The following is a 60,948-nucleotide window of genomic DNA, read 5'->3' as shown; positions in this document are numbered from 1 at the left end:
TGGTTACTAATATGACAGGCATTCCTCTAGAGATAATAATCCATCGACTAAATATTGATCTAAAAGTTAGATCGGTGAGATAAAAGAAAAGATCTTTTGCTTCAGAAAGATAGAAAGTCATCGATGAAGAAGTTGATAAGCTCTTCGCAGTTGGCTTCATCAGAAAAGCTAATTATCTTGATTAGCTCGCTAATGTAGTGATGGTGCGAAAGACAACTCGAAAAGCTCCTAGTATTGGGGCAGCAGAATCTTCTGTTGCAGAGAGACGATAAATACAAAAGTAAAATCTGGATGAAAGCAAATATATATATATAGGTTTCCTCAACAATCTGAATGAAATCAGTTAAATCAGGATCTCTTCAAATATCGACATATGACGACATCAAAACCGACCGTTGGTCGGATGGTTCGACGTACCTGCTTTCAGATCATGCCACTTCACTGTTATCCGCGTGAACGATACAAAGCCAATAGTATTTAGACATGTGGCTAAGACCTATTAGTCAGAATCAAATCATTTGGATTTTTTAAGTGCTGAATTATCTTCCTGAAACGACAACCCAATGATGATCTCATAGTTATCGAAACAATAAAATAGCTAGAGATCTCTCATATGTCAAAAAATCATTAATATTAGCAGTCGAATCAGAGCTCGAGACAGCATATGACAACTTCTTACGTCCAATGTGATAGACCACGTGACAGCATGCACGTTAGACTACCTTGAACTTGAGAGTGGGGGGTAACTGTTGGGATAATTCAACCGATCTCTGATTCTGACTATAGATTGACTTCATAAATACAGTATGCTGACTCACAATCAGTTGACTGACCGACAGTCGGCTATTCTCAGCCATCAACAGATAATCATGACAGCTCAGTTAATATTCGATTGATGACCATCGATATATCAGAGTTACCGATCGATATTCATTCGGATATTCACGACTACCGACATATAGTCCGCTTATCTTTCTATGATCACATGATGTCGGAATGTGCCGAACCTACATATCTAATCGTTATAAATGGTTATCAAATACGTGTCACAATCATTAGTAAGTATAAACAGTCCATTAACTTCATGATTATAGCTCGATAATTTAGTGCTATAAGATGCGAGATCACGTGCTCGATGCTTAAATCTGAATCACCTATAAAAAGGAGGTAAATGAATAACATTGGTAAGATAATTTTGGACTGAGATTCTACTGTTTTAAATATTCTCCATCTACTGTTCACCACTCTCCATTGATTTAAGTATCGAAGGATCCCCACCGGATATAATTTCGGTCAGTATGAATTTTCATTTTGCAGGTGCTCTTCATCGATGACAGACGCAACAGGGGATTGACCGCAACATAGATGATAGTAAATTTTTGCATGTCTTTTGGCCAACTAACTAGTGATTTTTTTCATGAAGGTGCTGTTGGTGCAAAAATCCACTTGCACCGGAGAAGCTGGAGTCGGAGAAGTCGCGGTCGCCGTCGGGACCTGCAAGGGAAGTCTAAATCGGAGGTGGGGTTGCTCCGGCAAGACCTTCCGACGCTCAAGTCAGTTCTCTACCTCAACAAGAATGGAGCGCTCGAACGGAGAATTCAGCAGAGTTTTGAGATAAGAAATGAGCTTATAGAATAACGTATCTGGGTCCCCCTTTTTATAGGCAGAGGAGGTAGCGGATTGATGGCGACATTTGTAACCGTCTGGCAGTGGGCTGTCCAGGGTCAGGTGGAGTTTGCTGCGAAGAGTAGTGGAATGGACCCGTGACTATCACTGGGGCGTGCCACGTGGAGTCTGCCGCCTGAAGTGGGGCGGCGTTTGTTGTCGTGATTTGCCAGCGGATGGGAGAATCGCGCGGTATCCGTTGCAGGAGGTGGAGCAGGATCGCGGCCGTTTATCGTGGCCTGTCAGGTAGTAATGGAGCCGCGTGGGATTCGTCGTAGGGAGTGGAGCAGTGCTGCGATCGTTACTGCGGCCTGTCAGGGAGTGGTGGAGCTGCGCGAAATCCGCCGCAGGAAGTGTAGCAGAATCGTGGCCGTGATTACAGCCTGGGAGTGCAGATCTGCCGGCTGAAGTTCGGCCATGGTCGGAGTCTGACCCCACATAGGGGTTCGGGCGGAGTCCTCCTTGCGGTTGGGGTAGTAGGTGGAGCCCGGCTCCCGTGGGAGTCTGAGCGGAGTCTTCCTGCAGTCAAAGTTAAAAGCCAAGTCCGGCTCCCGTAGGAGTCCGGATGGGGCTTACCAGCAGTTGATGTTGAGGACGGAGCCCGGCTCCCGTAGGAGTCCGGGCGGAGTCAACTTGAGGTCGGAGTTGTCGGCGGAGTCCGGCTCCCGTAGGAGTCCGGACGAAGTCTGTCTGCAGCTGTTGGAGTCGAGGACGAGGCCGGCTCCCGTAGGAGTCCGGGCGGAGTCTGTCTGCAGCCGTTGGAGTCGAGGACGAGGCCGACTCCCGTAGGAGTCCGGGCGGAGTCTGTCTGCAGCTGTTGGAGTCGAGGACGAGGCCGACTCCCGTAGGAGTCCGGGCGGAGTCTTCCTGCAACCGTTGGAGTCGAGGACGTGGTCGGCTCCCGTAGGAGTCCGGGTGGAGTCTTCCTGCAATCAAAGTTAAAGGCGAAGGTCGGCTCCCGTAGGAGTCCGGACAGCTTACCGGCAGTTGACGTTGAGGACGGAGCCCGGCTCCCGTAGGAGTCCGGGCGGAGTCTTCTTGCGGTTGTAATGGTTGGCGGAGTCCGGCTCCCGTAGGAGTCTGCACGAAGTCTGCTCGCGGTTGTAGTTGTTGGCGGAGTCCGACTCCCGTAGGAGTCCGGACGAAGTCTGCTCGTGGTTGTAGTTATTGGCGGAGTCCGACTCCCGTAGGAGTCCGGACGAAGTCTGCTCGCGGTTGTAGTTGTTGGCGGAGTCCGGCTCCCGTAGGAGTCCGGACGAAGTCTGCTCGCGGTTGTAGTTGTTGGCGGAGTCCGACTCCCGTGGGAGTCCGGGCGGAGTTGTCATATAGTCGATTCCGCTGAGGACTTCGGCTGTGGGTATTTTATACCCAACACCAGTCCCTCCACTTCCGAGTTTGAATTTCAAACGAAGGAAGTAGAGAGAGAGAGATGGGCACAGCCGAAGCCGTCCCTTCGAATCCTGCGCACTGCCGCCCCCAGATATTTCGGCATTAAATGTGCGCGTGCCGGAGTCTTTTCGAATTGGAGTGGTACGAGGGGACGTTTCGAAATTCCCGTAGGTACATTGGCCTAGGTACGATGCAATTATAATCCTGCCAACCACCAGCCGCTTTTAGCCGCCTGCCAGGGGGAGTGGGACACGTGTCGGATGCGGACCGGCCTGGGGGGATTCGCGATCATTATGGCGTCGGATCCCAGGGTCTATTTAAACCCGTCCTCCCACCTTTAGGTGTCCCACTCCGTTCCTGAGTTCTCACCAGCGTCTGCCTTCTCTTCGAGAGCCCTGTTTCAGTGAGCGTCTTCTCGAGCCGTAGGCGTCTCCTGCTTTCGTCCCTCAGGTCCCTCAGAGTGAAATAGGTTAGTTCAAGCACCGCCAACCTTCTTCTCATCACCTAGGGACTTCTTTTCTGTCATTATTTTTCTTGCATTCCTCCGAGTTAGTCTGTGATCTCTTGTTCCCCCTTCTGTCCGTCTTCTTAGGGCCCTTTAGAGCCTCCTTTCGAAACCACTCGAAATGTCCTCTGGCTCTTCTGCTCCCGACAGTTCTGAGAGCTCTTCTGCCTCAAACCCCCAGGTCCCCGTCTCTGTAGACGAACCTGCATCTGGGGCTGGGCCCCGCCCGATTTTCGCACCGGGTGCCATTCCGTGTTCCTTGACCTCGGAGGAACTCCTTCTGATAAGGGTTCAGTATGGAGTTTCTCCGGAGTACGACTTAGAACTGTCGGGCCCTTCTGACCGGGCCAGCACTCCCTCACCCGGTCGCTTCTGTTTGTACCAGGAAGCATTCCGTGCCGGACTCCGGCTTCCGCTTCCTTCCTTCGTCGTTGCCCTCTTCCACTTCCTAGATATCTCCTTGGCTTCCGTGGCCCCGAATTCTTTTAGGTTCTTGATAGGATTTCTCTCCCTCTGCCATGTAGTCGAGGTCCAGCCGTCTCTCTCCTTGTTTAGGCACTTCTATACCTTCAAACGCCATCCTTCGGCGAAGGACTGGTGGTACTTCTCCCCCCAGTTCGGCAAGAAGGGGTTGCTGAAAGGCGCCCCTTCTTCGATCCACAATTGGAAGAAAAAATTCTTCTTCGTCCACTGCCCGACCCTGAGACTGGGTCTGCCCCCTTGGGGCTCTCAGAGAGATTCTGTCCGTCGGGCTCCCAGCCTGGGGGAGGACGACCTCCAGGCCGCCCAGAAGCTTCTAGCCTATTCCGCTCCTTCCCTTCTCAATCTTCTGAGGGAGCAGTTTCTTTTCAACATCGATCTGAGTCTCCAGGATCCAGCGAGTATTCATCTTTTACCTTATCTTCTCTTTTCATACTTCCCTTCTCTTCTTCTTTTTACCTCCTCTTCCCTCTCTTTCTCTTTCCCCTCTGTTTCTTTCTTTCTCTCTTCTCTTCTTTTCTTTTCTTTTCTTTTTTTTTGACTGATTGGCTTGCTCCTTTTTCTTCTTTCCTTTTCTCTCTCTTCTTTTCTTCTCTTCTTTTGTTCTCTTTCTTTTTTTTTTTTTTTTTTTTTAGGAATGGACGTCGAAGCAGTGCGGAGGCTCGCCAGGGGCATGAGGGTCCATAAGAGAAAGGGCGCTACGACCTCCGGATCGGTGAAGAGGGCCAGGGTGGAGGAGACGAGCTCAGCGGCACCCGTCCAAGCGGCTCCAGCCATCGACATTCCCTCGGATGCTGAGCCAACAGCTCCCCGGGCCTCCTCGAGGAGTCCGCCGATTGGGGCCCCTGCCCCGGGGGTCCGTCCCACGGAGGTGCCCGCCGTGGGGAAAAGAAGGAAATCGGTGGCCCGCAGGGCGTGTAGCCGCCGAAATGCTGCGGACGAGTCCCTCTGCTCCGAGGAGGGGTCAGAGAATCCCTTCAATGATAGGGACTTGATCAGGCGGCTGATCGACGGCTGCATTTTGCCTGACGTCGTGGAGAGGATCGACCGCGTCGATCCTGAGCAGTGGGCTTGGGATTCTTTGAGGTCCTTCCTTGAGGTGAGCGACTCTTCATTTACATAGCTATTCGGCCTTTGTACTGATTCCCTAGCTGTCTTTGCAGATTGGGCACCAGCTCCTCGCCTATATCGAGGCGATGAGCCGCACGAGGAGGGACATCCTTCAGGTGGAGGAACGCTGTCGGACGGAGGTTGCTCACCTCCAAGCAAAGACGACCGAAGTAGCCACCCTCCAGGAGGCCCTGAAAAGGGAGAAGAAAGCCCGGGAGGAGGAGAGGCAGATCTTGGAGGAATCGATGAGAAAGGCGGAGGCCGAGGTCGCCCACTTGGTCGAGCAAACTCCGGTCCTGGTCTCGGAGGCCAGAGCCCTTGCGGTGGAGGAATTCAAGGTTTCTGCGGAGATGAGGGACCTGAATATCCAGTTCGGCCAGGAAGCGTTCATTAAGGGGTTCGAGCTCTGCCAAGAGAAGGTGGCCAGAAAATTCCCAGAGCTCGACCTCAGCTTCCTAGGCGAGGAGTCTGAGGATGAGGCCGGCCCCTCGTCAGCCGCCATTGCCGTCGCAGCCCCCGCACCGAGTTCTCCACCCCCCGCCCCTGAGGTCTGAGACCTCCGATCTTGTACCTTTATTTCATCGTAATTTTTCCTTTCTATTTGTCTTTAAAAAATCATTCAATCAATAAAGTTGAGTTTCTCGTTGCGGACGGCTTTTCTTTCCTCCTCCCTCCTTCCCTCTGCTTTTCTTCCTGCAATGAATCGTTCCTTGACGCCTTTACCTTCCGATGGCAGTGTCCTGCAGAAGCACTCCCCCTGCCCTTGGGGGTCCCGCTGAAATCGACGATCCAGCGGTTGAAAAAGGAGGCCCTTCACCTGACGAAGAAGTTAAAGAAGACGGAAGTCGAGCTCCGCAAATCGAGAGAAGGTCACTCTGAAGCCGCCCACTTTCGAAGTCTCCATGTGAAGGGGATCATGGAGTATAGCCGGAGGAAGGCGAACTTCGTAAAGGAGCTCGAGGAATGCAAGAAAAGCTTCAACGATCGGATTTGGACCCAGGCCGCCAGGATCAGCGCCCTCAAGGTGGAATTGTCAGCTGCGAAGGGGAAGATCGGCCAGCTGAAAGAAAATTCATCCTGACTCTTGGCCCGGGTCGACGATGACCAGAGATGGTCGCAGAAGGTTTCCGACCTTCAGCAGCAGCTTCAGGATGTCGAGGTGAGCCACGACGTACAACGGGCTAGCTGGCGCAGGCAAGTGGAAGAATACAAAGGGAGATTCAGGACGGCAGCCGACGAAGTCATCCGTCTCCAGAGACAGCTGGCTAGCAGGGCACAGCTTACTTTCCCCCAAGATTTTGAAGAGCTCCAAGCCCTAAGAGGCACCGTGGAGGGGATTTCTGTCTCTCTCGGGGAAAAGACAGCCGAGCTGCAGCAAGTGAAGATCCAACTGGCACTCGAGCGGCGGGCCGTTGTGGACGCGGAGGCGGAGTCCGAAGTTTTGAAGAAGAGGCATCGAGAGGTGGAGGCTGAGAGCCAGCAACTCCGTCGGGTGCTCCAGGACGCGCTGCGGAAGAGGGAAGAGCTAGAAGAGGAGATTGAGAATCTGAGGCAGTCCTGGTTGAGGAACGGAATAGATAACTCTAGGTCGGAGGGAGCAGGGCCTTCTTAGAGCTCTTTTTATCTTTCTGTCTTGTCATGTAGTTACTTTCTTTTTGTCGTTTTACCCTTCTTTCCTTGGCCTTCCTGGCTTTGTAGTGTGTATATCAGAAATGGAATAAAAAGAGCGTTTTGTGTTACCTCGTCTGCGCGTTGCACTAATATTACCGTCTGCTGAACCTTTCTTGTCGTTTGACTTGTCTGATGTAGACGTCGTCAGGAGGCGCCCGGTCGTCGATGCGTTAGCTCGTCTTTCTCGTCGTGCGTGACCGCAAGCCCGAGCTTGGTTGTCTGGGTCCCACATTATTTCGGAGATGTCGTTGTCTTCCTAATCGGTGCCGAAAGTCTTCCTTGGCGTCGTGGACGGAACCCGGCTCCCGTAGGGGTCCGGGTGAAGTCTTCCTTGTGGGCGAAACCCTGCTCCCGTAGGAGTCCGGATGAAGTCTTCCTTGTGGACGAAACCCGGCTCCCGTAGGAGTCCGGGTGAAGTCTTCCTTGTGGGCGGAACCCAGCTCCCGTAGGAGTCCGGGTGAAGTCTTCCTTGTGGGCGGAATCCGGCTCCCGTAGGAGTTCGGGTGAAGTCTTCCTTGTGGGTGAAATTCGGCTCCCGTAGGAGTCCGGGTGAAGTCTTCCTTGTGGACGGAATCCGGCTCCCGTAGGAGTCCGGGTGAAGTCTTCCTTGTGGACGGAACCCGGCTCCCGTAGGAGTCCGGGTGAAGTCTTCCTTGTGGGCGAAACCCGGCTCCCGTAGGAGTCCGGGTGAAGTCTTCCTTTTTGTTTGAGCCAGTGTGAGGTTCTCCTCCCATTTCCGGCTTGGCTGTGGGGGTGCGTTAGGGCGCTGTAAGGCCTCTCCCTCCATCCGGTCTAAAAGAACCGGGCCTTTGACTTTGCTCATGTCAGGACGAGGTTCGTCTCCTATTCCTGACATGACTGTGGGGGCACATTAGGGCGTTGTAAGACCTCTCCCCCCATCCGGTCTAAAAGAACCGGGCCTTCGACTTTGCTCGTGTCAGGATGAGGTTCTCCTCCTGTTCCTGACATGGCTGTGGGGGCACATTAGGGCGTTGTAAGGCCTCTCCCCCCATCCGGTCTAAAAGAATAGGGCCTTCGACTTTGCTCATGTCAGGACGAGGTTCTCCTCCTGTTCCTGACATGGCTGTGGGGGCACATTAGGGTGTTGTAAGGCCTCTCCCCCCATCCGGTCTAAAAGAACCGGGCCTTTGACTTTGCTCATGTCAGGACGAGGTTCTCCTCCTGTTCCTGACATGGCTGTGGGGGCACATTAGGGCGTTGTAAGGCCTCTCCCCCCATCCGGTCTAAAAGAACCGGGCCTTTGACTTTGCTCATGTCAGGACGAGGTTCTCCTCCTGTTCCTGACATGGCTATGTTTTAAGCGTTCAGTGGGGTCGTATCCAGTCATAATAAATCCATGCCAGTACGTTAAGTAGAAAGAAAATTAGATTCAAGGAGAAATCGTAAGTGATACATTTACAGATTTTCCGAGCTCCTTGGTCGCGGGTGGCCCGCCCCTCCTTGAGGCCCTCCGGTGATGGAGTCGATGGTCCCAATGGGAGGCCGGTTCCCGGGTTGCTCCTCCCTTCTCGGCGGTTCAGGCTGTGGAAGGGTTCTTGGCCGGTCTCCCCTACCCTCAGGCCTGCGGTGGATGAATCTGTCAAGTCGACCTCGCCGAATGAGCTCCTCGATCTCGTCCTGGAGCTGGATGCATTCCTCCGTGTCGTGGCCGTGGTCGCGGTGGTAGAGGCAGAACTTGTTGGGGTTGCGCTTCCCGGGGTGTGTGCGCATCCTCTCCGGCCTAGGGAGCTGCTCCCTGACCTCCATTAATACCTGGGCCTTCGAGGCGTTGAGGGGGGCGTAGTTGCAGAATCTCCCCGGTGGGGAACCCCGCCGAACCCCGCGGTCCGGGCTTCTCTGCCTGCATGCCCGGGGTGGAGTATGGGCGCGCTTATGCCCAGGAGGGGATCGAGAACGCGGCCGGACTTCCTTTGGCCTTTTCTCCACTGCGGGCTTACTCGAATCTCCCGCTTGCCGCTCCCTTGCTGTCTCTTCATCCTTCATTTTGAAGGCTTCTTCCGCTCGGGCGTATCCCTCAGCCCGGGCCAGCAAATCGGCAAAATCCCTGGGATACTTCTTCTCCAGGAAGAATAAAAGATCATTCTTCTGAAGGCCGCCTTTCAGGGCGGCCATGGCAACTGATTGGTCCAAGTTCCGGACCTCCAGCGCCGCGATGTTGAAGCGGTTGATGTAGGCCCGTATGGACTCCCCTTCCCTCTGCTTGATGTTGATGAGGGACTCCGAACCCTTCCGAGGGCACCGGCTGCTGACAAAATGGGCCACAAATTGGTGGCTCATTTGATCGAAGGAGAAGATGGTACCCGGTTTCAAAGCCGAATACCAGTTCCTCGCTGCTCCCTTCAAAGTAGATGGGAAAGCCCGGCATAATATGGCATCAGGAGCATCGTGAAGCAGCATCATCGTCCGAAAGGCCTCCAGATGATCAACCGGGTCTGAAGTCCCGTCGTAGCTTTCGAACTAGGGAAGCTTGAAGTTTGGCGGGATCGGTTCCTGCATAATCGTTTGAGAAAAGGGAGGGTCAGTACAAATGTCCTCACCATAAGTGGGGGACGCATGGCGGAGTTCTTCAATCCGTCGGTTCATCTCCTGGAGCCTCCGGTCCAGGAAATCCTCTCGACTTCGAGTCTCGAGGGTCCTCTGGCAGAACGGAGGCAGGAATCTTCCAGGGGTGGAGTCGTGGTCCGATTGAGGGCTCTCTACCCTCGGGTTTGTTTTCCCAGGAAGGACGGGGCGGCTGGCCCAGGTGGCCCGCCCCGCCGCCGGGTTCTGGCATTCCGGAGATGCCCTTTCCGGGTGCGCTGACGCCTGCGGCTGTTGCTGCTGCATTGCTTGCACAGCCTCGACGAGGCCTCTGACCTGCTGTGCCAGCAAGTCAAACTGCTCCGCGCCGACCGCCGCCGCTGGAGGAGGAGGAGGAGGTTGAGAAATAGGAGGGGAGGCTGGAGCCTGAGACCTGGCCGCGGAGGCCGTGGACCGTCGCGTGGACGCCTTGCGTGGAGGCATCGAGTGTGGATCCAGCGGGGGAAAATAAGGAGTGGGTGTCGGAGGAGATGATCGGAGGCGGCTCCGTTGAACGCTCCTTTAAGAACAAGGGTACTGCGAAGGTTCGAAGCCCTCCTTCTAGCGCCAATCCTGTTGGTGCAAAAATCCACTTGCGTCGGAGAAGCTGGAGTCGGAAAGTCGCGGTCGCCGCCGGGACCTGCAAGGGAAGTCTAAACCGGAGGTGGGGTTGCTCCGGCAAGACCCTCCGACGCTCAAGTCAGTTCTCTGCCTCAACAAGAATGGAGCGCTCGAACGGAGAATTCAGCAGAGTTTTGAGATAAGAAATGAGCTTATAGAATAACGTATCTGGGTCCCCCTTTTTATAGGCGGAGGAGGTAGCGGATTGATGGCGACGTTTGTAACCGTCTGGCAGTGGGCTGCCCAGGGTCAGGTGGAGTTTGCTGCGAAGAGTAGTGGAATGGATCCGTGGCTATCACTGGGGCATGCCACGTGGAGTCTGCCGCCTGAAGTGGGGCGGCGTTTGTTGTCGTGATTTGCCAGCGGATGGGAGAATCGCGCGGTATCCATTGCAGGAGGTGGAGCAGGATCGCGGCCGTTTATCGTGGCCTGTCAGGTAGTAATGGAGCCGCGTGGGATTCGTCGTAGGGAGTGGAGCAGTGCTGCGATCGTCACTGCGGCCTGTCAGGGAGTGGTGGAGCTGCGCGGAATCTGCCGCAGGAAGTGTAGCAGAATCGTGGCCGTGATTACGGCCTGGGAGTGCAGATCTGCCGGCTGAAGTTCGGCCGTGGTCGGAGTCTGACCCCACGTAGGGGTCCGGGCGGAGTCCTCCTTGCGGTTGGGGTAGTAGGTGGAGCCCGGCTCCCGTGGGAGTCTGAGCGGAGTCTTCCTGCAGTCAAAGTTAAAAGTCAAGTCCGGCTCCCGTAGGAGTCCGGACGGGGCTTACCAGTAGTTGATGTTGAGGACGGAGCCCGGCTCCCGTAGGAGTCCGGGCGGAGTCAACTTGAGGTCGGAGTTGTCGGTGGAGTCCGGCTCCCGTAGGAGTCCGGACGAAGTCTGTCTGCAGCCGTTGGAGTCGAGGACGAGGCCGGCTCCCGTAGGAGTCCGGTCGGAGTCTGTCTGCAGCCGTTGGAGTCGAGGACGAGGCCGACTCCCGTAGGAGTCCGGGCGGAGTCTGTCTGCAGCCGTTGGAGTCGAGGATGAGGCCGACTCCCGTAGGAGTCCGGGCGGAGTCTTCCTGCAACCGTTGGAATCGAGGACGAGGCCGGCTCCCGTAGGAGTCCGGGCGGAGTCTTCCGCTCCCGTAGGAGTCCGGGCGGAGTCTTCCTGCAATCAAAGTTAAAGGCGAAGGTCGGCTCCCGTAGGAGTCCGGACAGCTTACCGGCAGTTGACGTTGAGGACGGAGCCCGGCTCCCGTAGGAGTCCAGGCGGAGTCTTCTTGCGGTTGTAGTGGTTGGCGGAGTCCGGCTCCCGTAGGAGTCTGGACGAAGTCTGCTCGCGGTTGTAGTTGTTGGCGGAGTCCGGCTCCCGTAGGAGTCCGGACGAAGTCTGCTCGCGGTTGTAGTTGTTGGCGGAGTCCGGCTCCCGTGGGAGTCCGGGCGGAGTTGTCATGTAGTCGATTCCGCTGAGGACTTCGGCTGTGGATATTTTATACCCAACAGGTGCAATCTAGCATACTAATAAAGTCTCTTTATGTGATCTTACTTAAGAACTAGGAGTAGATCCCATTCCTATATCATCAAGTTAGGGGTTGTGCATAGAAAAGCATTCAAAGGCCCTTAAAAAAAATCATTGTTTGCATAGCACATTTGGCTACAACTACTTTTGAAAATCCTCATGCCAAGATCACAAGTGAATGGTTGGCATGCAAGCACACTACATCCATTTAATTAAGGTCCCCATCCCTTAATCATCAAGCATGTGACATGTGACTTTATAGCGATCAACCTATACCCTCTTCAATTTAGTTGTTGTCGTCTTAATTAGTTTCAATCCCTTTGAAGGGCTCTAAGGATTTGAACATTGGAATTGCCCATTCTCATTTGGGAAAAAAGGCAGGATTCTGTCTTTTATTTCACAATTTACAAAATAATTATGATGCTTGTTTTGATAGCCAACAGAAGGTGCAAATTTTGTATAGGATAATTGATTGTACAATGAAAAAGAAAGGCCTATTGCTTGATCATTGGTTAGCCATTTCGCAAGGATAGGCTAAGAGGCTTTAATGACCACTTTGATGCTTTCTTGGTCCATGTAGTTAAGGTAAATATTCTTTTCTTTAAGGAAAAAAAACTACATGGTAAATAAAAATTCCAGTAACGATTTTCTACAAGGCTAAATAATGTTATTTACACCACATTTTGACCAATAATGAAACTTTAAAGTTTGATTAAGTAGTACCCGCATGGTGATGCTATAGGTAAATTGAGTAATATAAAAAAAGGCCTTATCCTTGGTAATATAAGTAGATCAAGCATTAAGATATAAAGGATAGATCAAGTGCTATGATTTAGCAGATAGAGTGTAGGCACTGTTAACTAAAGCTAACATAATATGTAGCAGGCTAATAACTAAGGTATATATGAATACAAAAGCATTGGATGAGCATAGAAATGCCAGAGCAAGTGATGGAAGATACTTAGATTATAATATAGACAAATATTGGCTTCGCACAAGGTATTTAAAAATATGATCTATTCTCATGCAAATTGCATACCGAATTTTTGATATATGCATTCTAGTCTCAATCCAAGAAAGAAGAAGAGATACTATACTAATAAAATAAAAGACCAAGCAACACTGTGGGTGAAGAGGGGGTGCTTTTTTCAGGTAGGGCAGGGGCCACACATCGTCCACCTAAATTGGGATCAAGCGATGGCAAATTTTTTTTCCTTTTCACACCAAAGTCTCAGAAAATCATAGTAAAACGAGTTTCATTTTTAGAACATGGCATTTTGCTAGTATTCATCTTTATTTTTTATATAAAAGAAAGAAGATGATGATTCATTTTTTTTGATTATGGTTGTCTCGATTTCGAAAAGTTAGTATATGAGCGGAGCAAGAGCGACTAGAGTTCGATGGATAAACTCAAGGAACTACTTTGCCTCCTTTTATCATGCTTAGTTGAGATACGGAAGAATCATCGGTTCCCCATGAGCTTAATAATTCCTAGCTTGGATCTCTTTCTCTTCTTCTTATTGGTGGAAATTGGACTGTCTTCAACTAGAAATGTACCTTTCTCTAAATGGAATCCTGATTCGACTTTGAAATGCAAGAGCAAGAATACCATGAGAGAACCCTATCTCAGAAATGCAAGGATGGATCCCATTTTCTTTAATCGAGCAGATAAGGGATCGTAAACATCTTTTCTTTTCAATCAGAGTTTATGAAAGCATTTCCATAGGATAGGGGCATTCATTAGCTAATTCATCCTAGTCTTGTTCTTTCTTAAGCTTAAGATATTTCTAGTTATAGCTGATAGGGAAAGCTTACTCTTTGATCGATCAAGCCGAAAGAAAGACATATTTTCTAAAGCCATGCCCCTCAAGGGTACGAAACAACGCTATGAAAAGCAATCCACCCAATCTCACTGGCTCTCGCAAGGTGGAGTATTGTACCACAAGGAATCGGATTCCTACTTCATAGGAGGTTGATATATGAAATCTCCATTTATTTGGCCATTTTCTTACTCAAGTGACCCCATTTGTTTCAGACCCTAATCACCTTACGATGCCGGCCACGAAAGTCCTTCTCGTCCCCATTGAAGGAAAGACTTCTTTCGCTTCTTCCTATTTAGGGTTAGAGTCTTCCGCAAGCAAAAGAGGATTTCCTAAAAGAAAAGAATTGTATGCGCACGAGGGCATATCATGAAATAAGTGAAAAAGTGAGTATCCACGAGAAAAGCTATAGCGCCTTTCCAGCTAGTCGTTCCAACAGGAATGCCTAAGATAACGAACCTTGATCAATCTCTTTCTTGTTCAAAAATAGAGATAAGCCTCGATCGATCTATCTCTTCGATCTGCTTTTTCGAAGTGTGTGGGAGGTCTTAGGAGGAGATTCCGCACTAGCGGATAAGCTCTTGTGCCTCGATCTAAAAATAATGCAACTTTCTAATTCAGCAAATCTGTCTCGATTATCGAAAAAGAATTGAAGTCGGATGAGCTAAGAGCAGGATATATTAACAACTTCAATAGCCAAAGTAGTTTCAAGCAGCAGAAAAGGACTCTCGTTCGGACAATCAGGCATGAGAATCGTTATTCTACTTGATCGACTCACTTATATAATTTGAAATTGAAAGCAGGTCGATGGAGCAAGTGAGTTTGACTTTCAATTAAAAAATTTTTGAAAACGTTCGAAACCCTTTACACAAGAAAAATAAATTAGTGGGAGGGGGAGAAATGCCCCGGGTACCGAAGTTAGTGGACAGAGAGGGCTAGAGTGGGTAAGGTAAGGATGGAAGGCGCGGTTCGGTTAATGCCACATTGATCTGCTCATGAGTGGAGTAATTATACTACGAATCTAGGGGGAAAGTCCTCTAATCTCACCATAAGACTTTTGACTCAAATCATTAAGGATTTGAGGGAAAAAAAAAAGAAAGTTAAACTATTACAAGGAAGTCATGGGAATAGCAAATCGGTAGATACAGGTCAGGTTAATAAAACAGACATCTATTAAGCAGTTAAGCAATCCATTCATAAATCCAAATTTGTAACCAGGGAAAAACAACATCTTTCCAAATGATCACCATATTTTCATATTCATATATATTTTAATATAAAATTAATATTATTCTTTATTTCTCTTAATTTGGTTGTCTAGCTGTAGCTCTCTGATTGGGCATCATCCCATTATGAAAGTTCTCAAAGACTCAGCGAGTATCTTGGTTCAGCCCCTCCTGCATCAAGAAAAATGAGCAACAAAGTGTTAATGATATTTTGTTAACTTAAATAATAATGGTAGAGCCACAATTCCAATGACACCTCTAAAATCCATGGATGATGATGATGATGTTACAACCAACTTATGTTCCTGGATGACTATAGAGAGAAACTTGTGCATATCAAAAGTGGGAAAATAAATTGACAGGCAATACCTACAAGGAAACATATTGTGCACATATTTTATGGTGATGCAAACTGATCTATATCTCCGTAGGTTTCCAACACCCATACACATTGCGAACCACACAAACAGATTTTGTGTGGGTTCCATCTGATTCATAAGGTGAAGGGGATGCATTGATAACGCCTGTGAGAAAGCTGTCATTGCATGCATCATCTCTGTGCAAAATACCACTTTGGCGTTCACGTCGCAATATGAATTGAATATTGAAACTGCAAGAAGCCTAACCACATGATAAAATATATATATTTAGGCACAACATAGCATGCAACATGCAATATGTGTTGAATATCTTCAAGCACGGATATATGTATGTAGAGCACCTAAATTAATCATATCATATAGAAAAGAAGAAATCATATGAAGAGACAGGGAAGGGGGTATGAGAGAGTAAACGGATGGAAGTTCTTGAATTTCTTAGTTCCCTATTATTCTCTTTCTGGGCAATTGCTTGATGTGAAGTATTTATTACACCAAAAACAGGATTTATTTCCGACCCAATTTTATAAATTTAATCAGACATAATAAGGTAATGAACTTTATAATTCAGAACTTTCCTATGCATTCATTTTTGTGCTCCATATTATCTTTAAGAGACATGATTTCATTCAATTTTATAATTTATGAGATTCAGATGAAATCAAGTCAGTGAGGTAGCTGCCACTTCATGTCATATTAGGTCATATGTCAAATTTTATCACATGAATCCCTGCTCTGAAAGGAGGAAGAGAGCGGCAAAGCACAATCTCTTGTCCCGTTCGACGTTTGTTTTTTTCCTTTTCTTTTCCACGTTTTCTTATCTTTTTTGTTTTTCTTTAAACTAAAATTATGTTGTTTTCTTCCGATACGACCAAAGGCCACCTACCGAGGCACCGCGCGACGCCGTGCTCCAGGGGCGAAATCTGCTCCCCCACCGGAAACGCTCTCGGACACTGCCGTCCCCACCTGGCCCACGCATCCTTCCAACCCAATCACATCCCTCCACGTAGCGCACCTCGGACCGGACCTTGTCCCCCTACCCGTGCCCCCAACCATCGTAATAAAATTAAAATTTCAAAAATCGAAATGGAATTCTGGCCTTGTTCCGCACATCGTGTTAATGTTTCTTGCATTTAATAATAATTATACAATTCCTATAATCTGTGCTCTTTTTTCCTAAGTAGCATTATTTCATCCGCACCCACCACCCCACCAGTATTAATCTTTTGTGATAATTACGGATAATATGATATATAGGATTTACATGGGTGATGAATGGGCTCACCGATTAACCAACGACCGGATACGGATGCTGCGAGCGGGGAGCGGTGATCTTTCATTTTCTCCGCCACCCCCACACTTAACGCTTTCGTTCGCCGTCACTCGCTGGCCCAATCCCTTTTTTTTCTCTCTAAAAATCTCCCCTTTTTCTTTATAAATTCCTCCTCTAAACCTTCTCTTTCTTGTTTGACTCGCGCGAGAGTAAGGGAGAGAAGCCCGGACCCAAAAGCGACAAGAAAGGAATAAGAGAGAGAAGCAAGACGCGTCGGGCGCCGGCGGCGAACAAGCGGGAATGGGCCAGTGCTACGCCAAGAAAATCCCCGTCGTCGAGGACGACCTCCAGCACCAGCCCCCTCCTCCTCCCGCCGCCAACGGCGGCGACGACTCCGTCGGCGCTGCCGTCCCCTCGCCCTCGCCCCGCAGGGGTGGCACCACCCCGGTCCGCTCCTTCGCCGCCAGCCCCTGGCTCAGCCCCTTCCGCCGCAGCTCCTCCGCCAGCCCGCTCCCCGTTGGGGTCTCTCCATCGCCGGCGAGGGCAACTCCCCGGCCCTTCCTCCGCCGTCCCTTTCCCCCGCCGTCACCGGCCAAGCACATCAAGGCGTCGCTCGCCAAGCGCCAGGGCGCGCACAAGCCCCGGGAAGGGCCCATCCCGGAGGAAGGTGGCGGCGGAACGGGGGACCCCCTGGCGGAGCGGCCGCTGGATAAGACCTTCGGTTACGGGAAGAACTTCGGGGCTAAATACGAGCTGGGGAAGGAGGTCGGCCGCGGGCATTTCGGGCATACGTGCTCCGCCAGGGTCAAGAAGGGCGATATCAAGGGCCAGCTCGTCGCCGTCAAGATTATCTCAAAAGCTAAGGTGCGGTGGTATGTCAAAGGAGGTCTTTATTTTTTTTCCCCCTTTAAAATACAAAATTCCTCCTATTATTGCCATTTTGTATGCTCACCTTCTATTTTTCTGATCCCTTCTATCCAAAGTACATGTTAGGGTTCTCTTTTTTTTTTTTTTTTTTGTTTTTTAACGTCGCTTCCAGTGCTTCAAGATACTGGTTGAAATATCTATATATCTTCAACTGTGTTTCTTGATCTTATTCTAATCAGATTAAGGTACAGATTTTCTTTTCTGTTCATTTTTTAATTTATTTTGTACGATTAGGTTTCCCAAAGAGTCATAGCGGGCTCTTGCGTTATTCTCTTTTTTTCTCTTTTCGTTGTGAGATTATGTTTATTGCTTCTATAAAGGCTGAGCGTTACTTTAGGAGGAACGGAACTTGCTAGATTTTCTTTTCTGGTCCTTTTTAACTTGTTTTATTGGATTAGGTTGTCCAAAGATTCAAAGCGGGCTCTTGCATTATTCTCTTTTTTCTCTTTTCGTTTTCAGATTATGTTTATTGCTTATATAAAGTCTGCGTCTTAATCTACGCGGAATGAAGCTTGTTTTGAGTTTCTCGCAATACTGTGGTTTGAACACGACTGAAACTTTGTGCAGATGAAGGTCAAAGTGGAGGTTATATGACTCTATGCTCTCGTAACTAGGGTTATATCTGATTACTAAATCTAGTTTTCAGCTTAAACCAGAGATATGTCATTTTGCTTTCGGTTCTCTGGGAGAAAAGGATCGGTCCTAATCTGATAAAAAATTATACATACTACACCATCCTTCTCACGGTCTCTTGGTTTTTTATGGCATGGTGTAGCTTGGGGGCCTGGGAACTAAGCTGTATCCATTCCATGTTAGTTTTTAGGAAGTGAAAATATTATTGCTTCATGCCACATACTGCAAATTCATAATTGTATTGTAAGTTGAACCATACCAGTAGCATAACTCTATTAATTTACAGACTAGACTTCTTCACTTGTGATGCACATGGCCAAGGGATGGGAAATGTAAAATAAAAAAGGGTGGAGTTGAAAAATTAGGTTTTGGAATGGAGTTGTATAAGAGAGGAAGAGTTGCAGTGCCACACACAAAAGGGTACTTTTAGGAGATTAGAGAAGTGGATTTGATGCTCAAAGGGGGGGTGTGGAGTCACATCCTCAAGGATTCATGTTAGTATAGTAGATGTAACATTCATTATAAAATTAAATGTTGGAGTTCATTAAGTTTTCTATTTTTTTGGCATGCAGCCCTTATTTGCATGTCTATATATTATCTAGCAAACGACCATTTTGGCCCTACTCTGTGAATTAGTTTCCAAAAATCAGGAATGGGTGCATGAGTAGGTATGGATGTAGGTCCTGGGGAGCGCATATTAGGAACTCCCTCAAAGTAAGGAGCACTTAAGAAGTAGGTCAGAGTTTTTATAAAGTTCTTGAAGTGGGTGAATAATCCTAAATAGAAGTTGTGTTACCTAAGGGCTGTGACATATTTTTTTGCCTTGGGTAAAAACCTGTGGGCACTCCATTGAAATTTGAATGGGTTGGACTTGTGATATTTAGCTAGCTGTCATGTATCAACATCCTTGCCATGGTCTAATGTACCACCCCATACCATCCGGACATACCATATTATACTGGTACTAAATTTGTATGCTGTCTCATACCATACGGACGCTCGGTATATTTTTCATACCATATCCAATTGCATACTGACACTATAATAGGATGGTACCCATCTGGGGTTTGGTATCGAGATGGAGAACCTTGATCCTTATAGAACAAGTTAATACATATGTTTATATGTTTTTGTACGTGTATGCATCTTGTGCGTTGAGTAAATCTGTAGGCACTTCACTGAAATTTGAAGGGGTTGGACTTGTGATAGTTATCTAGCTATCATTTATCAACATCATTGTTAGATAAGTAAACATGTACCTTGATAACATTGTGTATGTGTATAGTTATTCAGCCATTTTGTCGATATAAATGATGATGGAATATTTTCATACTCTTGCCATCAAGAATTCATATCCCAATGGGACGTCCTATGGGACATCGAGACAGGATGCCATCCCATGTGTCGGGACAGGCTGTCCCACTAACATTCTAGCATTCCAATTGGGATGTCCAAAATGTCTCAAGTGTCGGGACGGGGTGGGACAGCGGTGCGTCCCATTATATGGAAAAATCGGAATAGCCCCGTCCCACGAGATTTAGAACTTTGGCTGCCATAACCATAACCATAACCATAATCATCTATTTCTACCAATTGGGTTGCATTTATGGAAACCCATTTGCCATGTTTTCCTATTTAGGGCCACCTCTGATTTTATTTCAGTTTTTCCTATGCTTTCTCACAATCTCCATCCATGCTACCTTAGATCTTCCTCTTCTTTTCTTACTACCTTAAACACAAATTGAAGTGCTGTTGATATTCCACTAGCATATAATTTAAACATAGTTACAATATTCTACAAATTATTGAATTGTTCTCAGTTTTTTCCTGTAATCAAATGATTCTTTGAATTATTCTCCAAAAGCAAGTTCATCCGGAAACTATTCTCAAAATAGACATGAATTTTCTGATTTATTTCTAAATTGTTTATTATTTAAGAAATTTTTTATATGCTACAAATTAATGATACCATGTATCATTGCTACCGATGATTTTTTTGCAATCATTTGTTACTTTTGCTCTTCTATACCTATTCTCAAGTTTAGAAATCCCTTATTTTTTATCTTTTAATTTTTTTTGTTCTTTGTTATCTGCATACTCTTTCTGCACTTTGGATAATTTTTTCAAATTTTCCCAAATTCTGAATTATTACATTCAGCTGACTCTTTCCCAAATGCCAAACTCCATTTATTTTAATAACAGCTTCCATTAGATGCTAATTCTAGTTCACCTATGAAAAATTTATCCTGCAAAGTTACTGGTGGCATACCTTAGATTAATTTTTTTTTAATGATAATAACAAGGCTTATTTTGCATAAATCTACTAATACATTTTCCCAGGATTGCTATAAACAGTAATACTATAACAACAGTGTCCATAGTAGTATGCAAAATAAATTTGATACTAATTTGAGGACTACAGTTAATACAGTTATTACATTATATTTCATATTTAAGCCAACTACATAGCATTGAGATAGTAGTCTTTCAAACCTTTATAGACACAGGCATATGAACATACATATGTCAAATGCCTTATAATAGAAGTCACATACCTAATAAAACAGAGCATCATTGCCAGCATGTTGAGCCTTTTGCAGGTATGTTTGTGCTCTGGCAACTTCAACTAGAAGGCCTGAAGTTTAGTTTATTATATATATTAAATATAATTAAAATTTAGATAAACATAAAATTTAACTAATTACGAATGTGTTTGCCATGTTTTTAAGGCAGTGTATGTGGCTGCATATTCAGGAACATATGCGGTTGAGGTCCGTTAGCAGCACCGGATTGCCTATATGTGGTTACTAAGTTTTCATACCGTATATGGACCAAAAAGGTGGTCCACTTAGCATTATGCAGATTCTCTGTGGCTTCCTTAGCATTGTGGGGCTATGTATGTGTCCTGCATATGTAGGCCCAGCAGGCTCGTCACAAGAATCATTATAAATCTAAATATGTTAATTGTGTTATCATTATTGCTATTAGGTAATAAGTACTAGTGTATTAACCACTAATGATTAGATGCTAAAGTTTGCTATTATTTTTTCAAAAAACTATGATCATTATTGTTGTTATTTGTATGTAATATATTTTGTTTATGTTAAAATAGTTAAAAAAAAATACTATTGCATATGTGGACTGTATGTTGCATGTGTGCCATGTAGTCCGTTGACTGCTAGCACATTGCAGCTGCCTTTAGGAAACTGCTATTTCAGAGTGGAGAAATCATCTAAATGTTTGTGTATTTAGTATTATGGTATTACCTATGGTATTTATGTTTTTTTTTTTAATTTTATTTTTTAAGTAGTTGTTGATGGTCAATGCCATTTGGCGACTTAATGCTTGCGTTCCTTGTATCCTTTGTTTAAATGTGCAAAATGCTTTCCCAGATTGTGTACATGTGCAGTGCCTTTGTCTAATTGCCCCTTTTCTGCCAGATGACAACAGCAATATCGATCGAAGATGTTCGCAGGGAGGTGAAAATTTTGAAAGCTTTATCTGGGCATAAAAATATGGTCAAATTTCATGATGCATGTGAGGATGCTCTTAATGTTTACATAGTCATGGAGTAAGTTCTTTTTCTGATTTTTTTCCCTGATATTTTCTTTTGCCAGTCACAATCATGCTTTTCATAAATGATAACCTAATGTCTACTATGTGGTTGCATATAGAAGAAAGCTTGTTTTATGTTTTTCTTGTTGCTGTAGATACATTTTTTGCCCTTTGATTTTCTTGTTTCCTTTTTTTTTTTTTTAAAGAACTGGTAGCCCAAGCTACGATCATTTCATTGAGGAAATAAAATGAAGATTTTGATTAGTGAAAGTGAGATTTGAACCCACACCCTTGTGGATCAGAACATAAATCTGTCTCTTTAGACCAACTCATCCAAACAATATATCTTTTTTTTTTTTTTTGAGTTTTTATTTTTTTGGAAAGAACTGTTTATGTTTTGAAGAATTTATGGTTTGATGAAATCATATATATGAATTGATTGGACACCGGCAAGGCGTGAGTTACTCTGGGAATGAATGACTGGATTTGTTTTTGTTCTTAAGCTTGTAATGGTCATAAAACTTGGAATAGTTTCTCATACCTCTTTTATCGTTGTTTTTATCAGATTGTGTGAAGGTGGAGAGTTATTAGATAGAATCTTAGCCAGGTAATTTCTGTTTTATCTGGTGATGAGTTTCTTGTATCATTTGACTCTTACTAAATCATTCTATACTGTGGTCTATTAGAGGTGGAAGGTATACAGAAGAAGATGCTAAAGTAATACTCATGCAAATTTTGAGCGTTGTTGCCTTTTGTCATCTTCAAGGTGTTGTGCATCGTGATTTAAAGCCAGAGGTGTGCATTATGTAAACTATTTATTCCATATATGCTTTTGCATCATGTGCCTATGGCTCTATTGTAGATTCTCTTTCCTGTTGTTGCTTATATGAATCTTTTGTTTGCACTATAATTGACCTGTCTTTGCTGATGATGCATTCTGTCTGAAAATTGAAACAGAATTTTTTGTTCACAAGTAGAGATGAAAATGCTCTTATGAAGATGATTGATTTTGGCCTTTCAGATTTTAACAGGCCAGGTAATTGCTGGCCATATCCTACTTATCAACTATATCAACTGCTCTTGACTTTTTATGTTTGTGTTATTCTTTAGTCAATAATCAGTAATAACTGTTACTTTATTTTTTACTAGTTTCATCACCAAGTGGCTTTTGTATTCTTTGTTTTGATCTTTGTTCCAAGTCATGCTGTGTTGCTAATTCACAGATATCATGATATGCAAATTTCAGCTTCCTTCACTGCTTCCTGTTAATTGTTCACCTTGATCATATCTAAACATGCTTTGTCACTTCAAACTTAAAGCTTTCAGATTCCACATGACCAAAAAAAATAGGAAATAAAGAGAATTCTAAGTATCCATAAGCTACTGCCATTTACCCTTAGTTCATAAATATTCATGTTACTATCATGTCATGGACTGAAATTTTACAACTTGGATTATTGATGTGGCTGGACATTTTATGCAACTCATCACCCCACATTGTCTTCTTTCAAGCCGAGAGTGGCTGGCATTACAGGATGGTTTCCAACAGTCATATGAGTCCCCCTTTTTTTTTTTAAGATAAAGCTCTATAAGAATTCTTTTTTTTTTTTTTTGATCACATCAATTCTGTTTTATGCTAGCCCTTATGGGTGTACATGGGCTTGCAGCAACTTCTTGGTGATATTCAGTAATATCTTGAAGATCTTTGCACTTGCCTGTTGTGAATGCCAATAAGGTTTAGAATAAGTATGTGAAGCCATGTTCAAGTCTTAATATGATGCCCAATGTTCGGCCTAAAAGTTTAATTGGATATAAATAAGTGAAGAAGTATATATGTCCTATAACTGTTTTCTGCATCTAAGTGAAGAAGTATATATGTCCTATATCTGTTATCTGCATCTAAGGACCATATCTTTTTGTCTCTATGCTCCTTTAGCATATTCCAATCACATGACCTGCCTTGGTGTGTTTACCAAAGAAAAGTACGGATCTTTGGGCTAGAGATGAACAATGGTCAGAACTGCATTGATCAGTCTTGGCCTAATTTATTTTTCTTTCCTATCTACAAAAACAAAAACATAAAGGAAATCGGCAACTGATTATTCTTCAGAAATAGATTGGCTGCATGTCCATAATAAGTTGCAGTTCCTGAGGTGGTGTCGGCTGAGTTGCAATATCCAATTAAATATTATTTAATCAAGTTCTCAAAAATGAAAACTGTAGTGTGATTTACAGAAGTCTTTCTTTCTTTTTTTTCCTAAAGCTTGTCTCAGTGGGAAAGCTTGGATATAATATAGGGTTAAGCTAGTGAAATTTGCCTTGGTAGTGCTTTTCCCTTTTTCAGTGTTTATCACAGGAAGAATAAATGGCATTGAAGTTATAGATGTCTTGTTGGTGAGTCCATTATGAGTTAGTAGTTATATATGTCATGTGCCACAAGTTAGCAGCTTAAGGCCTCTGGGGTAGAAATGATTTTCCTGAATCATTCCCTCATTACCAAATCATGTAAACTAAGTTTCATATAATAACATGATATAATGTTGTCTAGATCATTTGAACCTTGTTCGGATTGAGAGAAATGGGGAGATGAGAAAGAGAACGAGGTAGGAAATCAAATTTCTCTCTTTTGGTAGGCAAATAAGGCAATAACTGGAGGAAAAAAGAAGAGAAATGGAGAGAACTCACTTCTGTCCAAATCCACTGTTTTTTCTCTCCAAATGTGGAGAGATTTGGAGAGTAAAAAAGTTAGATTTTCAAAATAATTGTTTCTGTTACTATTTGGTCCCATAACCAGATGGTTCCATAACAAGAGGGGATGAAGGGATTTTCTTTTTTAGTATCTTATCTTCTTTCTCTATCCTGCATCTCTCTTTCTAGGGTCGGGGGTTGGGGGTGGTTGGGGATATTAGTGCCATAATCTCTCAAATGATTGAGTTATGAATGTCTTCATAGTGAATTTCAATCAAACAAATACCATAACTTGACTATCCAGCACTCTAATGTATGTCCATGCCATAACTCTGATATTTCCCTTAAAATTTATAGACCATTTAGAGTGAGAGTTTGCCCAAAATATAAATAATCTAGTGCTAAAAGGTTTGCTGGTAGCTTAGTAGACTAGATATGTGGATGAGTGACTCTTTTGATATGCCTCATCAGTTAGTGAAGAATTGTTATTTGCAATATGAATATCTCTTCATGTTCATAACAGGGGGGAGTGGGAGTATTTCATGTGATCCAAGTCTTCTCATGGGACTGGGTGCAGTATTTATTTTCTACTCTTGTTTGAGTTGTTGCTGTCACTATGTAAGAATTGAAAGCTAGCAAGGAATGTACACTTTTAGGTTGCCTTGCCAAATCATTTTCCATAAAGTGCTGCAAATGGATGTAGTATGAATCTAAACTATGAAAGGACAACAGATTTCTGTTGCCAATCAGATCATTTTTTGACTCAAAAAGTTCATGCTTTCGTTATTATGGACTGGGTGCAGGTCAAGTAATCTTAGACATGACCTAACACAAAGTGAGAATACCTGATGTAATATGAACTGCTCCACAATAGTGTAGAATGTTTCCAGCTAAACTATGATCTATGGACCAGGTGCAATCCAACTGTTTCTAGTTATGCTAGTGCTAGGTCTTCAGCTGCTATTGAAATGGCCTGTTGTTTAAATCATGCTTGACTCGTTCTGCAGGAGCAAACTGGCTGCACTCCTAAATTATAGTGTTGCATCTTTCTAATTTTCTGCTAAATATACTCATTTATAGCTTTAGAGAATCTTCATGTGAGTGTGAAACTGCTAGGTGATCAATGCAAGGCCATGTGAGATTCCAGATATGTTCTAGCTAGGTTTTCAGGAAAAAACTTTATATTCTTAAACGAAAGTGTGCCCTTGTTTTTCATGCAATAGCTGATTGATGTTTGTAATTCTGCCTCCTACTAGCCTTGTACAGAAGGTTCATCATCCCTGGAAGTTTTACTCCTCTTCTTGCACCCATGCTTTCACTCCAGTTGGTGCATCATCGAAAACTATATTTCTAGCAACATATTTGTTGTTTTATGAATTTTGACTGTATTATGACTTGTTTAAAGAAAAATGTTACCACTAGTGTAGTTGAAGTGTTTTATTAATTCTAAAGATGCTTCCTAGGTGCTCTTGCTCCTAAGTTTTTTTTTTTTTTTTTTTTTTGTCAAAGAATTTTACTTATGTTTGCTCCTAACTTGCTACTGCACTTGTTTTCAAATGAAGATACTAACTTCTGCCTTTCTTTCCTCTTGTCAAATACTTGCTTTATTTGTCCATTATTTGTGCCAATCATTTCTTTTTTCTGATTAATCTCATATCTTTGAGATCAAAATCTGCAACCTTCCTCCTCCTCCCCCCGGTCCCTGCATCCCCTCACCCCCAAATATGCACACCCTCCAGGGTGATCATGGGTGCTGCATACGTCCGAGCATCTTAAAAGGCATTATGAAACTTATATCTGCTTAAGCATTGTTTCCATGTGCAATCTTATATTTGAACATGGGAACATTCTGGATGGCAAATACTGCCATATTATTTATTCTCATGGGGGTGCATCTCTTTTTGCGTACTGAAACTTTTGACACGATTACATCAACTGATTCCCAACTCGAAAGTAACGGAAAAACCTGACCACACATGCTTCATGCAACTTATTATCTTCTAGTCTTTTGGTTGTGTTTGTAGGGCCACATTCCTCAGCTAAGAAGCATGGATACTTCAAATCCCATGCTATGTCTGTATCGTATTTATATTGGATACTGATATTCATTATATATTTCTTGTATTGTGTCCTATATTTGTCTTTAGTATCCTATTTTTCAAAATAAGAAACATGCTGTATATTTCTAGGGTACACTTTAGATACTTCCATAAAACCTTCAAAAATGAGGGGAAGGTCAATTTTGTAGTCTATGATATTAATTTTAGAATATGAAGTATAGATTATGGTCTAAGAATTAATTGCTAAATGATAAGCTTTTAAAGGTTAATGCCATTGCAAAAAGTATGGACTATATTATTTTAATAGTCTACCATGCTTTATTTTTTTATTTTATTTTTTTTGCCGTACATACATTATATTTGCATCTATGCATGCATGCATGCATGTACATATTTCATGCATTCGTACATCCATATGTACATACATTTATATACTATGTACATATTCATTGATGAATCCTAGTCATATAGTATCTTTTTCAAGATTTCCTATATCGGATTATCTATATTGCATCATATCAGTGTCCCATGTCTGTATACATGCTTCATAGTTCTTAAGTGCTTTAGATACATGGTTGACTTCAAAGGTAAATTCCTAATGGATTTCAGTGATAATAGCAGGTGCTACAATGCATTCCATTGTAAAAATGGAGGTTATATTTTTGTTGTTGTCATTCATCTTTGGTGATCCCACAGTTATCAAGACATCAGGCTATAAAAGGCAGCTAGCTAGCGGTTCTTCTTACATCTGTGACCTTATATTAATGGCTTTAATTGGGCCTTTAATTGGCCAGTCTATGTCCTATCAAACTATTTTTCTAAGAAAATGCCATTTATGCATTCACAGGCCTTTGGAACAAATAAAGTGCGTTATTAATGGTTCAGAAACCCAAACATAGTATTTGAGTACCTATGCTATGCAAACAAACGTTCTTATATGCCATCCATTGATAATCAATCATGTGTTTCACTATTTCATAAATTGCTTGAAGGGCAACAAATTTTCTGTTATGCTTAATTATTCTTTAAAGTTTAAAATGAGAAAAAGTAAAATACTTGCATTAATTGAACCTAATTTTATCATTTAGAACTTGCACGTTTGTGTGTGGATCTGCGGATGCCTGTAAATCTACATGTGTTTGCAAACATATACAATATTATTTGTTAATTAGGTGAAATTGATTTACATTATGAAGGATAAATTGTATGATATACTTATTGACAAATTTCAGAATGTTATAATTGTGCTTTTGCAAACTGCTACAACATTGTAATACCGTTTTACCGCCTAAGAGGTTCATATGACCATTATGAGCATTTTTATTTTATCTACTTTGTTTTTTAAAAGATTACTGTTTTTGTATCAGACTTGAGAAACCCAAAAAAAATTGAGAAAGTATATGTCACTTTGACTTGTGCACTATGACTTGGTTGACATTCTTTCTTATTCAAATATTGCTTCTGAAATAACTAATGATTGCAGGTGTCTTTAACTAAGACTAATGATCGGTTTGTACTTCTTGTTTTGGTTAGTCTGGATCCATTTTTTTTGCGAACTTGATTCATGTGTATCTGACTGGTTATTTGCTTTCGTTAGTATCATTGTTTTACTTGTTTGCGGTATCATTTTGTCCAACTAGAGGCCTAAACTTATGGTGCTTTTTTTTTGGCAGATGAAAGACTAAATGACATTGTTGGTAGTGCCTATTATGTGGCTCCTGAAGTCCTGCATAGATCGTACGGTATGGAAGCAGATATCTGGAGCATTGGTGTCATAACATATATCTTGTTATGTGGTAGCCGACCCTTTTGGGCACGGACAGAATCAGGAATCTTTCGTGCTGTGCTGAGAGCTGATCCTAATTTTGATGATTCACCTTGGCCTGCTGTATCTCGAGAAGCTAAAGATTTTGTGAAAAGGCTTCTAAATAAGGACTATAGGAAAAGAATGACCGCTGTACAGGCTCTAAGTAAGAATTTTCTTCTATCAACTGATTATTTTGTTTTTTCTTTGAGCATTATAGATTTGCTATTTTATCATTTCATAGACATCTAATTACCTTGTTAAATTTTGATGTGGAAACTCTTTCGACAGCCACTTGATATGGACAATATGATATTTATATTCAACTAGCTTTGAGATGTCAGTGTGCTTGATCAATGCAAACTAATAAGTCCTTTTGTCATGGCAGCTCACCCGTGGTTGCGTGATGAACAGCAACAAGTCCCTCTAGATATACTAATTTACAAGTTAGTGAAATCATACCTTCATGCCAGTCCTTTCAAACGTGCTGCATTGAAGGTTTGACTTTATTTCTCTATCATTCAGCTTGTTAGATTACAAGAAATATTATCTCCTTTATTTTCCATACTTGACGGCATTTATTCTATATGATATTTAGTATGTATTTTACTTTCACCTCATATACCAAAGAAATATATCGGTTACTCATATTTATGTGAAGGATTTGGATGTGAGTGTTGTGTCTCACATCACATGAAATTAGGCTAACTAGTTTTCATAGGTTAAAAAAATGTGGATACATGGAATTCCATAATAATGCTTCTACGTTATTTACTATTGGATAATCAGTGTCACCCCAATTACTGTGATTATTCTCATGTAATTTGTACAAATTTACACATTTTGGGCTGTAAATAGTGATTTTTGCCAAATACCAAGTAGGACTGGAAAAGGACTGTTTGGTAGTAAAAAACTAAAATTGTCTTGGAAAAGTAAGTGACAACCTCAGGTTGGCAACTGTCAAGAATTTGTGGTGGTGCACGACTTTCCATGGAGTTGTGTAACATTAGAAATTCTTCATAGTACTTTTGTTTGGGGCCCCTAATTGATGTTCGTGAGGGAGTACAAGGTCTCATATCTGTACCATTTTTCTTTATTGTTTTTCTAGGTCTTCTTTCCACCATATATTTTCATTTCTTTAGTTTCAACTTTTATTTGCTGCATGAAGGTGGGATTAGTCTACTATTAATGTTATGTCTACATGATGTAGTAGGATGTTTATTGAGGTCATGTTTACATGATGTAGTAGGATATTTTTCCATACCTTGGATTCTCTTTTGAGTTGCAAGACTATACCATGCAAAACTACATTCAAAATTAATCCCTCCCATTTCACTGGTAATGGATATAATCAAAGTCTAATGGGTGCTGTCCAATCAAAAGGCATAAGGCACAAGATTTGTGCTTTGTAGAAGCCTCTTGATGCGAGTGTCACTTTATATATCTTGACTCATATGTCACATGGCATCTTTGAAGTGCCTTCTCCTCACCTTATGCTATTATCACCCTATGAAGCATATGATGACATCATTCCTTGTTTCTTTCCCTAAGTTTGTCATATGAGTTCAAACACAATATGCTATGTCATCGCCACCCTTCTCTCGACTTACAGTGGATAAAACTAAAGTTTAATAAAAGGTAAGTGATGTGCAAGGATTATTTCTTGTATGAGCCTGTTAGGTGGCAATGCATACGCCTCACTCTATCCAGCCATATTGGCAAACTTCAATGCATGAAGGCCTTTACCCTGAGACATGAGGTAGGCAAGCCTCAAATTAGTGCCTCTAAACATCAGTTGGAATCAAAAAGTCATAATCCGTCCGTTTCCTAGGTTATATGTACCTTTCTTATGGATATTATGTTAAATTTAAAGGTACTATGTAAAGATTATTAACCAACAAGTTAGAATAGTTTCACTCATCCACATGTACAAGTTAGTTTTAGGATTTGGTCACCTCGTATCAACTGAATAAATGCAAGAAGCTGTGCATTTTAGGAAGAATTATCAATACTTTGTTTAGTTTGTTCACCAAATGGTTGTTACAACTTGTTAGTTCCTAGTTTCACCTAGATATTATTTACTTTTTTAGGTTAATCAATTCTAAACTCAACTTTAGTGGCCTGAAATCATTAATAGATGCAGTTGATCAACTTTATGAATGATGGAAATTTTTCTTATCATGTTTCGATTTTGACAAAAAATTCCTATACAGTTGACTAGGTGTTAACATTATATGCATTGTTTATAAGAAAGCAGGCTAAAATCTTGGCACTTCAGTGGATAATTTGGCTTAATCTTTTAAAAATTTGTTAACCATGGTGATGCTTTCATTCATAAACTTAATTCAATATGGACTTTTAATATCTTCTCATTTTTTCTTATTTCTTTGCAGGCTCTATCAAAGGCTCTAACAGAGGATGAACTGATTTACATTAGGTCTCAATTTAATTTGCTGGAACCAAATAAAGATGGGCGAGTGTCTTTGGAAAATTTTAGAATGGTTAGCTGTTACAATCTTTCCACAAAGTTGTTTTAAGGGTGCAGTATTGGGATTGTAATCACTATACTAGTTTTGTTATATTTTTACATGCCCCTTGTTGCTATGGCACATTCCAGTATGTTAAGTTTGTGGTGAATTATATGCAGGCACTCTTGCGAAATTCAACTGATGCTATGAAGGAGTCTAAGGTTCTTGAAATCTTGAATGCGGTATTGTTACATTTACTTTCCCATAATTTAGTAACTCAAAATTTCCTTGATAGAACCATTCAGATGTGTATCATATTTCTCATCCCTATGCTGCTTGTAAATTTCTTTGTTTTTTTTTTTTTCTGCTAACACACACCCTCTTTTTTCATCTTTATTTTGACTATATCATTCATTAAAAAGGTGTTACTGACTGCTTTATTTATTACACTGAGACAGTGACTCAATGATGCATGTATACAGAAGCACATACTGGTTTTGTTCTGGGTAAAGAAGAGTTCTTTTTCTCTAAAATATGTCATCTCATCTTTCCATTTGGAATAAAATTCTCACTAATGCATCTTACTGGCCTCTTGGCAAACTCTACGTGAAGAAAGGAACACTTAGATGTCAGTTTAGATTCAACTAGGGCAACATTGGACACTGAATTTGGATTGCTCAAGCTTGCTTTGGTTGAATTTGGATCAGAGATCAAGCCTAACCTGAGCTTCAATTGCATCTAAGCATGTTTTGGTGTATTTGGTTGGTTCAAGATTGTTCAAAATAGCAGTATCTTCTTGAAGATCCTAATCTAGCATTCATTTCTGTGTTTAGCATTCCTAACTTTGATAGTGAATTAGTGACTCCAGTTGATAGGGTTGTAGTGAATTCCTAACCTGAACTTAAATAACATCTGAGCATGGTTTGATGTATTTGGCTGATTCAAGATTGTTCACAATAGCAGTATCTTCTTGAAGAACCTAATCTAGCTCCCATTTCTATGCTTAGCATTCCTAACTTTGATAGTAAAATTAGTGACTATAGTCAACAGGGTTATAATGAATTCTATATATAAAAAATCACTTGTTTTCATCAATATCTGACAGTTTGATCATTTGTCATATCTGATAACTTCTTCATTTTGGTAAATTTCTAAACAGAGTTTGTTATATGATTGAAGCTTCAACTATCCACGAGCCTAATAGAGCTGAGGTTGGTGTTGTTCAAGATTGAAACTGAAGCCTCTTTTAGGCCTTAGCTTTGTTCATCTACTTGTTGAATGATCCCAAACAAGCTTCTTAACAAGGCAAGCCCAAAGTCATCCATGAATAGCTTGGTTTGTTCACTGAAAAAAAAAAACAGCTTGGTTTATTTTCATCCCCAAGTATATCATGACATTCATATGAAAGAAAACTGCATTAATCTCCTGCAAAGTTCGCTCAAATCTCAATTATTCCAATGCATTGTTCAAGATTGAAACTGAAGCCTCTTTTAGGCCTTAACTTTGTTCATCTACTTGTTGAATGATCCCAAACAAGCTTCTTAACAAGGCAAGCCCAAAGTCATCCATGAATAGCTTGGTTTGTTCACTGAAAAAAAAAAAAAAACAGCTTGGTTTATTTTCATCCCCAAGTATATCATGACATTCATATGAAAGATAACTGCATTAATCTCCTGCAAAATTCGCTCAAATCTCAATTATTCCAATGCAGCAAACAAACCCATCAGCTATCTAAATGATGAATGATCAGAATTTTAACTACAAAGATGTAAAATTTGAACGTAGCCATGACATGGTTTGTAAACTGGGTTTAACGTGCCTGAAGACACTCAAATATCGTTCTTTTTCGAGGAATTGACTTATCTGACAACAGGTAGTGAACACTTCGGAATCATCATTAAATTCTACACCGTCCGTTGTCTTTTCATCTGACTCAAAGTGGTTGAGCTGCTAATGTCTTTGATTGTTGAAGTGGAATCGAAAGCAATATCACCACTAATGGATCTAGATACCATTCATCGTTGGCTGAGGCCTTGCCTACTCTTGAAGCTTGTGCAACCAAATTCATGTCAAACCAACCCAGAGAAGACATCTTCTTGTCTACATGACCATCAACAAACCATTCACTTGCACCAGTACCCTGATCCTGTAACAAGAGGGTCTCTTTCCTTCTCATTTTAATGTGTTTTAGAATTTGCATTTTAATTGAAAATTGACTCAACCACTTAACTTTTTACTTCTATGTTTTTCCTTTTTGTTGCATGAATCTGCAGCACAAGATATTGAATCAACTTGCCAACTTACAATGAAATGCATATGCACTAGGCCAAATATTAATTAAGTACATTTGCAGTATATTTAAGCAATAGTGAATTAGCTCCCTCAAAATTCTCCAAGTTCTCTCACATCTGGCGCTGCATGGCAAAGATGTTTATTGCCATTGTTAGTAATTGCAGCATGCCATATCCATACATTGAATCATGGACCACCAATGAGCTCACAGGCAAAAAATGGATCTAAATATTCTGAGTAGATATTATAATAAATGCTCCACTATAAATAGGATTATCCATCATGTTCTTCCATGCATGTTTTCATCTCCACTTAGATGACCTTATCTTGGATATTAGCTTTAAGTTTCTAAGAGCAAGTAAAATGGTCATCCATGAGAACAATGTCTCACTCCATCTCGCTACCTTGCTTTGAAATAACATGAATTATGCATCAACGTTCAAAGATCTGTTGAGTTTTTTATGGAATTATTATAGAACTTAAGGGAACATGCAGCACTCTTGAATGTTGCCCTCATGTCTTACTTCAATATACAAATTACATAGCTGGCTTTCCATTGCCATTGATAGCTCAGAGTACTTAAACTAAACCTGTTAACTACTCTGATTATTAAGCCCCCTTGATTCCTGAATGAACCCCTTGATTACTTGAAATACCCGCAGTCATTAGATAAGGACAGTACACAATTTTTCCCATTTTTTTCTCCATAAAACTCTACTAAGTATGAAAGACTAGAAAAATTTGATACTCTTGGCCTCTCAATGTCTTCTTGGTATACTACTACTTTATACTTTAATGATGATTATATGAAAAATTCGAGTGCCCTTTTCCCATCAAAGGTATGCAAGGAAGACATGAAGAGTGGAATATGTCATTTCTCTTCTCCATCATTGGCCTTCTAGCTTATCTTTGAACTGACTATCGACAAGCAGTTAATACTTGGAACAACTAAGGAACTCTTCATATTCTCTGGCAGGAACTCTAACGTGACAAGTATTCTGCTATTAGAATTAAGCCCAACACTTTGTAAAGGTGGAATAAAGATAGCGAAATAGCGAGAATAGAATTTTTCCTACAAACAAACCTTATGATGAGCTATTTTCTTTCAATTTTATTTCTCTGTGATCCCCATGATGTACTGCCTATAAATATCAAAGTTCTAACTTGTCTCATTGTACTACTGCATGTTCTTTTTGCTGTTAATTGTCATCTTGTGATTCCCTGTTTCGTCTCTGAGTTACCTGGTTGTTTATAGTGGAAACTTTTCCGGTTAAATGACATTCATAAAAGCAACCATGTGATGTACATCACAGTTGGAACCGCTCACATATAGAAGGATGGACTTTGAAGAGTTCTGTGTTGCTACAATCAGCCCTTACCAGCTCGAGGCTTTGGAAAATTGGGAACAGATTGCAAGTGCAGCTTTTGAGTACTTTGAGCGGGAGGGTAATCGAGTTATCTCAGTTGAGGAACTGGCTCAGGTACCTAACGAACTTGATGGGACCTCCCATTTTGGATTTCTTTACCAATTAACATGACCAAACTGCTGTGTGCAGGAGCTGAACCTTTCTTCAGCAGCTTATGCTATTGTCCGTGACTGGATCAGGCCATCTGACAACAGACTCAACTTTCTTGGGTACACCAAATTTTTGCATGGTGTGACAGTTCGTAGCTCCAACACAAGACACCACCATTAGATATCCGTTGCCATTCATGTAATTGTTTTTATTCATGTCATTCATATAATACCTGCAGATCTCTTTTTATCCCTTTTTTCTTCTTTTATTTTCCTTGAAGAGAATGGATGTAAAAAATGAGTCATGATCAAGCCCTGTTGTGAGTTTCTTTGGGCAACATTTGTTTTTCAGGACAATTTTTCAAAAAGAAAAATACCATATTATAGGCTCTGATGTTTCTGGTCTTATTATGCTTATTGCCAAATGATAAAGGCGAGCAGGTTTAATTATATATATAAAAAAAAGATAAAGGCTAACAGGTAAATCCTTGCCAGTATTGTTATTGTTGCAGCTGAACCGTGGGAGAGAATTTAGATTCTGAGTTCAAGAGCTGAAGATTGAAAGCATGTATGATGAGGGGATTATTGTTGAAGTTGAATTTTTTCTGCAAGCCGACATCAAGTTTTTAGGAATGTTGTAGAAGGATTTAATCACCCGGTTTTTTCACAATGATGGTTGGTCCTTTCTTTTTCCTAAATTTGCTTCACATGATGTAATTAGCATTACCCTTCTTTTATGGGAAAGACTTGGAACTATTGAAATTGGTGGGAGTATGGTCTCCACCGCCCTTGTCTTTTTTTTTTTTCTTTTTTAATGTTTCCCTTTTTTGGGGGGTTAGTGTGGGTGTAAAACCTGGAAAAGAAACAAAGAAGGATTATCGAGGATTGAATGAACAGCAGCCTGCGGTCATATTGAAGTAGAAAAGCAAGGTCAGTTTGAAGAACGGCACGGGCAGCTGGATCCATATCCATATGACTTCCAGATAGCCGGTCGGTAATAATTTTCTTTCAGAATTTCCGAGTAGGCTGGGAACAAATTGCAGATTTGATATAGCTTGATCAACATTTGTGAGTAGAGGATGGGAATAGTTAGTAAGAGTGATCATTGATCACTTTATAATGGTGGCTGAATCATATGCAAGCATTATTCTAATGCATTTTGAAGTATAAATGGCTACAGTCAGTCCCTTCCAAGTAGCTCGCAATTGAAAGTTCACCACAGAAGATGTACGAAAATTTCTTGGACCCCTACATGAATCTCTAATGGTGAGTCCAGCTCTAGCTTGGCCATCTTTAAAAGAGCCAGGTCATCAATGTGGTGTGGCATAGAGTTTCTTCACCCTGTTTAAGCGACCATCTAGGCAAGTGCATATTTGAAGTCCTGAAAGCCAAGTGGATTATCTCTGTGACACCTTCCACGTCGCTGAGAAGGTTAAGTAGACAAGGAAACAAGATGGAGAATCTTTGGGTTCCTTGGATCTTAACAATTCCAAGATCAATGAGATATAAAAAAACCAATTATTCAGTTGTATTTCTGGAGCTTGCGAAACTCAGTAGCGGGGGATCGATGGCTTCCTCTGGGTCGCTACATTCTTTCCTCACTCGTTGAAAAAGTGGTCCCGGAACAGTGAGGGATGGGTGCAATAATAGGGCCTCAAGATGCATCCACTCCTTATGTAAAAATATCTAATGTTTAGGGCACGGACATTATTGGTACCCCTTTGCATGGTGGTCTCAACAACCACCTTTGGGCAGGTGGAAGCATGCCAATTATGAAAGATTGGATCAGCCTGACTTCGTAATTAGCTATTGCAGAAGCCAGGCAGCGCCAATGTTCGATAACTAAGATAAAAATCAGGCTCTAACTCTAATGCTGTTTACACTAACAAAAAACATAACAGCAGCTCTGGAAGATTGCAATACGGTGGAAATCCACACTAAGCTTGGTAAAACCACATAAAACAGGAGGGAAGGATTCTAAAATACACACTATAACATGCCATCTAAAGCACGCTCGAAAACCCATTACATGGGTCGTCCCAGAAAGATTCTTTGACTGCAGGACCAATTTTCAACAACATGAACTCAAAGAATATCCATAATCACATATCAAAAGATAACAATCCGAAAGCTAACGTTGTTTTTTTTTTCCCCTGCATATAGTCGGTAATTTTAAGAGTTCTTGCAACACATTTCAGCATATACTGAAAAAATCGAAGTCTGCACCTTTGAGCGCTAAAGAAGAACGTTTATTCTAGATCAGAGGCCTCGTGAATCGCCAGTATCGTGGCCTCGTGATCTAATGGGAGTAGTTCTTTGCCATACTTGATCTTGTGTCGGAATGATCCTTCAGAATCACTCCAAAATTATTGGAGAACTTGATGAGTGCTAGCTAATGCTTGTGGCAGACCTTTTAAACATCCAAGGATTCGAATGCTAAAGCTTCTGATTTGATTTCAGATCAATGATTTCCGACTCCGCAGGGAAGCCACCACGGCCGAATTTAACACCGGAACCACTTAACTAATTAATGCTTCGCATTGTATATTACCGTGTCGCTTCTGAGAGGTTGCTGGGCCTATAAAGGCCCGTCCCTTCTCGGTTCTTGGGCGTTGCCAAGGAAGTCGCCTGCTGTCTCTCTTCTTCTTTGGAGTATCTTTTAGATTTCTCTTCTATAGTTCTATTCTCTCCTTCTCCTCCTGGTAGGCATGGAATTGAGGGCCTGAGCCTTCGAATCAAGAATCTCCGGCTGGTTTTCTTTTTCACGTCTCCTTCTTCTTCTTGGTGGCGTGGGGTTATGCTTCTTTCTTTCTTCTTTTCTTTCGTCGCTCTGACTTCTGTTCTTCTTCTTGGGATTCGGTTTCGTACGAGGAGGCTGTGATGATTCGAGCTTTTTGCTACATTGTCGAGTGGGAAAATGCTTTTTCTTTAGTTGTTCTTGGGAAGGCAACCGTTTGCAGCCGTTTCGATTTAGTTGCGGAGATTGGTTGATCTGAGCCTCCTCTGCCTACTCCCTCTTCTCTGCTTTTCTAATTTCTAAGTTTTTCTTTTTTTTTCAAGATTTTGTTTTTGTAAGTTTCTTTAATATCTTTCATATGATTGGTGTCGCCTCTGAAGAATTCATGGCAAATAAATTCTCTTTCGATTTGCTATTCTGGTCTGTTGTTATGCAAGCAATCATTTGCAGCTATTTTGATTTAGGTGCGTCTGAGAATACAGCGCTGGATGAAATGGTTAATCCAAATGTCCTCTCCCTCTTCCCCTTTTTTCTTTCCCAATTTCTAATTTGTGTTTTCAAGATTCTGTTTTCTAAGGTTTCGTTTCAGAAACAAAAGTTGCTTCCAGGTTTATTGTCAATGTTCCTTACTATCTAAAGATTTTCTAAGAGCTTGGTTAATTTACTCTTCAATGTTTCCCTTTTGCATGAAGGAATATATACATATGTCAATAGTTTTTACATTTTTTGAATTCTAGTAACTAAATTATTTTTGAAGTTGTAGCGGACTCTTCACATCTTTTTCTCTTTTTTCCTGCCCCTCTATCTCAAATCTCTGCCACTAGTTGAATTATTCATGAATGCTGAAACTGTGACTGGTTTGATGTGTCATTTATCATCATATTGCTACTCCTTAGGAGGCTTTGATGATTTGTGGGACGAGAACTAGAACTGCTGCAACATGGAAAGAACTATGCTTTATTCACTATTTCTAATAGCATAGCAAGTTTTGATTGTCTGCTGTTCACAGGCAACCGGTTGCAGCTGTTTGATTCGTTGCAGATAGTCTGAGACTGGCAGAATTCCTGTTTTTTTTTTCCCCCTTTTTTTCTTCCCTATTTCTCTTGTTCATACCAAAGGGAAAGCGGTATCACTCCTAGATTTGTATGATCTGGCTGTGATGATTCATGAGACAAGGTTATCTACATTTTAAAGCACAAAACAGCTATTTCGAATGGAAAGAAAATCTTGGATGATCCGCTATTCATCATGCAAGTGTTTTCAGCCATTTTATTTAGTTTACAGGGAACTACACATACACATAATGCTTGTCGAACTTGTGAATGCGAACCTCTTCTCTTCTGGGACTTCTCTTCCTCACTATTGTTGCAGGATTTTTGTTTTCTGGGTATCCTAAGCGTGTTTTCTATGTGTCATTATTCTCGTTATTTGTTCTAGAGGTTCCTCAAGAATTTATAGCAGATGGACATGGCTGAAGAATCCAGGATTTTGGGATTCCAGATTCTCAAATTTCCCATTTAGTTGGCAAAAGTTTTGGGACTGGTTACTCAAGATTTGAGTCTATGTAATAACAGTTTGAAACTTTTGTTTCCATATTTCTTGTTGTGTTCCCTTGATTCCTTCTTTCACTAGAATTAATTTCCTTTGCACGTCACAATATGGTTTCTGTCTTTTCTACATTCCTTCTCTCCATTTCTCCTTTTTTTCCATGGCAGAAGATAATTTGAGAGAATCTCGAATGCTATCCTTGAAACCTCCAATGAAAATTCAATCTGCAAGGGCTCTACAAAGTATCAATGAGGTGCCACATTGTGCTTTCCCTATTTCTAATTTAAATTACTTAGTAGCTGGTGGCTTTAGGAGGTTCTTCCAGTTGTTTTTTGTTATTGTTATCTTTTTAACCATCCTCTATGTAAGCTCTGCAGGAGCTCACAAAGAGTTCTTTGATGGTGCCAGTGTTAAAAAATTTTGTTGGTCATTGATGATGCTCCTCACCTGTTCAATATTGCTGTTTCATTCTGACCTAATTCTGACATTCAAAGGGTTGACAAATGATAAAAATTTATATAGGTTCACTTAGGGTTTGGGAGAGAATGAAACAAGTGTTAAGTTTAGGGTCAAATTATTAGAAATTTTATTATAAATAGATTATAGGGAGTCCATCTGTTGACACTTTGAATAATATACTTACTGGTCAACCCAACATGGGTAGGGTCCAGAAAATGTTAAGGCATAGTATAGATGTATTGATTTGGGCATAGTGGTAAAGTTATGTTGGAAGGTTACTCCTACATGTGAACCCAACAAGCTAGCTGAGCTTGGGTTGGGCCATGTAGGCTATGATCAATGGTAGGTTTCCAATGTCCGGAGCCAAATAAGGTGAGTGGTGAAGAATCTCATCTCGTTTTGCTGCAAACTCTCTGTTTTTTCTTCTTATCTTCACATGTGCAACAAAATCAAGTTTATCAAATAGCATGTCTATTTTTTTCCTTCTGACTTTCGTCTTTTTCTCTTTTCATTTGCTCCTTTATTTTTTGATACTTTTGTGGAAACTACATTTGGTCAACTACAAAGTTAAAGCAGAGGAAGAAGCAGCAGCAGCAGTCTAACAAGCTGCAACAGTAGAACATCAGATGTTCAGATTCATTCAATACCATTCAGGTATAAGGTTAAATTCTAATTAATTATCTGACTGCTTATACCAGATTACTTATCTTTCTGCTTCGCTTGTTCATGCTGACCTTATGTTCTGGTAGTATGTGGTTCTAATCTCAATCAAGCACCAATCTACATCATGTTAGTGTACAACCGTGCTTTCTTGTACCAGATTAGCTTTGTCCACCATTCTTAATTTCCTTACATTTGTAAGCACCATTCTTGACCTTTATGGAATGCGAACTTTTTATACTTATTATGTTGCTATTATGGTAACATGACTACTAATGATGGAAGGAAACAAGAAAATACTAGAAGCTTTCATGAAATAACTAGCAAGTTGGATAGTATATTTGCTTGATTTTTTATTCTTGATTTTGTATATCAATAAATCAGGATCAGTCAACATCTTCAGATATTCCTTCGCATTTTCTCTATCTTCCTCAGACACTACATTTTGCATTTAGCAGTATATTTTCATGTTCAATTGCATGGACGTCTACCAAATTTAACGGCAGCCCTGTTTCAGCTTATATTATATTCTCTTAGTGACAACTGAGAATCCAAATTCTTGAGCACAAAGTGTTGATTGGTTGGTGACCTGTTCTATCTTTATCTTATTTTAGGTTGGGCAAGGGGATAGATGCACAAAGAAAGGTAGGCATTGGTGAGATGTCTAGAAAAGGGAGCAAAAATGAGAATCATGATTTGTTCATAGTTGCAAAGTATCCTAAAATTTTGAATTCTCTTTACTCTTAGACACAAACATCTATGAACCCAAATGTTAAAACATGGAGCATCAACTGGTCATCAACCTGTTTGATCTGTATGTTATTTTTGAATTTTCTCAAGCAAAGGGTCTGCTAGGTTATATTTATATGTCAAGAAAATGGGATCATAAGAATGTGTGATCAGTCCCTTTGAAGCATCTGCAATTTGTGAAGTTCACTAGACTGTTTTCAAACATATACTTTTGGTTGATTACAGAGTATTGGGTGCTCCTTTTCCTTTACTAGTTTTATTCTTTTCTTTGGGCCTTTTACATCACTTTGTCTGGATCTAAGGCTTGGGATCACTCTGCAAGTTCTGTTATCATGATCAACTTGTAGATTTTCTATGATGGCTCAATTTTTCAAACAAGTTTGAAGCAGAAAGATATAAAGTTTAAGGTAGAAATTCAGTTTATGCCAGTTAATAGTGACTTGTTCTAGTGTTGCAAGTCTTCAGAAAGCATTGATTATAAAATCCATGTTTTAGTGAACCACGAGGAATTAGAAGACCTAAATCTATAAATAATAAGCACATTCTAGTGGTACAATAGTATTATGTATATCTGTTATCATGACTAATCTGTCATCATTTTTTGGGTAAAAAAAGAAAAAATTTACAATGATGTGATCACTCACCTGGAAGATCCATTGCAAGTAACAACAGGCAATCTAATGAATCTCATTAACATTTTTCAAAAAAGTGAAAGTAGAACATAGGGGCCTGTTTGGCATTGTTATTGTTTCTATGTTTTATCTATCTACAAATCAGTGAAATACCACATGAAGATTGATGTTGAAGATAGCATTTGCATGAAAATTCTGCTATCCCTCGCTTTTAGCTTCACTCTTTTCTCAAAGTATCATGTCTTTTCTTCCGAAAGCTCTAAAAGAGTTTATAAACAGTTTCAAAAAACAAAAGGCTTATTTCTGTAATTGCTGTTCAATCTAGTTAATTTTTCTTCTTGGGCTTTTGAAAACACAAATAGAAAAAATTAAGGCAATAGCAAACCAGCTCTAGCTTTTCTACTTATTCACTTCCACCACTGTATAAGCATCTAAGGAAATTTATCTTGATAGAAAGACAACCTCTAGATGGAGGTTGTGATATTCCTCTTAAGGTGCAGTTGAGGAAGACTATTACCCAGGATGCGCCTTATGTTCATTGTGGAATACTAATGTTAAGAATTTCATGTGCACGCTTTGAGAGAGAACACAAAATCAACCGTCTGTGGTATGTTGTTAATGTGCATTGGAGTTCTAATCTTTCTACTGTACCAAATTGAGCCACAGAATCTTTATATTATTTGGACGCTTGTTGAAGATCATAGGATGAATTGGAATCCACCTCAAATGAGAAAATATTAGACCATTTTTGGTCTTAAAAGAACTGATTAATTCAGTATGGGTATTATTCTATATCCTTTTTTTTCTTTTGACATGGATGAGCTATAACAAACTTGGCCAAAAAGGCCAAAATTTTTCATTCGACCTCTGTAATGTCACATTTCACTCAATAGCTCAGTTTGATTGTGTTTTCCTCCTCTGTATGCACAAAGCTTTTTTATGTTCTTTTGCTCAGACCATATGCACGTGGGAACTATACTTTGACTGGTATGCGCTTAGTTGTATAACTTAGTTATAATGCATGTCCAGTTGCACGTGACTACTAAGATATGTTTGGAATAATTTATCTGAAACCTAAATTTTAAAAGGATCTAAAATTTTTTAATTATAATTAACTTTTTTGCCTCATATATTATGTTTCACTTTCATCTCATAGTTCAGAAATATCTCTGAAAGTTTTCAGAGTTCAAACATATAAAAATATCTTTTTAAAAATAGAATCTCTTCTTCAATAAATTTTGGCATATTTTAAGTTTTCTAAAAAAGTTAATATATTTAAGAAAATAATATAGTTGAGGCTCGAAAAATCTGATTGTAGTCATTAAGAATTTTTTGAATTTTAATAGGGATATCTAATTAGGGTATTTTTGGAATTGAAAATTTGAAAATTAAGCGACCATAAATAATTGCCTTATAATTAGCTTTTTCTGCTTGATGCATAATTTCTGACTTTAATATCTTAATTCTGAAGTATCTATCTTTCTTCCTTCTTGAAAGTATTTAGAATCCGAATATTTTAAAATATCTTTCTTTAGAAATCTTCGGTATCCCTTTCGCATAAGTTTAGCATGATTTAAGCATTTTTAAAAAGAAATTGAATTAATATACTTGAGAATTGAGGAAAAAAAATCTAATTATAGTTATTGTTCGAGCAAATTTTAAAGTTTTAATGAAGTTATCAAATTGGGGGGTAATTTTGGATTGAATATTTGGAAATTAAACTACTGTTATATAGTTTAAGGGTTGATGTTTGGTGCTTGTGCTTCAGGTGATCTACATCTAGCCCTACTCATGATATGTCAATGTATGTCTCATCGGTCTTGAATTGGTATCCAACACCGATTATCTGCTCTGCAGGTGGTAGATTTTACGGATCTTAGAATGTCAATGTTATCCAGGGTCTTGTACAACAATATGATCTCTGAGACCTCTGTGATAAAAGCATTTCTAGTATTAAAATGTGGAGAGAGAATGATATTGAGATAATTCTAGCGTAGGATCATATGCTATACAATGTTGACTGATAAATCTGCCATCAAGTTCAGGTTGGTTTTGCGCATCTGTGACATGCCCTTCTTTTGTTTCTTGACTAAATATACCTCTAAAACCCATGACTTGCTTTTTTCAAGGAGCTAAATTGGATTCCAATACCATGATCGAGCCGAGAGGCATATTGTTATGCAGAGAAAAAGTAAATCCATGCATAGTGTTACAGCTGAAACACATTCTGATATGTGAGATCTAAATAAGGTTCCAACCAGACTCCTGCGGATTCGGAGCCAGTTAAGAAGGTGATGGTTAATGGCGAGGTTGTTGTTGGCTGCAGTCGAGCCCAGAGCTACTTTACCTCATTAGAGTGGGAGATATGCAATTTCAAGTGGGAAAGGAAGTGTTGGGTGGATGTCTGATCAGGACAGCATTCCCAAGATATTTTTAGTACTACGTGATGCAGTAGGAAGAAAGAATAAATAAACAGAAAATAATCAAATACGTAGATCAGTTAAAAAAGGCTCATCTCTACAGGACATGCAAACTTCACTATAAAAAAGAAATATTACAAGAGGAGATCTCATCCTCAATCCTCATATACCCAATTTCTTCTTCACAGAAAGTTTTTCCTCACAAAAGTTCTCTCTTTTGGAAGATCTCTCTGAATCTCTGAAGTGATCACTATCTGCTGTCCAGGAGTCTCTTACTCCTCTCAGCATCGCAGGCTCTCTCTCTTCACGGGTTTTTTTCTCTGGATTTTCCACGGCCTTATGAAGCTGCATGCGATCATAGGAAAAATGAGGCACCACAACCTTCTGTTCACGTTCACAGCCTTTTAAAGGCTTAAAACAAGTTTGAAGGGGTTAAGGAGTCTTTAGATCCTGAAAATCTTTTCTGGATCGTTGGATCTCGACTAGAAGCTTCTTGGTCCGTCGGATCACGCACAAAGACCCCTAAACCATGTGTGGACAACGACTTCGATCCATGCGGCTCTCGTAGACCGCCAGCGCCATGCGGTCCATGGTGGACCGCGCAAGCGCTGGGCTGGGCGCCTACGCGCGCGGGGCTGGCTCGCCCGCGTGCACTGGGCCGGCCCGCGCGCTCGCTCGTGCCTGGGCCTGACTATGCTTGGGCCGCGTGCGCCCGCACTGGGCCCGTTTGTGTGCTGGGCCGCGTGTGGCTGTGCGTTAGGCGCATCTCCGTCAGGTCGGGCGGTGCTCCGTCGGTCGCCGTCGGTCCGTCGTCGCCTCGTGCATCATGCCATCGCTTCGATCGCTCATATCTGTTCTGTCTGAACTCCGTTTAGGATGATTTTGATCTCGTTGGACTTCATTTTTTATCGTGAATCTTGTTGTGGGCTCAATATGGATCGAATCTCGAGACATCAAATTCTAACAATCTCCGCATCGATTCAATATTCGGTCTCTTCTTGACTCCGAGAGCTTCTGGATCTCCTCACCTCCATGTCCTGGGATAATTGCCTGCTGATCATGGATGGATAAATATGGGAGTCGAGCCAGGTCGCTCGATTTCATCTCCGTCGTATGTTGTGCTCCTTCTGACCTGAGATCTGTTCGGGGCATCATCCTACGGCAATAGAAATCTCATCTTACGACGTCATCTCTCGTCCTTCCGAGTCTTCTGTCTCGTGCCCGATTCACCTTCACTTGGAGCTTCACCTCGTTCTGGGCTCCATCTGGTTCCTGAAGCTCCACCTCGCACTGAGCTCCCCGTCAGGTAATAATGTTCTCTGCTTCTCTTCTTCCCCTCCAGCACAATTTTATCGCCGTATAGCACCTTCAGGATTTCTCCACCAACTACCGTCCTATAGCCTCTTAAATCAGTCTGTTCAGTGAGATAAGATTCCATCTGAAATCGGGTATGTATTGGACCTCCTCCAATCTCTTCACTACACCATCATGTGTCTTCCAACTGACCGTCCCGATGCCTTTGATCGCACAGCTCGATCCATCCGGCAGATAAAGAGTACCCTCACTGTTCTCCAAGAAGTCAAATTGCTCTTCTTTGCAACATACATGATGGATGCATACAGAATCTAATATCCACTGCTGGGAAGAAGTAGATACCTCGTCAGATATCTCCAGGATATCTCCCTCTGAATTACTGCTGGCTGTCGCCACAGCAACCATCATTCGATCTTTGAGTTGAGAGCAATCTCTAGCTAGATGCCCCAACTCGTTACACCGGTAACATTTGGTCTTGCTCAAATCCTCCTGGACTTGGACCGCCTTCGTCGCGATCTCCTGTCGCACTGTCTACCGCCTCCTGCTCCTTCAGAAGTCACCAAAGCTAAGTTGCTGCCACCTGAGTTCGAAGCTGGGTTCTCCTTCTTGAAAATCTCATTCTGGAGTATCACCGCGGTGACCTCATCCATCTAGATAGTGCTCTTTCCCATTAGAAGAGCAGTCACTAAGGACTCGTACAAAGAGAAAGCGATGTCAGCAAAATTAGTACCCTGATCTTCTGCTCAACATTCTCGCCAACGCTGAGGAGGTCGGTGAGGATCTTCTGGAAGTGGCTTAGATGCTTCTGCATGCTGTCCCTCGGTCATCCATAGCTGGTAGAACTGCCTTCAGAGGAAAAGAGTATTGGTGAGAGACTTCACCAAATACAACTCTTCGAGCTTCGACCACAGCACCGTCGGAGAAGTCTCGCTAAGCACATGGATCATTACCTCATCCGTTAGGTATATGTGGATGGTACTCACCATCTGCATCTATAGCCGTTTTCAATCCCGCACCTCCATGGTGGTCAGCTTCTCGTCGCACAAGGGAGCATCGATCAACCCTTATTGGATGAGTACATTCTTCACTCTTATCTGCCACAAGGAGAAATTACTCTTATTGTCAAACTTGTTGATCTCCATCTTGATTAATCATGTCTTCTCCATTTTCAGTCTTGCTCACCATCGCTGCAATCTGCATCCTTGTACCGCCTCGCTTTGATACCACTTGTTAGGTGGATGTCTGGTTAGGACACCACCTCCAAGATCTTTTCGGTACTGCGTGATGCAGCAGGAAGAAAGAAGAAATAAATCGAAAACAATCAAATATGTGGATCAGCCAAAAAAAGCTCGTCTCTACGGGGCATGTAAATTTTACTATGAAAAAAAAAATTATAAGAGGAGATCTCATCCTCAACCCTCGTACATCCAATTTCTTCCTCGCAAAAGCTCTCTCTCTTGGTAGACCCCTTGAACCCCTGAAATGATCGCTGTCCGCTGTTCAAGAGTCTCTTGCTCCTCTCAGCGTTGCAGGCTCTCTCTCTTTATGGGTTCTCTTCTCTGGATTTTCCATGATCGTACGAAGTTGCGCGCGATCACAGCAAAAACGAGCCGCCACACCCTTTTGTTCATGTTTACAGCCTTTTAAAGGCTTACAACAAGTTTGAAGGGATTAAGGAGTCCTTAGATTACTCGAAAACCTTTCCTAGATCGTTGGATCTTGATCGGAAGCTTCATGGGCCGTCGGATCGTGCACAAAGACCCCTGAACCATGCGTGGATCACGACTTCGGTCCACGTGGCTCCCGTAGACTGCCAGCACCGTGTGGTCCACGATGGCCCGCACGAGCGCTGGGTTGCCCGCACGCGTGCAGTAGGCCGGCTGGCCTGCGCGCTCGCCCGCACTGGGCCCGCCCGCGCCTGGGTCGGCGCGCCCGCGTTGGGCCCGTCTGCGTGCTGGGCGCGTCTCCGTCGGGCCGAGCGACGCTCCGTCGGTCACCGTCGGCCCGCCACCTGCCGCCGTCACCTCATGCATCATGCCATCACTTCGATCGCTTGTATCTCCTCCGTCCAAACTTCGTTTGGGGTGATCTTGATCTTGTTGGACTTCGTTTTTCATCGCGAACTTTGCTGTGGCTCAATATGGATCGAATCTCAAGGTGTCAAATTTTAACATGAATAATTATCTATCGAAGCGTAGTCGCTCGACGGGTGACAATTGTCCGTAAAGGTTCCTACGGGTGTCTCCCCCCATCAACGAGGGCCGCGAAGCAGCCAGTGATGGGCTGCCTTCCTCCACCGAAACCAGAGAAGTGAGATGGAGCACCAGCGGTAACTCGGTCAGATGAGGTAAGGTATGGTAAAAATCTGATTAATGGCTAAACTTGAGAGAGAGTTTGGGAGGTGGAGAGAGCTTTCGGCTGGTTTAATTTAATTCCACGCTCCCTTGCGAAACAAACTTATAACTGGGGTAGGTTGCTTTTGGGAGCCTTTTCCCGACTAAAGGTGACATCCACTTTTGCCGCTTCTCTGGTAGGTTAAATTAATGACTAGTTCCTAAGAAGGGTATTGCCAGCTTCTAGACGAAGACTTTAATCTTAGGAATTATTTGGTTTTGGACGACCCGGCAAACTGCAGTTTGCTGGTGGCGTGACTAGCAAGCATTTGATTGTTGCAAGTCGTTTCATTTGCAGGCAATTGAATTGCAGTTTTCTGGATCATTTTGTTCAAAATAGCTTGCAGCTGTATTTGGTTGGTGGGTCACATAAAGTAGCTGCAACTCATCTTGGGAGTTGGGACTTGACTTGTGCCCCCTTTCTATCATAAGCCCCAACCCCCTATGATCCTTTTGGAGCACATCCCCAATATTGATATAATATAATAATATCATTATATAGTATAATTATTTATAACATAATTTTATATATTCTCATATATTCATAATTTAATTCAAAATATAATGATAAATAACATTTTGTTATTATCATGGTCTCTTTGGAGCCTCCCCAGGATCTGGCTACCTCAAGCATAGATAGTATTATATAAGATGTAATGTTATATTACTAACATGGTGGAAGAATAAATATATCATAATATCATTCAAAATAAAATTTAAATAGGTTAGATAGTGATTATGTTAGTAAAATCATTAATTTATTTAACAGAAAGATATCAACATAGGGTTATATGTCATGCATAAAAGTTAAGTAGTAGAATATATACTTTCAAAATTTTGGATGGGAAAAATATTATTACCTCAAATTTCGATGGAAGTCATTGTCGTTTATTTTTTTAAAAATATATTATTACAACGTGATATTGTCTAAATATAATATCATAAGATAATGCGTTATGTCCTATGTTCTTCAAGTGGATCATCCTATTTGCCCTTACAGTTGTCACTTACAACCATTTAGGCCAAAAATAATGTTGCTTAAGTTATGATTATGATGCAGATAGAATTGTAGCGTTTCTGCTTACAACTGCAGGTTCTGTTGAGGACAAGTGGAAGTCGTTGGCAATAAAATTGCGCTTCGTGTATGCTCAATATTTACAAACCTCTTAATAATGCTAAATTTTATGGACAAAGCCTAAAACTCCAGGTCACAGGAAATGACGCTTGATAGGTACTTTGACAGAAAGAAAGACAAAGAGAGTGGGTTTACCAGGTGGACAACTCGTCAGTATGGTTTCAAAAAAAAAATTACTCTTCTCAAATTGCTGGTTTGCTAGTACAGGACCTAAGTATGTCATACATTTGTAAATAACTTCGTGAATGATTTCGTTAAAGAAAATCTGATAATTATTAGCCTGTACCATTAAATTGTTTTTGTTGCACGGCGCACTTTCAAAATCTATGGCAATTACTTTTATTTCTAATGTTGGTTCACTAAAGGTATATTGGAAGGTCAAAGGCAAGCTCTTGGGAAGAAAGGTACTGTTTCGCCATCGGCCTCGTCTCCACGAGCGTGGGTTGGGCCCAACGGTCATTGGATCATTTTGCAGTATTAGCATACATATTGAAGCATTGCTGACTTATATTGTATAGATCTGAAACCGGATCGGATACGGATTGGATAGCATCGTATCCATATCCATATTTATTTTATCTGACGGATATAAATATAGATATGGATATTATTCGGATACATAAATTCATCTCCATATTTGTTTTAAACGGATACGGATACAATTCGGATATTGGAAGTATGGATATAATTATAGATATAATTTGAATAACTAAATTTTATGATTATAAAATTAAAGATATTACTGGATATATGATAAATCAAGTTAAAAATATAATGATATATATATTTTAAAAATTATTAAGTACTATATAAAATTATATAGGATTATATATAGATTCAGATATTCGAATACGGATCGAATAGTTGTTTATTCATGTTCATAATCATTTTTCTTTGATAGATATGGATACGAATATAGATATTAGTTGGATTCTTAAATTTTTATCAATATTTGGATTGATTTGGATATTAAAATTGATGTGGATGGATAATATCTATACTATTTTTACCCCTACTATTGTAGGCTTTTGCCTTCTCCCCGTCTTTTTCACAGATGCATCCTTGGATCAATGATCCGTCCATTCATGTGCTTGATTGAAAAAATCTTCGAACATTTGAGTTGGTCCCTTACCCGGAAAATATTTCATCGGGAAATATCTTAGAACATTCGAGTTAGTTGCTTGGTCTTGAAAATTCAAATTTGATAGAACTCATGTTGGTCCTATTTATTTATCTAAAATTTGTTCTTGTCAAATTCTGATCCCGTGTCCTCTATTCCTCATGTTTGAATAGATGATACCGGCAAGGTTTCAGGCTTCTTCCTTGTATCTAAATGCATTTGTTGCCCATCTGCTATAGCTGGCTCTCATTATAGGTTGGGTTGGAAAATAAAACTAGCCGGTTAAAGAAGAAAATATACTTTATATTGCATGCACCTTGTGATTGTGCATGCCATCAATTTATTCCTATGGATTCTATTCATCAAATATTCTTCTCGGTGCACCACTATAGGAACGAACAGTTGGGATTATCGACGTGTGCGATGGTGCATATAAGGTAGGATATAATTTCTCCGGTCAAGAGCTTTAAATATTTCAACCAATCCTCTTATGTCATAGTTATTGTCAATTAAATATACACCAATAATTGAGAAGGGGATTGGACCTTCCTACCAAAAAGCTTAAGCTGGGAGAAGAGGTTTTACTATATCATACATCCATTAAATTTGGATTTTTCTTTTATGGCCTAAAGTTTGGGATGAAATTTTTGTGAAAACCTAACCAGGGTTGAGGAGGTGTGAGGTGTCATCTACGTGGATGAGTTGTTGAGTTGACATCCTTGTACTGGTTGTATCCACATTTGGTAGACTAATAAGTCTATTTAAAGAAGTTGGTCACGTAAATAAACCTCCGCGCCAATCGCCATAAGAGATGCAACATCCAAATTCCAACCCACACCAAAAGGTGCAAGGTTGTATTGCCACCATTCACATCTCAACCTCCCTGATTTTCTCCTCATTGGTTGGCCTTGAATTATAAATGACTGTTCATAATGCTTTGGAAAAATAGCCGAAAGTAAAGAAATTTATTGGTGGTAGAGAGGGATGCGCTCCCACTGTGGCTTCTGGAGGCAAGAATGACGTAAGACAAGGACTTTGGACGTGGTCTCACATCATGATAGGTTCCCCTGACGTTACTTGGTTCCTTCCCCTCCAATTCTGGGACGTGTCACGCGGTCATGCCATAGAAGTTACATTCCTTCTGGTCATAGCTGGGACCCACCACTCTCAAGCCAACTGTGCCGCATTTCTGAAGGGCCCGGGTTATTTCTTTCGTGCCAAAAGAACGATGGATCTCCCTCCGCGACACCGACCATTTCAGCACAGATCTCAGAGCACTCCAATTTTCCATGTAGATCTTAGAGCAATCATTATACGACCCAACGGCAAATATTTACTGAGAAATATGGATCCTTCTTGTATGAAGGATGTTTCTAAATGCTACGGAGAAGCGGATATAATAGTGAGATGGAGAACTACCATTAATTTAAGAATCAAGATCTTCTATGGTGTACACACAGCATAATAATAAATGGTATGATCATAGATGGTCAACATTGAAGAATGAACGGTCATTAAAAAATAGACGGCAATCAAATGATGTGTGCCAAGCACCTGTGGATGCCTTATTTGATGGATATTCATCTATTGATGGCGGCCATTTACATCTGCAACGTGCGGCATCGCAGAGGAGCTCCACTCTTAATTCAATAAATGGATGGCAGCATTCCATCTAGTACCTAGCTGTTTAATTTTATATAATTTTAATTTTTAAATTTGAGAGTTGATCTTGTTGCAACAACAATGTTGCTTCATGAATTTTATCAAAATAAAAAAAAAAAAATCTTCCTGAATTTTGAATCCGACTCCAGATATGAACCTTATGGTTCACAGAAGCCGCAAACGGAAACAAATCAGGAAAATCACTGGCGGTCACCTTTATACCAAATCTGACCGGCAACATGCCGATTCCCACTATTCTATTATTATTATTATTATATCTCCATTAACCAAACCTAACATTCGTCTACCTCCCATTATATATACCTCTCTCTCGAAGCCCGAATACTTTCGTATTTCCCTGCCGGCTGTACTTGTGAACAGTCCTCGAACGCGCACGGCCATGTCCAACATCCCCACGTCCCTCTGCAACTCCTCTCTCACCCTCTTCCGCCTCGCCATCTCCAGGTCCGATCCTTGGCCCTTCTCCCTCTAAACCCGAGCTTTTCAAAATCCTTCCTTGATTCTCTCTCTTTTCTTCCTTTCGTCCATGAGAGGTGAAGATAAACAGAGACATCATCATCACCATCACCGTCTGTTGAACTTTCACTTGCACATGCCGCACCTGGGCCACGGGGGCGAGAAGGGGATGATGATGAGGAAGGGGTGGATGGGGATCAGGGTGGGGCAGGAGGGGGAGGAGCAGCAGCGGTTCGTGGTGCCGGTGGGCTACTTGAAGCACCCGCTCTTCGTGAGCCTCCTCGAGCAGGCCGAGAAGGAGTATGGGTTCCAGCAGCAGGGAGCCATCACCATCCCTTGCGGCGTCGACCACTTCCGTCACGTCCAAGGCATCATCGACCGCGACACCGCCACCGCCGCCCACCACCACCACCACCACCACCACCACCTTCCTCACTTTGCCGGATGCTTTAGGGCTTGAAGAATTTGTAGCCACCTCTTTTTCTCTTTTGATTTTTTTCTCTTTCCCAGAAAGTGAAAGAGAAGATTGACGGTGACGATACTTATCTATGGGATCGAACCTTTTGTGCTTTGTCTTCTTCTTTATTTTATATGCTTCTTAATTTTATTTTATGTTTTTCCAGAAATATATGCTGTTGCTGATGCTTCGTGTCTCGCTTTTTCCTTTTTTTTTTTTTTTTTTTTTTTTGCATTATCTTAATATAGCTAGCTTTAACTGCCTGGAAATTTCTCTCTTAATTCGTACGACGAGAAGAGATCATGGAGTTTGTACGTGAAAGCATGGGATTTGGATCCTTCAATACGTTACTGGTTACTTCATCTTTGTCATTTTATTTGAATTAGCTCGATAAGTTTTCTTCTTAATTTGCATGAATGCATAACTTGATGTTACTAAAGCCAAATTAGATGATCGAAGCAAGAAGAACCCTAACGGAAATATATGAAAAAGAGGAGATAAAATAGGGTTAAGGAATAGAAAAGTTTGACAGGAGAGGAACATATATAGAAGTTTTGGTTGATTGGATTCACTGAAAGAACATTTTCTTTCCATGATTTGAAACAAATTTACTGTTGATCTGGAAAATGATGGGATTGAAGGATTGACCGTTGTCATTATCTCTTATAATTCTTCCTTTAGCCCAGCCTCAAGCTAGCTACTACACAACATCTATCTATGTGAGGATGTTACGTAATTATTCAAAATTTTGTAAATGAAGTGACCAGCCTTGTAAGGATGGGAAAAACCCTCTATTGTTGGCAATATTAAGATCAAATCAGGCAACAAGTTCAGTCAGCCATGATTTCCTTTTCTCAGTCATCTTCACATGATGATTAGATGTAGCATGCATGTTTCTGGATCTGGCTCTAGGGCTTAGATTGGAAAAGGAATAGAGTTTCCTGGTATAGTTTTCTCAGTCCTAAACTAGTATAACTATAATTCTACCATAATCTTGATTTGTATAGAGTGTTTCTATCCCTGCTTAATCACAGTATTGCGATTACTTTTTGGTTCAAAAGACATCATGCTCTGGTGTGTTTTTTATTATTATTTTTGTCTAATTGAGGATCTTTTAACTGATTAAAGAGCATCTCTAGTTTGACCAAACAAATGAAAATTATATATCCAGCCCCTAAGTATTAAGCCCCAATTTTTTTTGGTCTATCAGGATAATTTCAGATCAAATCCCTTGTCCATAACTTGTATTTTCTTAAAGTGTTCCCCCCACTTGATCATTAGAATAGCTCACATTGTTATGGTTACTTGTTAATTAAAGATAGATATGCTCTTGTTATGATGGTTACTTTTTATTTTTTTATTTTTGTGATGGTTACTTCTTTGCTGGAGGATATTTTTACTTGTTCGGTGAATTAGGTGGGAATTAAATAGCTAGGATAGTGTGATTGATCTCAGAATATCTATAGTTTGTCTGAACTGTTGAAGATTATATGTTTGGCCCCCATTTTTGTTTTTCTGCTGGAATAATTTCAAATAATTTTTTTCATTCTTACTTCTTCTACATTCGAAACTAAGTCTATGAGAACATTTCCAAATGTTTTTTTTTACTTATTCAAGCAAAAATATGATGATCTGCGATACTATTGTAGCAAAAGAATTATATTCCTAATATATTTTGGGACTCAACCTATACTTGAAATTTAGACCCCAAAAGTTGGGTTCGGTTTCTTCTTAATTTTAATAGAAAGAGGTTAAGACATAAACATATTTAATTACAAAACAAAGATAGTTGTATTAAAGACCCTGATTCTCTGCATGTTGGTGAAGGGAGACTTTAATTCTAGGCTTTCAGTACAATCACAAGGAGAGACTTTGTTAACAAGGTAAGCTAACCCCTTGCTGGCTCAAGTATCTTCGATTTCATTTCAGTTAGCTACATATTTCACAATGTTGGAGTAGCTTGATTGGAATTGAAAGGTTCATATTGACATAATGAATACTAGTTATAGGATCCCTTTTTTCCTCTTTTTTGATATAAGCCTGGTCGTAAACAAATTCGTTGCTGGCAACACTGAATAATATATTCAAACTCGCACAAGAATTAAAGAGATTCAGAGAAAGTACTGCATGATCTTGAACAACTGCGCTTGAGAACAAACCTAGGTAGAGAATGACACTTGAAGATGAGTACTCAAGAACACTTATATTCCTGGTCATGGACTTAAATTTAGACCACCTATATTCCTGGTCATGGACTTAAATTTAGACCTAACGGAAAGTGCTTGAGCCATCTAATCCTGTTCAATAATAACCGGAAATCTAGTTGAGTTGAACCAAACTGGTTATGAACCCAATCTGATCAGATTGTTGTCAGCTTCAGAACTAGATCGATATCAATCCTTTGAGGTCAATGCTGTGCCAAATTCATCCATATGTCTCGTCTTTAGTCTCTGATATAAGATAAAATTAGAGAATGAAAGCAGCATAATCATATCTGACAGGAAATAAAATGAGATTAGAAAAATGATTGTTGACTAAATTGTTTCATTTCTCATACATGATGACTAATTCCAATTGTCATGCCCCGAACCCAACACCCGGGTCGGATACGTGATGGCCGCACACTCCTTAGAGCAAGCCCTAAAGAATATGCAAGGCCAAATTAAATCATTACAATCTCATCAACCATAATATTTAATTTCAATAATAATTCATAAAATCTTGCATAATTACAATTTAAATTTCTTCAATTTTCTGATCAGATACTATGACACTCTATTTATCCTTCTGCTCACCCATAAATCCAAGCCATAGCCAACCATGACATCTTGTAACTCTGAGAAGAAAAGAAAGATAAAGGGGTGTGAGCTTTACAGCTCAGTAAAAATTTCATATCACACTGATATAGTAATATAGTCTGAAAATAAGGATAAGCAATAAAATATAAAATCTCATGTTCAATGTCCAGAATAATGCAAACATTCATAAATTTTCTGTCTTGTCAAAATAGATGCATCATCATATGTTAACAGGTAAAATACTTTTGTTCAACAATTATCTCATGTCTTATCTTTCATTTCTCTTTTCATAATCACATGATTTTTAATCTTTTCTTTCTGGCTCTGGACTATCCAAGTCTATACCTCAGTCATTATCCGGATCGAATCCACTTAAAAATCTTTCAAACTGTCCCAGGATGAGCTCCTGGCCGGCTGTCCCACGTACCAAAGCCCGTGAGAGGCTGTCCCAGGCATAAGCTCCTGGCGGGCTGTCCCAGGCATGAGCTCCTGGCCGGCTGATCCACCTGTAAGCCAGTGGGGGTTGTCCCAGGCATAAGCTCCTGGCCGGCTGTTCCACATGATAAGGCTAGTCCATACCATATATCTCTTCTTTTTTCATTTAATCATTATGTATTGATTTCATCAAATCAATTCTGTCTTGCATTATGATCAATTCAGATATGTCATATCCATATAATCATGCCATCAATCTCTGATACATATATATTGACATAACATACTCATGCTCAAAATCAAATAATAGTATCTCAGGTATAATAATTTCATCGATCTCAAATCGGACGATACAAAACCAACGATGCAAGACCAACAGTAAAATAGCATATATATAATAGTGATCATGTACAGGGATTCTTACCTTTATTGGTGACTGATCCAAGCACAGAAATCAATGTTCTTCTTTGATTTATGAATTTCTTTAACAAAATATTCCACTCGATATCATTTGCAGATGATCATCTTTTCGTAACCCTGATCAATATAAAAATCACATATGGAGAAAATTATCAATAATCGACATGATAACATAAATCTAGGATCTCTCTTAGGATTAACCAAAATTAGGATTTACCTAAGTATCTGGATCCTCCATGATCCATAAGACTTCTAGAGAGAAAAATCCATGAAGAGAGAGAAAATTTTAGAGAGAGAAAGTAGAGAGAGAAAGTGGAGAGAGAAACTTTCGTATCCTTCAGATGAGGCACTAATGATCGAGATCATCAGAGGTCCTATCAGGGTGACTCAATATGAATCAAGTGTTACAATTTCAAATAGGATCGGCTGGGATCAGATCTATCGCACGAATTTCGGAGCAATCTCAATTCATCATATTTTTAATTCAAATATATCCTAGGGTTTGTGATGCAATCAGAGAGAGTAGAAAGATTCTAGAGAGATAAAATTCACAAAAAAGAGAGAAAGATCTAGAGAGAGAAAATAGAAAGAAAACTAGAGAGAGAAAGTAGAGAGAGGAGAGAGGAAAAATTTTTCTCTCTTCTTCTTCTTTTTATTTTATTTTTATTTTTCTCTTTCTCTTTTTTTCCTTTTCTTTTTCCTTTTTCCTTTCTTTTTCTTTTTCTTTTTTTCTTTTTTCTTTTCTTTTCTTCTTCTTCTTTCTTCTTCTTTTCTTTTCCCGCGGCCTCCCTTGGCTGAAACAGAGGAGGACAATGAGGTCCCCCCCTCGGTGGCTCGAGCTCCGGCAGCTTGGCTGGAGATCCGGCAACAGGTGGAGGCGGCGGTGGGCAATGGACGGCCGGTGGCAAGGTTGGCCGGCGAGAATCAAAAAGAGATCGGAAAATAGGAAATTTTTTTGTTCATGGATTTTCCGGCGAAGACGGTGGCCGGCGGCAAGGCTTTGGGCCAGAGGAGAAAGGGAAGAGGGAGAGGAAGAAGGGGAGGGGCTCACCTCGAGCTCCGGCAGCCGAGAAGAACTCCGGCAATTTTTTTTCTTTTCCATCTAAGAACCCGCGGATCCTCTTGAAAAAAATCCCTCAATTTCTTAAAAATCTCTCAAAATCCCGTGATAAAGACCTAAAGGGAGGGGAAATGGGGTTTTATAGAGGAGGAATCCGTTTTTTACTCGGATTCCTCTCTCCTTTTCACGGTGGGAAGAAGACTCTTTTGAGAGTCTTCTTCCTCATGATTCCTCTGTTTTCCTTTTTTTTTTTTTTTTTTTTTTTTTTTTTTTTTTTTTTTAATGCTTTGGGCTTTTTGGGCTGATTTGGGCCGGGGTGTTACACCAATAGTTAAATAAGTCCTAAAATTTGGCTCTTGGATATTATATGATAAAGACATTGATTATCCTATTCCACGCTTTGTGTAACCTTATGACTACGGAGTTCCTTCTTCCCTCTTGAAAAGCTATTTATTGCACATATCTGCCGTGATTTTAGGGGAACGTAGTAGCGTCTAGTGGTCAGTGTGATTGGATGTAAACAGGCACTAATTGAGCTCTGGCCCTCCAACATTAGTGGACAATTTAATTGGTACAGTGGCATCCATTAGCTTTGCCATGTGGTTGACTCTGGCATTTTCATTTTAAAATAGTGAAGCTTCCCGTCCACCCAAAAAAAAAAAAAAGAAAAGTAAGAATGCTTCTCTTTATGCTATGCTGTATCAAAAAATATTTTTATTTCCCTATTTTATCATGAGAACCACTCAAATAAAGGTAGGTTTAGATGCGATTAAGATAGTTGCATCATGCTGTTGCCACTACCGAATTGCTATCATTTTGGAGCGAGAAGACTTCTATGACTGACTTCTATGAGTGTGGGCAATCAGTGCTAGCATCGGTCTCATTGATGGTGATTCCGCCAACTTAGCAACCTTTAGCACCACAAGCAGGGTTTACTGTACACCATTTCCTTCTAACAACCCCTGACTATCTCGTTGGCCGATTATTTGTATGTTTTTTTTTTTTTTTTAATTGATAGGGTTATTTGTATGGTTTTCATGAACTATCCTAATAATAGACAACAATAATAATGAAAATAGTTATTTTTGTGGTATTATATGCTTGTTGTTTGAGTCACATGTTGCCTTGGATTATCAGTATAGTTGCAATTTTTGGAATTGAGTGACAAGTGAACTGGATCAAAATTTACAGGTCAAAAATGAAGTGCAAAGTGCGATAAGAAAAATATAGAAGCGTAGGGTGATATTGGATAGAGTAAATTATCCGAACCTCTTCGAGGTTTGGGATAATTATATGATTACACTCAATATTTGAGAAATATATACACAACCCCCTAATCAAATATAAAAATTTAAAATTTAAAAATAAATAATTATTAAAATAAAAAATATAAGATATTTTAAGACTTAAATAGATTAGATGGTAATGATGTTAATAAGATCATTAGTTCATTTAACGTAAAGATATTCGTAAAGGCTTACATGTCATGTATATAGCAAAAATTACGTAGTAGAATATATATTTCCAAAATATTGAGTAGAAATACGTAATTACTTCAAACTTCAAGAAAGATCATTATAATTTACTCTATATTGGATAATATGTTTTATCACTTTCTTTTTTTCTTTTTTTTTGGTTTGATATAGTCTGCTTTTTCAATTGTTGTGTGTTTAAGAAATTAAATGTAATATCTTGAAATGGAGCATTGTTATGTATGATAGGATATTAGCATTAATGAGCCTAGTTGCAGAATATTGCCAGTAGAAGAACAAGAAAGTATACATCTTTGTTCTAAAGACTAATTTTCCGTATGTATCATGCATATGATTGATATCAAAGAAAAGAGCATTCGACGAATAGATTTTGTTTCTTAGAGAAAAGAGATACGGAAAAAAGTCCCATCTCTACGACAATTATATAGATTATTTTTTATGGACACACCCCTGGAGAGTTAAATCCAGAACCTCTGGTGCCAAGGAGAGGGATGCAGCCGCTAGGACATGCCCCCAAGGATGACGGATATATTTGTTTTCAGGAAAGTGTCAGGCAAAACCTAACCAAAAATTATTAAAAATCAAAGTTAGATGGATACCTCTGATTTCATCAATTGCTAAAATATCTAAAACAAAATACTTTAATTCAAGATTTTTGCAAACTTGATTAAAAAAACAAATAAAAATGAAAGGATCATTGCTGCAAAATAAACCAAAAAAAAAAAGGATGGTTGGGGTACAGGTCGGATCCATTCTACTCTGATGGTTCTATAATTTCAGGTTAAAGCTATAATGTAGATGCAGAAAAATAAAACTATCAATTCAACGATGCTAATTGATTTGAGACCAATCATAACACCATTACATTTCCTTCCGGCACCTTCCTTTCTAAATGTTGCAATTTGAAAGCAACTCTCCGGCCTTATATATATATATATATATATATAAATAACAAAATATATCACCAACCAACCGACAGCCAGCAAGCCTAACAACTCCTTTTCATGGTACAGGGTAACAAAGGATCAGATACTTCAACTAGAAGACAGAAAAAATGAATGGGGAGGGGGAGAGGAGAAAAAGGAAACTGAATACATTCTAATTTCTAACTACAAATTTTGTTGGCTCAAAAACCATGAAGCAGCGAGCCTGTATGATGCTGGACAGCAAGTATGAGATATTACAATACAAAAAGTGCAGTGCAGTTAGTCCTGTTTGGAGGGTTCAGCCAGTCCAGTATGTCCTAACAGCCACAAGGATCTTTTCAGGGTTGAAGGGTCCACTCTCATGGTCCATGATCTGACTCTTCCATCTCATCCCATCTGTTATGGCCTTTACCTTTGTGAGGACCTCCACCATGTCCCGAATTATCACTGTCCCTTCTGGCCTCAATATCCTATCCATCTCCAATAGAATGTATGTTATGTCACACCTGCAAGTCATTCCATTCAGTGAGGTTGAATATTTGCACAAATCATGGCTAGTAGAGAATTAGGATCAGCATTAAATATGAAACCAAATATAACCTCAGTTTGATCAAAACTGCAGTATTTTCATGCTCAAGAATGTTCGATGTAAATATAAATCTACTTAACTATGATTATACTCTCTCTCTTCTTTTTTTTTTTTTTGAAGTTAAAGGGACATAATAACCACTCGGCCTTTATTGCATAGCTCAAGGCTTACGATATGGAGAAAAGCTACCAAAGAGGGATTGGCAGGTCATAGAAGCAGGGAAAACCAGGATGGATACAACTTAGATGTGCAACCAGTACAGATACAGGTAACCAGGGAGGAAGAGATCTGATTTTCTGCCAACTAAGATAACATTTTAGTTTCTTAATGCAATTATATAAATATAACCTTGCATTTTAGTTTTCTTGGGTCCTGAAATAAGGACATTTTCAGCTGCAAATTTAATAAGGCATGCTGAAATAATAAAGTTTATTTGATATGCAACCTCATACAAACATCTTATTGACAAAGTGGTGATAGATTAAAGTTCATTGAGTAACCATAACAGGAGAGTTTTTTTTTTTTTTTTTGAGAGAGAATAAATCAGCATGATGATTATGTTTGGTTCTGATATTCTGTTTTTCTAGGTCAGAGGATTATGAAATTACATATCTCGTTCAACTTCTTATGGAAATATTATCAGTCAGGTTTTCAAGCTCCATTCTGAATCTTGTAAAAATGCAGATGGTTCAGTTTACAAGCCCAAACAAAATGGCCCGGTAAGGTAGATCACCTTAGTTGAGAGTTTAGTGCATTTCAATTACCTACAGAAAAGAAAGGTCATACATTTACAAATTCTTTTTTCCCCTTCGTCAGATTAGGAAGAGCTAATCCCCATCTTACTACACTTAGTCCCACCTCACCTCTTGAGGGTGACTCTAACCAGAATCAAATCCTCTCGACCTCTAGCCATAGTGGCAAGAGGTATCCAACCTAACCTTCAGTGGTCATTGGCAAAGATAATGTGATGAAGCAATTATGTTATAAGAGACATGCACATTCAGTGCAGAAAAGAATAAAATGGTATGAGAGGTAGATTAAGGCAAATTTTATCTGAACAACATTCAGCTGTGGATATTGGGAGAGATTCAGGGAATTCCTGAAAAATAGAGAACCCTTTGTTTTACCTGTCCTGATATGTACTGAACACACCATCAGCATGGAGGAGATCATAAGTTCTTGGATATGTTGAGAAAGCCTCGCACCAGTCCTGATACGTGCCAATGAAACCCCGCTCATATATCACACCAAGTGTGTCCCGGTCGGAGTTGGCAGGGACAACATTCATCACCCACACTGGGTACTT

The 60,948-nt window shown here is 40.8% G+C and overlaps 3 protein-coding genes across 8 annotated transcripts in view; 2 read left to right on the top strand and 1 right to left on the bottom strand.

Moving 5' to 3' along the window:
- Positions 1-16,280: 16,280 nt before the first annotated feature.
- On the top strand, positions 16,281-34,551 carry LOC105043523 (CDPK-related kinase 3-like). Of its 6 annotated transcripts, XM_073255768.1 has the most exons (12): positions 16,292-17,078; positions 21,215-21,345; positions 21,895-21,936; positions 22,016-22,124; positions 22,287-22,365; positions 27,751-28,047; positions 28,270-28,379; positions 30,275-30,382; positions 30,529-30,591; positions 31,529-31,560; positions 33,955-34,122; positions 34,198-34,350. In XM_073255768.1, the coding sequence occupies exons 1-12, from the start codon at positions 16,515-16,517 to the stop codon at positions 34,202-34,204; spliced, it is 1,710 nt and encodes a 569-aa protein (XP_073111869.1). In that variant the 5' UTR covers positions 16,292-16,514; the 3' UTR covers positions 34,205-34,350. The 6 variants fall into 6 exon arrangements, with proteins under 6 accessions (XP_073111871.1, XP_073111870.1, XP_073111872.1 ...); XM_073255770.1 differs by lacking the exon at positions 34,198-34,350 and having other exon boundaries at positions 16,281-17,078; positions 31,529-31,654; positions 33,955-34,038; XM_029264109.2 differs by lacking the exon at positions 31,529-31,560 and having other exon boundaries at positions 16,314-17,078; positions 34,198-34,551.
- A 16,644-nt stretch (positions 34,552-51,195) lies between these two features.
- LOC105043524 (auxin-responsive protein SAUR32-like) lies at positions 51,196-52,106 on the top strand. The gene has a single exon (XM_010921103.4). The coding sequence runs from the start codon at positions 51,535-51,537 to the stop codon at positions 51,922-51,924; it is 390 nt and encodes a 129-aa protein (XP_010919405.1). The 5' UTR covers positions 51,196-51,534; the 3' UTR covers positions 51,925-52,106.
- A 6,911-nt stretch (positions 52,107-59,017) lies between these two features.
- LOC105043526 (probable methyltransferase PMT17) overlaps positions 59,018-60,948 on the bottom strand; it is a 4,949-nt gene continuing 3,018 nt past the window's right edge. The window contains 2 exon segments of the mRNA XM_010921106.4: positions 59,018-59,559; positions 60,770-60,948. The exon segment at positions 60,770-60,948 is cut by the window's right edge and continues 74 nt beyond it. Of these exon segments, the coding sequence (XP_010919408.3) occupies positions 59,352-59,559; positions 60,770-60,948 (387 nt within the window). The 3' untranslated portion in view covers positions 59,018-59,351.

Source organism: Elaeis guineensis, chromosome 4 (genome assembly GCF_000442705.2).
Source record: "Elaeis guineensis isolate ETL-2024a chromosome 4, EG11, whole genome shotgun sequence".
NCBI lineage: Eukaryota > Viridiplantae > Streptophyta > Magnoliopsida > Arecales > Arecaceae > Elaeis > Elaeis guineensis.
The sequence above is the reverse complement of the archived record's forward strand: the minus strand, read 5'-3'. Positions and strand labels throughout refer to the sequence as shown.

What these genes read in the sequence shown, in the direction of transcription:
- LOC105043523 (XM_029264109.2), top strand. Translation starts at nt 16,515, where the DNA reads ATGGGCCAGTGCTACGCCAAGAAAATCCCCGTCGTCGAGGACGACCTC. An exon ending in AATGTTTACATAGTCATGGA is followed by an intron (nt 21,346 to 21,894) that starts GTAAGTTCTTTT and finishes TGTTTTTATCAG; the next exon opens with ATTGTGTGAAGGTGGAGAGT. An exon ending in CAGTTGAGGAACTGGCTCAG is followed by an intron (nt 34,123 to 34,197) that starts GTACCTAACGAA and finishes TGCTGTGTGCAG; the next exon opens with GAGCTGAACCTTTCTTCAGC.
- LOC105043524 (XM_010921103.4), top strand. Translation starts at nt 51,535, where the DNA reads ATGAGAGGTGAAGATAAACAGAGACATCATCATCACCATCACCGTCTG.